The sequence below is a fragment of the Lolium perenne genome, chromosome 3 (genome assembly GCF_019359855.2).
Source record: "Lolium perenne isolate Kyuss_39 chromosome 3, Kyuss_2.0, whole genome shotgun sequence".
Classification (NCBI taxonomy): domain Eukaryota; kingdom Viridiplantae; phylum Streptophyta; class Magnoliopsida; order Poales; family Poaceae; genus Lolium; species Lolium perenne.
In genome coordinates, this window is record NC_067246.2 from 250,049,506 (window position 1) to 250,110,453 (window position 60,948).

The window sequence follows — 60,948 nt, forward strand, 5'->3', positions numbered from 1 at the left end:
ACTATTCAGACTATGTTCATGATAATTAGTTCATGTTTTAATCTAATTACTAATGAACTCCCACTTAATAAAACATCCCTCATAGTTGTTTAGTGGCACACGATCCATATCCACTACACCAAAACCGATCATCACGTGAGGTGATGTAGCTTCAGTGGTGAACATCAACATGTTGATCATATCATCCATATGTCTCGTGTTCAACCTTTCGGTTTCCTGTGTTCCGAGGCCATCTCTGTACATGCTAGGCTCGTCAAGCAAACCCAAGTATTTCCGCGTGTGCAACATGGCTTACACCCGTTGTATGTGAACGTAGAATCTATCACATCCGATCATCACGAGATGCTTTGAGACGATAAACTTTAGCAACAGTGCATACGATAAACATCTTGATATTAATGTGAGGGATCATCTTATAATGCTACCGTCGCGATCTAAGCAAGATAAGATGCAAAAAGGATTAACATCACATGCAATTCATAATATGTGATATGATATGGACTTTCTTCTTGTGCTTTTGATCTCCATCTCCAAAGCACACGAGCATGATCTCCATCATCACCGGCATTGCACCAAGGTCCATGACGCCGCTTCATGGTTGTCCATCACTTATAGCTACTATAACAACTACTTGAAATAAAGCTATTACATGATGAATAGACACGCAGGTCTTAACAAATTTAAAGACAACCATTAGGCTCCTGCCGGTTGCCATAATACAATAATGAACATGTCATACATCAAATATAATCATCATCACATGGCCATATCACATCACCAAACCCTGCAAAAACAAGTTAGACGCCTCTAATTTGGTTTGCATATTTTACGTGGTTTAGGGTTTTCGAGTAAGATCCAATCTACATACGAACATGAACCACAACGGTGATAATAGTGTTGTTGATAGAAATAGTAAATTGAATCTTAACTATGGTGAGAGAGACAGACACCCGCAAAGCCACTTATGCAATACAAGTTGCATGTCAAGCGTGGAGCAAGTCTCATGAGACGCGGTCATGTAAAGTTAGCCCGGGCCGCTTCATCCCACCATCCCGCAAGATCAAAGTACACATAACTAAAGACAACAAAAACATCAACGCCCACAAAACCATTGTGTTCTACTCGTGCAACAGATCTATGCATAGACACGGCTCTGATACCACTAATGGGTTCGTTGCATGCAAAACAAAAAATTTCTACCGTGAACATGAACAAAAACCAAGATCCAATCTAGGAAGAAGCAAGATCTAATCTACCAAGATCGAAGCAACGAGATGTATGTGAGACTAACCCTCGAAGATTCCAAAGCCTACGAGATTAGATCTCGTTGTTGATGTAGTCGATCATCTAGTGCTGCAATCCTGCAGCACTTCCGTACTCGGTCGTGCGTACGGTGTCGATGAAGCCCGTCCTCTCCCCGTTCCAGCGGGCAGCAGAGGTGTGGTAGATCCCCTCGGAATCCCAGCAGCACGACGGCGTGGTGGTGGTGGTGGAGGAGAAAAAGCTGCAGGGCTTCGCCAAGCCGGTACAACATTATGGAGGAGAGAGGGGGGCGGCCAGAGCTAGGTCTGATGGGGTGAGCGCCCCTGACTCCTCCCCTCTTTATATAGGGGGGGAGGTCGGTTTGGGTGGCCCCCCAAAGCCCCACACCCATCTAGGGCCGACGGCCAAGAGGGGGGGGATTTCTTCCCCCCAAGTTGATCCCCCCTAGGGTTTTGGGGAAAACCCTAAGGGTGGCCGGCCTGGGCCTTGATACGTCTCCAACGTATCTATAATTTCCGATGTTCCATGCTTGTTTTATGACAATACCAACATGTTTTGTTCACACTTTATATCATTTTCATGCATTTTCCGGAACTAACCTATTAACAAGATGCCACAGTGCCAGTTCTGTTTCTGTTTTTGGTTCCAGAAAGGCTGTTCGGGCAATATTCTCGGAATTGGACGAAATCAACGCCAAACCTCCTATTTTTCCCGGAAGCGTCCAGAACACCGAAGAAGAGTCGGAGAGGGGCCAGGGGGCCACCACACCACATGGCGGCGCGGGCCAGGCCTAGGCCGCGCCGGCCTAGGGTGTGGCGCCCTGTGTGCCCCCTGCGCCGCCTCTTCGCCTATAAAAGCCCTTTCGACCTAAAAACGCAGTACCAATTGACGAAACTCCAGAAAGACTCCAGGGGCGCCGCCGCCATCGCGAAACTCCAATTCGGGGGACAGAACTCTCTGTTCCGGCACCCTGCCGGACGGGGAATTGCCCCCGGAGCCATCTCCACCGCCGTCTTCACCGCCATCTTCACCGCCATCGCTGCCTCCATGATGAGGAGGGAGTAATCCACCCCCGAGGCTGAGGGCTCCGCTGTAGCTATGTGGTTCATCTCTCTCCCATGTACCTCAATACAATAATCTCATGAGCTGCTTTACATGATTGAGATTCATATGAGTTTGTATCACAATTTATCTATGTGCTACTCTAGCAAAGTTATTAAAGTAGTTCTATTTCTCCTGCACGTGTGTAAAGGTGACAGTGTGTGCACCGTGTTAGTACTTGGTTTATGCTATGATCATGATCTCTTGTAGATTGCGAAGTTAACTATTGCTATGATAATATTGATGTGATCTATTCCTCCTACATATGCATGAAGGTGACAGTGTGCATGCTATGTTAGTACTTGGTTTAGTCTGTTGATCTATCTTACACTATAAGGTTACTTAAATATGAGCATTATTGTGGAGCTTGTTAACTCCGGCATTGAGGGTTCGTGTAATCCTACGCAATGTGTTCATCATCCAACAAAAGTGTAGAGTATGCATTTATCTATTCTGTTATGTGATCAATGTTGAGAGTGTCCACTAGTGAAAGTGTAATCCCTAGGCCTTGTTCCTAAATACTGCTGCGTTACTACTGCTTGTTACTGTTTCTTTGCGTTACTACGCTGCAATACTACCACCATCAACTACACGCCAGCAAGCTATTTTCTGGCACCGTTGCTACTGCTCATATATATTCATACCACCTGTATTTCACTATCTCTTCGCCGAACTAGTGCACCTATTAGGTGTGTTGGGGACACAAGAGACTTCTTGCTTTGTGGTTGCAGGGTTGCATGAGAGGGATATCTTTGACCTCTTCCTCCCTGAGTTCGATAAACCTTGGGTGATCCACTTAAGGGAAAACTTGCTGCTGTTCTACAAACCTCTGCTCTTGGAGGCCCAACACTGTCTACAGGAAAGGAGGGGGAACGTAGACATCAAGCACTTTTCTGGCGCCGTTGCCGGGGAGGAAAGGTAAAAGGCACTCATACTTCGGTTCCAGGTAAAGTACTTTTCTGGCGCCATTGTGTTTGTGCTCGAAGCTATTTCCTTTAGATCCTGCAATTGCATCTTTTTGTTTCTTGTTTACACTAGTTAGGCATAATGGAAAACAACAAAAAAATTGGTGAGCTTTTTAGTCTTTTTCCTGATTTAGAATTGTTTGATGCAAAAATTAAAAAACCTATGGAACCTTATTTACATGCTAGTAGTGATGTTATTAGTATGAATGCAATTACTACTAATACTATGGATAAGTCTAAGCTTGGGGAAGCTAGTTTATATAAAAATAATCTTTTTTGCTCCTCAGCTTTGGAAGAAATATTTTGCTCTGATAATCCTTTATCTCCCATATGCGATAACTCTAATGATGCTTCTGATATTTTGAATCCACCTGCTGAAAGTATTTAGTATAAAATACCTATGAAAATTATTGAACGTGTTATGGACAACCACTATAAAGGGGATGGAACTGTCCATCCTAGAGATCATTTACTGTTTTTGCACGAATTATGCGGGTTATTCAAGTGTGCAGGTATCTCTATGGATGAAGTGAAGAAGAAGCTATTCTCCGTTTCGCTGTCTGGTAAAGCGGCACATTGGTATAAATTGTTGGAGAATAGACATTCTCTTGGTTGGGAGGAAATTGCATCTCTCTTTTATTCTAAATTTTATCCTCCTCATGAAGTGCATATTGATAGGAATTATATTTATAACTTTTATCCTCGTGATGGAGAGAGTATTTCTCAAGCGTGGGGGAGATTGAAGTCACTAATGCTCAAATGTCCCATTCATGAGCTCCCCCGTAATGTTATTGTTAATAATTTTTATGCGAGGCTTTCAGGACAACACAAGGACTATCTGGACGCGTGTTCGGAAGGATCTTTCACAAGCAAAGAGGTTGAAGCTAGGTGGGATCTTCTTGATCGGATTGAGGACAACGCTGAAGGATGGCAGAACGACAAAGGTAAAGAGTCAGGTATAAATTATGATTATGAATGCATTGAAGCCTTTATGGATACCGATAAATTTCGAAATATGAGTGCTACTTACGGTCTTGACTCTCAAGTTGCTGCAAATCTTTATAAATCCTTTGCTTCTCATTTTGAATTGCCTAAGAAGAATTTTGATAAGTATCATGAACCTTTTAAAGAGGCTTGCATGAAGAATGAAATTGTTGTTAATTATTGCAATAAGCATGCTCAAACTCCTAAGAATGATATTTCCTATAAGCATGTTAATTTTTGTGGAATGCATAGACCTTGTGGAATTAATCAAATCGAAGATGAATATTGTATCCATCATACTAATGAAAAAACTAGAAAGTGGTTTAGGGCTCTAGATGATCTTGGTAAAAAAGTTTGTGCCCTCTATCCTTTTATTTGTGAAGTTTGCCATGAAGTGGGTCATTTTAATTTTCAATGCTCCTCCAATGATAATTTGAACCCAATGAGTGCTGCAAATTTGTATTGTGATGATGAAATTTCTCCTAATCAGCATGATAAACTTACTTTATTTTTGAGGTGTGAAGAACTATCGAGAAAAATCTCTTTGTTACATATGAGTGATCTTGATATTGATGATGTCCTGCATGGGTGTTTTTCTTATTGCATTGATAATAGCCATACAAATACTTACATACAAAATATTTTAGAAGACGACACTTTGCCAAAATATGATAGGACCGCCATGTGTTTTGAACTAATTAATGAAAAGGAGGAATCCTTCCAAGTTTCTTCTATTGTTTCTGGAAGTAAATCAGGTTATGCGGACAAGCTACCCTTCAAGCCTCTTCCTCCTAAAGAAGGAAATGAGGAGAAGGAAGAGAAGAAGAAGAAGAAGGGAATGAAGAAGAAGAAGAAGAAGAAGAAGGAGAATAAAAAGAAAGAGGTAACGGCGTATCCTCGCGCGAATGAGATAACGCTAGGTAACCGTAAGTATGTTGCTCCTAATGATTATTGTGATAATGAATCTGAATACGATGATCTTCCTATGCCCTTTACATACATTAGAAATCATGATTTGAATGAGCACACTACTTTTGATATTGCAAATCTCTGGGAAATTAATTCTGGAAATGATGATGATAATAATTGCCATAGTGTCAGTGCTATCCATGCTTCCTCCCATAATAATATAGAAAGCTGTAAGCTTGGGGAAGAGGTGTTTGAAAATCCTTTTGCTACTGATCATTATGTGTTTGATACATCTCCTTCTAGTAACAATGATGGTATGGTCATAGATAAACCGACTGTGAAAGATAACTATTCTATTTCTTATGATGACACTGTGCCTCCGATCTTTGATGATTATTATAAAGAATGCTATGATATAGGTTATAATTATCCTTATGAAACTTGTCATAGTCATGATTGGATTACCAAAAACAATTCTTTTAATATGCAACGTGTTTACCATGTTCAAATTCTTGATAATAATCTTGCTCCAATTACTATTAATGAGAATAACTCTTCTTATGCCAAAATTAATGATACTTCTATGCATATGAACCATGATAAGAATGTTTTAAGTGATGGGTATATTGTGGATTTCATCAATGATGCTACTGAAAGTTATTATGAGAGAGGGAAATATGGTTATATGCATCTTAATAATATTAAGTTTCCCCTCTTTATGTTGAGAATCTTGAAGTTACTCGTGTTTTATCCTCTTATGCTTGTCACTTTGTTCTTCATGAATTCATTTGTGTACAAGATTCCTCTTCATAGGAAGCATGTTAGACTTAAATTTGTTTTGAATTTGCCTCTTGAAGCTCTCTTTTGCTTCAAATACTATTTCCCGCGAATGGATTATTAAAACTGCTGAGCCCATCTTAATGGCTATAAAGAAAGAACTTCTTGGGAGATAACCCATGTGTTATTTTGCTACAGTACTTTGTTTTATATTTGTGTCTTGGAAGTTGTTTACTACTGTAGCAACCTCTCCTTATCTTAGTTTTGTGTTTTGTTGTGCCAAGTAAAGCCGTTGATAGAAAAGTAAGTACTAGATTTGGATTACTGCGCAGTTCCAGATTTCTTTGCTGTCACGAATCTGGGTCCACCTCCCTGTAGGTAGCTCAGAAAATTAAGCCAATTTACGTGCATGATCCTCAGATATGTACGCAACTTTCATTCAATTTGAGCATTTTCATTTGAGCAAGTCTGGTGCCATTTTAAAATTCGTCAATACGAACTGTTCTGTTTTGACAGATTCTGCCTTTTATTTCGCATTGCCTCTTTTGCTATGTTGGATGAATTTCTTTGATCCACTAATGTCCAGTAGCATTATGCAATGTCCAGAAGTGTTAAGAATGATTGTGTCACCTCTGAACATGTGAGTTTTTGATTATGCACTAACCCTCTAATGAGTTTGTTTCGAGTTTGGTGTGAAGGAAGTTTTCAAGGGTCAAGAGAGGAGGATGATATACCATGATCAAGGAGAGTGAAAGCTCTAAGCTTGGGGATGCCCCGGTGGTTCACCCCTGCATATATCAAGAAGACTCAAGCGTCTAAGCTTGGGGATGCCCAAGGCATCCCCTTCTTCATCGACAAATTATCAGGTTCCTTCTCTTGAAACTATATTTTTATTCGGTCACATCTTATGTGCTTTACTTGGAGCGTCTGTATGCTTTTGTTTTTGTTTGTGTTTGAATAAATGCTTGTGTGGGAGAGAGACACGCTCCGCTGGTTCGTATGAACACATGTGTTCTTAGCTCATAATATTCATGGCGAAGGTTGAAACTGCTTCGTTAAATTATTATATGGTTGGAATTGGAAAATGCTACATGTAGAAATTGGTGTGATGTCTTGAATAATGTGATACTTGGCAATTGTTGTGCTCTTGTTTAAGCTCTTGCATCATATACCTTGCACCCATTAGTGAGGAAATACATAGAGCTTGTTAAAATTTGGGTTTGCATGAGTGGTTTCTCTAGAGTCTAGATATTTTCTAGTAAGATGTTTGAACAACAAGGAAGACGATGTATAGTTTTATAATGCTTGTAATATGTCTTTTATGTGAGTTTTGCTGTACTAGTTCGTGCTTGTGTTTGCTTCAAACAACCTTGCTAGCCTAAACCTTGTATTGAGAGGGATTACTTCTCATGCATCCAAATCCTGAGCCAAACAACACTATTCCATTTGTGTCCACCATACCTACCTACTACATGGTATTTTCTGCCATTCCAAAGTAAATTGCTTGAGTGCTACCTTTAAAATTCCATCATTCACCTTTGCAATATATAGCTCATGGGACAAATAGCTTAAAAACTATTGTGGTATTGAATATGTAATTATGCACTTTATCTCTTATTAAGTTGCTTGTTGTGCGATAACCATGTTCACTGGGGACGCCATCAACTATTCATTGTTGAATTTCATGTGAGTTGCTATGCATGTCCGTCTTGTCTGAAGTAAGAGAGATCTACCACCCTATGGTTAAGCATGCATATTGTTAGAGAAGAACATTGGGCCGCTAACTAAAGCCATGATCCATGGTGGAAGTTTCAGTTTTGGACATATATCCTCAATCTCATATGAGAAAATTATTAATTGTTGTTACATGCTTATGCATAAAAGATGAGTCCATTATCTGTTGTCTATGTTGTCCCGGTATGGATGTCTAAGTTGAAGAATAATCAATAGCGAGAAATCCAATGCGAGCTTTCTCCTTAGACCTTTGTACAGGCGGCATAGAGGTACCCCTTTGTGACACTTGGTAAAAACAATGCATTGTGATGATCCGGTAGTCCAAGCTAATTAGGACAAGGTGCGGGCACTATTAGTACACTATGCATGAGGCTTGCAACTTATAAGATATAATTTACATGATGCATATGCTTTATTACTACCGTTGACAAAATTGTTTCATGTTTTCAAAATCAAAGCTCTAGCACAAATATAGCAATCGATGCTTTCCTCTTTGAAGGACCATTCTTTTACTTTTATTGTTGAGTCAGTTCACCTATCTTTCTCCACCTCAAGAAGCAAACATTTGTGTGAACTGTGCATTGATTCTTATATACTTGCTTATTGCATTTGTTATATTGCTTTGCATTGACAACTATCCATGAGATATACATGTTACAAGTTGAAAGCAACCGCTGAAACTTAATCTTCCATTGTGTTGCTTCAATGTCTCTGCTATGAATTTATTGCTTTATGAGTAACTCTTATGCAAGACTTATTGATGCTTGTCTCGAAAGTACTATTCATGAAAAGTCTTTGCTATATGATTCACTTGTTTACTCATTGCATTTACATTGTTTCGAATCGCTGCATTCATCTCATATGCTTTACAATGGTATGATTAAGATTATATTGGTAGCATGTCACCTCAGTAAATTATCTTTTATCGTTTACCTACTCGAGACGAGTAGGAACTAAGCTTGGGGATGCTGATACGTCTCCAACGTATCTATAATTTCCGATGTTCCATGCTTGTTTTATGACAATACCAACATGTTTTGTTCACACTTTATATCATTTTCATGCATTTTCCGGAACTAACCTATTAACAAGATGCCACAGTGCCAGTTCCTGTTTTCTGCTGTTTTTGGTTCCAGAAAGGCTGTTCGGGCAATATTCTCGGAATTGGACGAAATCAACGCCAAACCTCCTATTTTTCCCGGAAGCGTCCAGAACACCGAAGAAGAGTCGGAGAGGGGCCAGGGGGCCACCACACCACATGGCGGCGCGGGCCAGGCCTAGGCCGCGCCGGCCTAGGGTGTGGCGCCCCCAGGTGCCCCCCTGCGCCGCCTCTTCGCCTATAAAAGCCCTTTCGACCTAAAAACGCAGTACCAATTGACGAAACTCCAGAAAAGACTCCGGGCGCCGCCGCCATCGCGAAACTCCACTGCGGGGGACAGAACTCGCGGTTCCGGCACCCAGCCGGCCGGGGAATTGCCCCCGGACCCACCCCCACCGCCGTCTCCACCGCCATCATCACCGCCATCGCTGCGTCCCTGATGAGGAGGGAGTAATCCACCCCTGAGGCTGAGGGCTCCGCTGTAGCTATGTGGTTCATCTCTCTCCCATGTACCTCAATACAATAATCTCATGAGCTGCTTTACATGATTGAGATTCATATGAGTTTGTATCACAATTTATCTATGTGCTACTCTAGCAAAGTTATTAAAGTAGTTCTATTCCTCCTGCACGTGTGTAAAGGTGACGGTGTGTGCACCGTGTTAGTACTTGGTTTATGCTATGATCATGATCTCTTGTAGATTGCGAAGTTAACTATTGCTATGATAATATTGATGTGATCTATTCCTCCTACATATGCATGAAGGTGACAGTGTGCATGCTATGTTAGTACTTGGTTTAGTCTGTTGATCTATCTTACACTATAAGGTTACTTAAATATGAGCATTATTGTGGAGCTTGTTAACTCCGGCATTGAGGGTTCGTGTAATCCTACGCAATGTGTTCATCATCCAACAAAAGTGTAGAGTATGCATTTATCTATTCTGTTATGTGATCAATGTTGAGAGTGTCCACTAGTGAAAGTGTAATCCCTAGGCCTTGTTCCTAAATACTGCGTTACTACTGCTTGTTCTTGTTTTCTGCGTTACTACTGCTGCAATACTACCACCATCAACTACACGCCAAACAAGCTATTTTACGGCACCGTTGCTACTGCTCATATATATTCATACCACCTGTATTTCACTATCTCTTCGCCGAACTAGTGCACCTATTAGGTGTGTTGGGAACACAAGAGACTTCTTGCTTTGTGGTTGCAGGGTTGCATGAGAGGGATATCTTTGACCTCTTCCTCCCTGAGTTCGATAAACCTTGGGTGATCCACTTAAGGGAAAACTTGCTGCTGTTCTACAAACCTCTGCTCTTGGAGGCCCAACACTGTCTACAGGAAAGGAGGGGGAACGTAGACATCAGGCCTTGAGGGGCATGTGCCCCTGGCCCATTAGGCTACGGTGCATCCCCTCGGCCCATGCTATGCCTCCTAGGGTCGTGGGCCCACTGGTGGGACCCCCGGAACCTTATAGAACCTTCCCGGTCTTTCATCGGGAAAATCCCGAACTTTTCCGAAACCTAGAAATCAACTTCCCGTAGATGAATCTTATTCTCCGGACCATTCCGGACCTCCTCGTGATGTCCTGGATCCCATCCGAGACTCCGAACAAACTTCGGACTCCATCTCATATTCTGAATCTACTTATGCGACATCGAACCTTAAGCGCGTCACCCTACGGTTCGTGAACTATGCAGACATGGTCGAGACTCCTCTCCGACTAATAACCAATAGCGGGATCTGGAGATCCATAATGCCTCCCACACATTCAGCGATAACTTAGTGATCGATTGAACCATTTACATACGGTACCGATTCCCTTTGTCACGCGATACTTTACTTGTTCGAGGTTCGATCATCGTTATCTCCATACCTTGTTCAACCTCGTCACCGACAAGTACTCTTTACTCGTACTGTGGTATGTCATCTCTTGTGACCTAGTCACATGCTTGCAAGCTAATTAGACGACATTCCACCGAGAGGGCCCAGAGTATATCTATCCGTCATCGGGATGGACAAATCCCACTGTTGATCCATATGTCTCAACTCATACTTTCCGAATACTTAATCCCATCTTTATAACCACCCATTTACGCAATGGCATTTGATGTAATCAAAGTACCCTTCCGGTGTAAGTGATTTACATGATCTCATGGTCGAAGGACTAGGTAACTATGTATCGAAAGCTTATAGCAAGTTGAACTTAATAACTTGATCTTATGCTACGCTTATTTGGGTGTATGTCTATTATATCATTCACCCAATGACATAACCTTGTTATTAAGAACATCCAATGTTCATGATCACGAAACCATGATCATCTATTAATCAACAAGCTAGTTATACAATAGGCTTACTAGGGACTCCTTGTTGTTTACATAACACACATGTATCAATGTTTCGGCTAATACAATTATAGCATGGGATGTAAACATTTATCATGAACACTAAGATATAACAATAACTAATTTATTATTGCCTCTTGGGCATATCTCCAACAGCGACAGTGTGACATGTTGAGCAGGCAGTGGCGTAGGAAGAGGCCACAGTGGCCAAGGAGGCCGCGGCGGTGGCCTTGCGTGAGATACGCCACGAGGCGGCCATGGCTAGGGTGGAGGCGGTGGTTCTCGATGCTGCCAGCATCACTATGCGCGGGCATCGCTGCACCGCAGCGGCATGCAGGGAGGCGACAGAGGCGGTGGCAATCGACATCACCTCCAATGCCATTCGGGATGCCATGGCGACATGCATGGAGGCGGTGGAGCAGAAGGCGCACGAGAAGGCCAACTTCGCTATCGATGATGCAGAGGAGGAGGACCACGTGGCGGAGGCGGACGTAGCTATGGCTTGGGTCCTCCTGGGCAAGAAGGAGGAAGAGGAGGAAGCCCTCTGGCAGGTGCAGAGAGCGCACAGCAGGCCTGCTGCAAGAGATCATAGTCGTGGAGAGTGCAACGCCGAAGCAACAGCGATGGTGGAAGCGGCGGCTCAGGCAGCAGCAGAGGCGGAGCGGGTCGCGGAGGAGGAGCGCACGACGCACCGGGAGGTCGAGCTCGACGCCGCCTTGGTCCACCGTGAGGAGGAACGCCGTCTGGCGGATTGCATGGCAGAGTGCCGCCGCTCCGTCGCCACACGACGATGCCCGGAACGCCATCTGGGCTGCACGGGTGGCCATCGACGTGGACGGACTAGGCGGCGGTGAGTAGTAGACGTGTAGGGTCCAACGTACTAGCGGCCTCTTTTATTATTTTCAGTTATATTAGATGCAAGCCCTTTTGTAACTAGGTGTCGAAAGCTAATGAATGATTTACTATTATAATGTGTCACTTGAAAGCAGGGTCTAACGGCCGACGGGCACACACATTCGCGCGCTCTGCGCAGACGCATCCATTTCCTAAATTTAGTGAACGAATGGGTCGCGGTGGACGGATCATTCCGTTTGGGTCACGAGTTGGAGCATGCATTGGCGGTCCACATATCCGCTCGAAATGCCATTATTCCACTTCATCCAATCGATAAAAAAAATCCATGTCTACCACACTATGCACAGTAAAAAAAATTAATGTACACACCAACTGTCACAAAATGGAAATTTCGCTTCCTAGTTTCTGAAAAATAGAAAAAAACGCGTGCTAATCTTTGTCAACATACACTCTTCAATTAGTTCACCACCGAACTCTTGATAAGATGGCAATGGTGAACGCTTACCACATGCTGTGTTCGCTGAGCCTACAGTATATATATGCAGTCTGTTTTCACTGTTTTGGTGGAGCTTAGAGCATCGAGGCGCGAGACAAACAGACGTTGAGCGATCCTTTGCGTCCGCCAGGCCGTATCACCTCTAGCGGGGCGACGCAAAGTGATCGGGCCGTCCGCGACGACGCAAACTTGATTCAAATATGCGCCAGGTTTGCGTCTCCGTGGATGCTGCGCGGTCGCGGAAAGTGTCCGCGTTCGGTGCATCCGGCACGGTCGGCAGTGACTAGGTAAGCAAAATATTTTTTCATTACTATTGATTGGCCAAAAGGACCATGTTTACAGAGATGGTTAGTCGAGTTAACCTAAAAATACAACGGCCGTACCTACTCGCTGTCCCGCGGCTACCACGGCCTTGGTTACTCGCAGTCTCGCGGCCTACTACTGGCCGCCGGAGGAGCCGGCGCCATCGTCGAAGCGCGAGCGCTTCGCGCACTCCGCAGGCCGTAGATTTTTCACCTTGTCCCGCCTGAGGCGTTCGAGGGCCTCGGCCAGAGTGGAGTCCCACAGGATTCTCCTCGCCATAGAGCTGGCCTCCGCCTCCGCCTCCGCCGCCGCCTCCGCCGCCGCCGCCTGGGCCACCGTCACCTCCGCACGGGCCGCCGCCGCATCCGCCATCGCCGCCTGCAACCCCGCCAGCTGGGCGTGGAAGCGGGCCCTGTCCCTAGCCGCCTCCGCCACCGCTTCGTCCTTGGCGGCGATGGCGCTCGCCAGCTCCCGGTTCTCCTGCTCGACCCGCGCGGGAGAAGGGCCCCTCCGCTGGAGCGAGTCCAGGTCGGAGCACATGTACCCCCGAGCCATCGCCACCGCATAGCTGTGGGCTTCCTCTTCCACCAACCAAGCCCGACGGCGCAGGGCATCCCAGCCAGGGTCTCGAAGGACGCGACCAGAATGAACTTGTCGCCGGCGCACTCGAAGCGGTCGTGTACGGGGGCGGCGTCGTCGGCGATGTCGTGGATGACGGTGTCCGCTGGTGGGGCCGTCGGAGGGGTGCCATCGCCGCCCGCGCCTCCGCGAGCGCCACCCCGGCGTCGGTGAGCTCGGCCCTGGCGTCGGCGATTTGCGCCCTGGTCGCCGTGAGGCGCCCTTCTGCGCGCTCTGCCGCCTCCGCCTCCGCAACCTCCGCCTCCGCAGCCGCCTCCTCCAGGTCTTGCTGCTCGGCCTTAACGCCGGCAGCGACTAGCTCCTCGTCCTCCTCCGGGTGGACGTGGCGGCACATCTGAACTACATGTTCCCAACTAAGGTTGTGTTCGGCCATGGATGGATGCTAGGGTTTAGCTTGAGGTGTGCCTGTCACCCCCGCCGGTGTCCAACATATATAGCCGCGGCGGGGCGGGAAACGGCGTTGCCGCGCAGGTCGTTTTCCACGCGAGCGAAACACCGCGAAACTTGCCAATGTATTGAGCACGCGCGGAAACGACCGTCGTCGCGCGGGAACAGTTAATCGCCGGCGGCAGTCCTCGACCGGACGTAAAACGCCATTAACGACCTTGACGCTGTCTCCGCTCAAAAAATACGTCCGCACCGCTGGAGGTACCCCCGACACAACGGTCGCCCTGAACCGCATGGCGTTCACGGGCCGACATAAACGGACACAAATAAACATTTCGGACGTCCGAAATATGTTGACCCGTTGGAGATGCCCTTACCAAACGCTCTGCTTGTTCACTATCGCATGGCTAGTCAGAGCAGCTTTGACCGAGCGGACCACTGCCTGAACACCCGTACTACTATGTGACACTTTCCTGATTCTGGCGGATCTTAACACATTGCACTATGCTACAGCCGAGTCAGACGCTTTGCAGGGATGCTGCTAATTAGAGCATGTCCTTGATAGGTCACCTGCATGCAACACGAATCTCTACGCTAGATCAGACGTCAGCTATAGGGGTGGTATTGCCACCGGTGGCAACACCATATTTTGCTTATATTGCTTTCACATCCATGATTAAGTTTATAATCTATGTAATAATTGTAAGTTTTTTTAATATGATATTCAGATGAAAACTTAATTATTTATGTGGAATAATAGACACAAAACAAGCTTCGTAGTCATGCCTCGAGACTAGTTTATGTTGAATAAGTTACACCATAGAGGCAATAATAATAAGAGATATTTATTATCTATAATTTCATATTTATTATTAAGTTTATCCTTCGTGCTATAGTTGTGATGTTCCTCGAATATGAGTTCTAGTTATGTCTCTAATAAAACTAGCTCATTTGTTGTCAAGCTTTTGTGATTATGAGCATGTAAATTCTAGCAAAAATGAGTATGGATTATTTGGTTGTATAGACCTAAGACACTGATATGCTATGAGACCTAAGTGTTAAATTATATGAAAGTCCTTTGACCATGAGAAAATTACGGTAAGTCATATTGGAGGGTATGCTTTGATCTTACCGGCCCTCACCGGTTAGCTCTACGTGTTGAGAAGGTTAAGGCTCATATATATCTGAAGATACCGCACACGACCGGTAGTCCAGGTACCAGTCGCGTGCCCACCCCGCACGCGACCGGCAGTCCAGCTACTACCAGTCGCGTGTCGATTTTGGCGCTACTATTACTATACGAGTCGTTTGCGCATTTTGGATCCGTTGCTAGTTTTTTTGCAATTGAAAAATAAGCTGGGACAAATGACCCACTGTCCACGTGATTTCATATAAAACAACCTAAAAACTAAAACAAAGCAATCGAGTCCATGTCACCTCCTTGTGGCGTTGACGAGATCTAGGAGAGGAGAGGATCCGTAGCAGCCATCAGCAGTGGCGGAGCAGGGCATCGGATGTGGTCATCGGAGAAGGGCGTTGGAGGTGGTTGTCATTGTCAGGGAGGAGGTGGTCACCGTTGTCGGAGAGGAGGTGGTCACCGTCGTCGGGGAGGAGGTGGTCACCATTTCCGGAAAGGAGGTGGCCGCCATCATCGGGGAGGAGGTGGTCGCCGTCATCAGGGAGGAGGTGGTCGCCGTCATCAGGGAGGAGGTGGTGACCGGTGCCGGAGAGGAGAGGAGAGGAGAGGAGATGGTGAAGAAGTGAAAGAGGAGGAGGGGAAAGAAGGTGGAGAAGAAGAAGATGAGAAGGGAGAAGGTGGAGAAGTGGAAGAGGATGAGCGAAAGAGGGTGGAGAAGTTAAAGAGGAGGAGAGGAGAAGGTGAAGAAGTGAAAGGAGATATATGTATATGTGTTCAATTAATTGGAGATGGTTGCTCGGAATATGAACCAACATGGTTGGCTCTCTAGTAAGTGCACACTCAGTTTTTTGACGCTAATCTAGATGCTTAAGTTTTAAAAGTAAATCTCATAAAATACGATCTATTACCTAAGTATCATACCTCGCAATGATATTCCTCTTGTTCGTTCACTACGATGATCTATTATATTATTAAAACAACAAACAACCAATGGTGTAGATTAGCTAGGAATAAGCAAATCAATAACAGCGGCCAAGATTAGATTCCTAACGTCCGTCCGTCCGGTGACAATTTTTAGATAAAAGGCACTAGGTGCCCGACTTTAAATTAATAAAGCCCCGCAAGGTTCAGACATAGTTATTACATGCTGCGGCATACAGCTTAGCCAACGAAGGAACATAACGGGGTCGGCCTCCCCTAACAGACCGAGAACCCAAAACGACTAGACAGGGGTAGATGTCCGGCACCAGCATCACGATTCGAGCTTCACGGATCCGCAGGAATGAGCTGGGCATGGATGCTTCTTAGCGCCGCGATCAACCACCTAAGCCAGGGACGGTCCGCTGGCTTTGCCACGCCGAGCCAGTGCTGCATAAATAACATAGTTTTAAAGGTAACATCAGCTGGGTGTCGGATAAGTTTAGACTCCATAGTAAGCTTATTTCTAATCACCCATAAGGCCCAAGATTGTGCAATGAACAGGCACCAGATCGTCCGCCTAGCTCTACCAGCAAAGTTGGAGATAATCGCAAAGAATTGGGGAAAAGAGGCTGGGCACCAGCTACAACCCAGGATCTCCCTAATGACGCTCCAGGCGAACCTCGCCAGAGAGCACCCGAAGAAAATATGGTCTGCAGTCTCCATCTCTCCACACAGGGCGCACTTTCCATTACCCGGACCATGTCTGGATAGGATGTTGGAGCTAGAAGGAAGGCGGTCAAGCACCAACTGCCAGGAGAAGATGCGGATCTTTAGCGGAATCTTAGCGGCCCAAACATCCTTGAAATGAGCAATCGTCGCCCCGCGCGACAAGCGGGCATACATGGATTTCACCGAGTAAATCCCATTCTCCTCCAAGAGCCACGAAACCGTATCCTGGCCCTGGGAGAGAGTGGTTGATCCAATCAAGGCAATAAGCTCGCCGTGGTCACCCGTGAGCTCCAGAGGCAGTTGTCTACGGAAACGCATCGGCTCCAACCTGGTACACACCTGAGCAACGGACTCCATCTGATCTAGAGCGATACTAAACAGGGCTGGGAACCTGTCTTTCAGAGGCCTGTCACCCGCCCATCTGTCCATCCAGAAGCTCGTGCGTGTGCCATCACGGACGCAGTGTCTGGCCCCAAGTTTGAACAAATGTTTGATTCTGTGTAAGCTACGCCAGAACTGGGAGCCCCTCACTCCCGTGGAGGCGTAGAAATCGTTCGATCTTAGGTACTTAGCGTTGATGATCCTTTTCCAGAGTTGATCGCCCCCTTGGTACAATTTCCACACCCACTTGAGCATCAGGGCAATATTCTTGAGTCTCGAGTTGACCAGCCCCAAGCCTCCGACCGCCTTGGGTCTGCAAACAGCTGGCCAATTGACAAGGTGGTACTTCCTTTTGGTGCCCACCCCTTCCCAGTTAGACGATTTTGAGATGCGCATATGTGGTTATCAAAATCTTTTATTAGACGTTAGACGATACACAGCAATGCTCACCTTCCAGGATATAAAACCTATTACGAATCTAATCTGTCCCAAGTCTCTCCTACGGCCGTCCTCGCCGCCGCCGCCGCCGTCGCCAAGAACAAAGCTGTTCTCTTGCGTGCAGCTCCGAACATCGTCGCCCGCGGCTGCTCAAGGTGAACCCTTTACATGTTTTCTCGCGGCAGCTGTGCTCGCCTCCGGAAGAACCTGTGCGTCCTCACAACTCTGATCTCAGCTGCTCGCCTCCGGAATAGCCTGCGAGTCTTCGGAATTCCAATCTCAGCCACAGCCCTCGACGTGAAATCTCGAGCTCTGGGATATCTCGAGCAGGTGATACCTCATATTGCTTAGCAGTCATCCACCACATCTTAAGCCTCTAATTTTTTGTTTGTTTGCCTCACGGTTTTACTCCATGCCGTTGTCCACTAAAGAAACGATCCTGGAAAAAAACCAAGATCAGATGTATACTAGCTTACAGTGAAGTTCAATCAGCTATAATCTACTGGAAAAAGGGACCGGATCTAATTAAAATGACACCGATTTTTTTTCTTCCTCAGCCTTCAGTTTTACATGCCACTACCATCTAGCATCTTTTGCAAGGCTAATCGGTGGCGGGACAGACAACGGCATCACCTGGTGCTGAACATCGGCAATCGAGTCTGGTATCATCCATGTGCTTTTGATGTTTTGGCCTTAAAATCACTCTGACATAACTCTTTATCTCTCATGTTTGCTAATGTTGGACCTCTATTGTTCAATGGAACTTTCAGTTTATAGGTCAATCAAATTATCATATTTTTGGTTCTACCTTTCATGAATGGTAAAGCATGGGAGGATATTACAGATTTTTTTAATTATAAAAAATCATGGTCATTTACAAAAGAGAGTCACGTTGCCAACACTAAAATAAGACAAACGGAGAAAAACTGTCAGAAATGAAAAACAAAGGAATAGGTAGAAAACTAAACCGCAAGCTTTGGAAGAAGTTCAGTACTCCCTCGTCTCATGTCTCATAGTATACGATGATATACAACCAATATACTCCTATATTGGTTCTGATAGCATCTTATATTATAGCTAGGTCATACGGTAAATATGATTTTGCATTACATGATTTTATTTTCTGTTCTTTCCTCTTTCACATTTTATTTTCTTTTAGCAGAAGACCCATCTACTTGCTGGAATTGGTCATGTTTGGAGTGCATTCTGCATGTTCGAACTAAGAAGATATATGCTTATCCAGGTCTTCAAGGATAGCGGGTTTTATATCGCGCATGATGTATTATTTATGTTTGATGGTTTTTTGCAGCCTTGGTCAAACCTTGCAGGGAATGTTTGATGCTGATTTCACGTTACGACAGGTAATTACATTATTGAAACTTCATGGGGGTAGAAATTTGTAGAATGGGTAGTTACGCAAATATCAGCTTTTCTTTGTACTTTCTCTTCTTCTACGTTACTGAACAGAAAATGTTGCCTGCCTAAGGTGCGTCTTAGCTTCAAAATACAAGATGTGTTTTCAGTTTTAATGACTTCCGTCACATTGTACTTCTCTAAATATCTTTAGGAGCTCATAAGTAAAGAGTATAAATTAAGACCATGGAGCGCAATGTAGAAGAGGTTTTTCTTTTCAGCAGTTGTAGGAAGGCGGTTGATCCAAGCGTAATAATGAAGATTTATGGACTTACGTAACGAAAGCAGAACAACAAACGTTGCTATGTTAGGAAGTAAAATCAAGAAAAAGACACAATTTTAGATCATGAAATGCACAATAGTAATTTTTTTGTGGTTTTCATTATTACAACTTATTTTCTAAGATATATCATAGAAAAAATATAGGCAAGGTATCTGAGAATATTAGTTAACCAAACGCTGAAATATACAAAAGCCCGTTGGAAAAATTGCATTAGAATAGTCTGTGAATGTGCCAAACATGACATGTCTAAGTGAAAATAGCTTCATTGAATTCTGAGGGAGTAGAAAACTTTGGTATATAAAAGTATGTTAACATATTTAATTTGTTGCAAGTTTCTTGATATGAATTTCTTTCTTCATACCATGGCGCTGTTGGACTTTATGTACTGTTGTATCATCTTAATAGATCTTCAGTGATTCGTGGTGGAACATACTGCTATATAATAGGTACATAATATGTACATTACCCTGGGTTTTTTTATCATCGGTTTGAAATCTCAGAGACATAAAAAAATTGTGCATGCTAATTCTAAATTATTGCGACTATGTATTACTACTAACCCACGATCTGAAATACAGTTAAAATAAAATTATATAAAGTATATTCATGTTATTTGTTATCTCGAAATAGTAGTTGTAAAGGGGATTTGGGATGCAGAAAATGCATACACGGATGGTAGCGTTATAAGATAATGTATTTACTGAATATTCTGAACCAGGTCCTGGTACGGTACCCATTTTCTAGGCCATCATATAGATCAAAAAGATGCAGGAACATGGGAAGTTTCAGTTTACGCAAATTTTCTATCCTACCAGTAGGTGCTTGGTCATTTGAGGTAATGTATTTATGCACTTACAGTAATTCTCTATTTCGTACTCACAGAGCATGCTCATGGTAATATGTCACGGATTTGTATAGAGTACGAAAAAAATAGGATTACCAGCCGCAATTTCAAAAATGCTGCTTATAACAAAGGTCAACATAGTTTTGATGTTGCTGCTGGCTGGCTCAGCGCTGACCCATGCCCTGAAGAAAAAGGCCAGCGAGGGCCTGACCGAGTGGAGCTCTGCTGCTGCTGTGGTTGTCTGCCGCACTGTCACAATGAGGCAAGACCGAGCTGGTGTAGCTGCACCTCGGGCGGGTGGAGTTGGCGCTGCTTGCCTCTGCGTGACGAGGAGGCTGGTACAATATTAGTATGTTTTGACCACCAATGATTAACACGAATCTAGACTGATGTTTGATGCAAATGAGAAAATCTGTTTGTGCTTATAATGTTTTGTCTGGCTGTTCTGGGCTTTTGGCAACGCAGTCCGTGAGATGAATGGGAAGTTCAGATTTCTGCTGGAGCACTCACAAGTTTTCTAGCAATAGAAGAACCTTGGTGCTAATCACCTGAGCTAATTATATGTTTTTTTTTAATTTTGTTTCAGGTATGTGTAACATCCCAAGTTTCAACAATAATAAAATCAAGAGAGAGTTTCCATTACTCAAAAATTGCAACAAACAAAATTTTTTCATATGCATATAGTGCCACATATAGTTTCTTGCATTTGAGTGAATTCTTTTGTGCAATTGCCATGATGAGTGTTAGTATGAGTAACCATTGCTATGTGAACCCTAATCAAGATCATCAAACCCTAATTTGAGGGGAATTGGAGAAAATGGGAAAAACCCATTTTTCACTTACATACACAATATGCAAAATTGCAAATCCTCAACCAAGGCCATAATTGCTTGCTCCCTTGCTTGTAGAATACTTCAATATGATAAACTAACACAATTGCATCATTGGATCAAGAATCAAACACAAGGAAATCAAAATTCTCACATACATATGATAATGGTCACTTATCACAAAAATATTTTCTTCACTACTTTACCCCTCTGGTTTTCTCATTTCTTGAACTAAACTTGGTCAACCAAAGCCATGTCATCCAAGACCATGTCAAGGTGAGTAACTTTGATGTTGACCACCATGGCTAGAGTTGACTAGGTTGACCAGAATAAAAGTGACAAGTAGGGATGCTGAAATAAAGTGAAGATCATGTCACTTTTGACATTTTGCAAAACAACTCCAAATTGAGTGCCACCACCACCAATACTTCACTTTAATTATATAAATGAGATTCACCAAAAAGAATTTCAAAATTCAAATAAAAACTTCATGCGGCCATATGATCGAACACTTGGCAGACATGATTCCAGAATTTGGTTACACTCTATTATCCTCTGGTTTCTTCACTAAACCCCTTTAACCTTTGATCATTACACTCTCTTACAGCCCCTGCATGATCCCAGTACTTGCCTTGGTCGATTAAAGTGAGAGGAGGAGGAAGAGAAACCCTAAAACAATGCCATGTCATGTACCCCGGCCACCTTTGGCATCCCTCTCTCTGGCCTCCCTCTCAACTTTTCTTCTTGTCTTCGAGCATCTCTGAAGCACAAGGATCACGCCAGTACCGCTCGATCGATCGATCGCCAACGCACCCCATTGGCCGGAACGCCCGCGTCCAAAACCTTGCCAGTACACGCCCGTGCACGCGGTGATCACGCCCTGGACGCGCCAGGACGCCGTGCACTCGAGCCCGATCATCCTCCCCCTGCATCCCTACGCCTGGAACGAGAATCGCCTCTACGCCCTCTACCACCTAGACTCACTCGATCGACTGCAGCCGCCTCGTCACCGTCGTCCTCGCCGGCGAAGTACCGCGGGTACTGCCGCACTCGAAACGAGTTCCTGAACGATTCCTTCACCCTTTCGCTGCGCCAGCTAGTCCTCGAGCATCGCCAGGACGACGCCTACAAGATGCCGTCCTCGCCTTGCCCTTTCGATCGACGGAGAGGCCATGCCGTCGACGCGCCCTTGCAGCACCTCACGGCCACCATCGCCCGCTATAAATAGAGCTCCTCCGCCCGCAACTTCTTCACACACTTTGCTCCCCTCCCTTCACTGATCACTCTCCCCACCTCAATTGAGCACCACCTCGCCGGAGCAGCAGCAATTGGGAGCTGAGGTCCGCCGGAGCCCGCGGAAGCCCTGCTTCGATTGGCGCCTCCCCGAGCGCCGCCGCTGCCCCAAGCTCTTCCCCATCTACTTCCACTTCTCCGCGCACCTTGCCAGACACCTGCAACGGCCTGGTACGCCCTCCCACCCCCTAGGCTCGCCGCCAGGGAGCTCGCCGCTCGTCGGAGACGACGACGTTCACACGCCGTCGGATCTCATTCTAATCCAACGGCTTTTATTTCGCGTACCGCTTCGGCGTTTAAAGAGCCACTGACGGGTGGCCCCCACCTCGTCAGGGCAGCCCACCCGCACCAGTTGCTTGTTGGGCTGCGCAGTAGATTTAAATACCGTTTCGGCCCGTTTAGTTTTCCCGCCTAGCCCATCAATTCAAATTCGGATTAATCTTTATTCGAATTGTTCTGCAGATGACTTAGTAAAAATTAAATATTTTGAAATCTGCCAAACCAAATTTAGCAAACTTTATACCGTTGGAAAGCCAACGAAATTATCTATCAGATGCAACTGGTCCCACCTCCAAATTCGTAGTAGATTTAAATTGATAAAAAAGACAAGACAGGGACTTTTGTACATTCAAACAATATTTAAAAATTAACCAGAATAGATTTTGAATTGATTCCAATTCTAATAAATCACAAATGATGTCCTCTAATTGGTTATGCAATAATATAGACATGTTATTTGTATGATCATGGACTAGATCAAATAAAATGGCTATGTAGTCAATTCTAGAACAATTCAACTTGGAATTCAAATTTAACAAATACTATGAGAGCTACTCCCTCATTTAAATCTTGATCCTAAGTGATATAACCAGGGGGAATGACTTAGGCTAATAAACCCTTGAGAAGTATTACTTAGAGATTTTAATCCATTTAAATGTTAAGTTTTAAAACTATGTGAAGTGTAGCCCTTCAATTAAATTATACTCACATATAATAGATATGAAATGTTGACTTTGGGTCAACCTATATTTCATACCTTATTATTATATGAAGAGATTAAATCTTAATAAGATGTAATGAGAAGAAATGAATGCCTCTAAGGATCTACATACCAAATTTAAGAAATAGGAATAATGAGAGGAAATTATTTTTCTCCTAAATAAGAATCCATCAAATAAACCACCATGCCATGTTTGAATGATGATAGGATTAGTGTGTGAACTCTTTTGAGTGTTTCTAGTTTAGTATGTGAGCTTGGTTTAGTATTTATACCTCGTATTCGTATATAGACGCTAGTAACGAGGAATACCAAGAGGAGGAGGCCTACTCTCAGGAAGAAGAAGAGAACTTCGATAACTACTCAGCTCAAGGCAAGCTAACCCTTGCTAAACACAAGTGCTTAGCTCTACAAGAGCAAAGGCACCATCACACTTTACTCTTATGAATTACCTATCCCATGTTTTTACTTACATTTACGTTTGCTTATTTATTCCAAAGTACTTTTTGATTTATGACTCACTTGGTCTAGAGTAGAACAATACTTGGAATAGATTAGCACAACTCAAAGCTAGATAGCACCCCTCATATAGTTGCTAGTGCTAATCAACTAAAATTGACTACTGATGGCGTGTATTTCACACGTTCGTTGGGCAACCCCAAGAGGAAGGTATGATGCGCACAGCAGCAAGTTTTCCCTCAGAAAGAAACCAAGGTTTATCGAACCAGGAGGAGCCAAGAAGCACGTTGAAGGTTGATGGCGGCGGGATGTAGTGCGGCGCAACACCAGAGATTCCGGCGCCAACGTGGAACCTGCACAACACAACCAAAGTACTTTGCCCCAACGAAACAGTGAGGTTGTCAATCTCACCGGCTTGCTGTAACAAAGGATTAACCGTATTGTGTGGAAGATGATTGTTTGCAGAAAACAGTAGAACCGTATTGCAGTAGATTGTATTTCAGTAAAGAGAATTGGACCGGGGTCCACAGTTCACTAGAGGTGTCTCTCCCATAAGACGAACAGCATGTTGGGTGAACAAATTACAGTTGGGCAATTGACAAATAAAGAGAGCATGACCATGCACATACATATCATGATGAGTATAGTGAGATTTAATTGGGCATTACGACAAAGTACATAGACCGTCATCCAACTGCATCTATGCCTAAAAAGTCCACCTTCAGGTTATCATCCGAACCCCCTCCAGTATTAAGTTGCTAACAACAGACAATTGCATTAAGTATTGCGCGTAATGTAACTAGTGACTACATCCTTGAACATAGCACTAATGTTTTATCCCTAGTGGCAACAGCACATCCATAACCTTAGTGGTTCTTGTCACTCCTCCAGATTCACAGAGGCATGAACCCACTATCGAGCATAAATACTCCCTCTTGGAGTTACTAGCATCAACTTGGCCAGAGCATCTACTAATAACGGAGAGCATGCAAGATCATAAACAACACATAAGCATAGCTTTGATAATCAACATAACAAGTATTCTCTATTCATCGGATCCCAACAAACGCAACATATAGAATTACAGATAGATGATCTTGATCATGTTAGGCAGCTCACAAGATCCGACAATGATAGCACAATGGGGAGAAGACAACCATCTAGCTACTGCTATGGACCCATAGTCCAGGGGTAGACTACTCACACATCACACCGGAGGCGACCATGGCGGCGTAGAGTCCTCCGGGAGATGATTCCCCTCTCCGGCAGGGTGCCGGAGGCGATCTCCTGGATCCCCCGAGATGGGATCGGCGGCGGCGGCGTCTCTGGAAGGTTTTCCGTATCGTGGTTCTCGGTCCTGGGGTTTTCGTCACGGAGACTTTTTATAGGCGAAAGGGCAGGTCAAGAGGCGGCACGGGGGCCCCACACCACAGGGCCGCGCGGCCAAGGGGGGGCCGCGCCGCCCTAGGGTGTGGCCCCTCCGTGGCCCCTCTTCGTCTCTCCTTCGGACTTCTGGAAGCTTCGTGAGAAAATAGGCCCCTGGGCTTTGATTTCGTCCAATTCCGAGAATATTTCCTTACTAGGATTTCTGAAACCAAAAACAGAAGAAAACAACAACTCGCACTTCGGCATCTTGTTAATAGGTTAGTTCCAGAAAATGCACGAATATGACATAAAGTGTGCATAAAACATGTAGATAACATCAATAATGTGGCATGGAACATAAGAAATTATCGATACGTCGGAGACGTATCAGCATCCCCAAGCTTAGTTCTGCTCGTCCCGAGCAGGTAAAACGATAACACAGATAATTTCTGGAGTGACATGCCATCATACTCTTGATCATACTATTTGTAAAGCATATGTAGTGAATGCAGCGATCAAAACAATGTATATGACATGAGTAAACAAGTGAATCATATAGCAAAGACTTTTCATGAATAGCACTTCAAGACAAGCATTAATAAGTCTTGCATAAGAGTTAACTCATAAAGCAATAATTCAAAGTAAAAGCATTGAAGCAACACAAAAGAAGATTAAGTTTCAGCGGTTGCTTTCAACTTGTAACATGTATATCTCATGGATATTGTCAACATAGAGTAATATAATAAGTGCAATAAGCAAGTATGTAGGAATCAATGCATAGTTCACACAAGTGTTTGCTTCTTGAGGTGGAGAGAAATAGGTGAACTGACTCAACATTGAAAGTAAAAGAATGGTCCTCCATAGAGGAAAAGCATCGATTGCTATATTTGTGCTAGAGCTTTGATTTTGAAAACATGAAACAATTTTGTCAACGGTAGTAATAAAGCATATGTATCATGTAAATTATATCTTACAAGTTGCAAGCCTCATGCATAGTATACTAATAGTGCCCGCACCTTGTCCTAATTAGCTTGGACTACCGGATCATCACAATGCATTGTTTTTACCAAGTGTCACAAAGGGGTACCTCTATGCCACCTGTACAAAGGTCTAAGGAGAAAGCTCGCATTGGATTTCTCGCTATTGATTATTCTTCAACTTAGACATCCATACCGGGACAACATAGACAACAGATAATGGACTCCTCTTTTATGCAAGCATATAACAACAATTAATAATTTTCTCATTTGAGAATTGAGGATTGTTGTCCAAAACTGAAACTTCCACCATGGAACATGGCTTTAGTTAGCGGTCCAATGTTCTTCTCTAACATATGCATGCTTAACCCTATGGTGGTAGATCTCTCTTACTTCAGACAAGACGAACATGCATAGCAACTCACATGATATTCAACAAAGAGTAGTTGATGGCGTCCCCAGTAAACATGGTTATCGCACAACAAGCAACTTAATAAGAGATAAAGTGCATAATTACATATTCAATACCACAATAGTTTAAAGCTATTTGTCCCATGAGCTATATATTGCAAAGGTGAATGATGGAATTTTAAAGGTAGCACTCAAGCAATTTACTTTGGAATGGCGGAAAAATACCATGTAGTAGGTAGGTATGGTGGACACAAATGGCATAGTGGTTGGCTCAAGTATTTTGGATGCATGAGAAGTATTCCCTCTCGATACAAGGTTTAGGCTAGCAAGGCTTATTTGAAACAAACACAAGGATGAACCGGTGCAGCAAAACTCACATAAAATACATATTGAAAACATTATAAGACTCTACACCGTCTTCCTTGTTGTTCAAACTCAAAACTAGAAATTATCTAGACCTTAGAGAAACCAAATATGCAAACCAAATTTTAGCATGCTCTATGTATTTCTTCATTAATGGGTGCAAAGCATATGATGCAAGAGCTTAATCATGAGCACAACAATTGCCAAGTATCACATTACCCAAGACATTTATAGCAATTACTACATGTATCATTTTCCAATTCCAACCATATAACAATTTAACGAAGGAGAAACTTCGCCATGAATACTATGAGTAGAAACCATGGACATACTTGTCCATATGCTACAGCGGAGCGTGTCTCTCTCCCATAAAGTGAATGCTAGGATCCATTTTATTCAAACAAAACAAAAACAAAAACAAACCGACGCTCCAAGAAAAAGCACATAAGATGTGATGGAATAAAAATATAGTTTCAGGGGAGGAACCTGATAATGTTGTCGATGAAGAAGGGGATGCCTTGGGCATCCCCAAGCTTAGACGCTTGAGTCTTCTTGATATATGCAGGGGTGAACCACCGGGTGCATCCCCAAGCTTAGAGCTTTCACTCTCCTTGATCATGTTGCATCATACTCCTCTCTTGATCCTTGAAAACTTCCTCCACACCAAACTCGAAACAACTCATTAGAGGGTTAGTGCACATTATAAATTGACACATTCAGAGGTGACACAATCATTCTTAACACTTCTGGACATTGCATAATGCTACTGGACATTAATGGATCAAAGAAATTCATCCAACATAGCGAAAGAGGCAATGCGAAATAAAAGGCAGAATCTGTCAAAACAGAACAGTTCGTATTGACGAATTTTAAAATGGCACCAGACTTGCTCAAATGAAAATGCTCAAATTGAATGAAAGTTGCGTACATATCTGAGGATCATGCACGTAAATTGGCTTAATTTTCTGAGTTACCTACAGGGAGGTGGACCCAGATTCGTGACAGCAAAGAAATCTGGAACTGTGCAGTAATCCAAATCTAGTACTTACTTTTCTATCAACGGCTTAACTTGGCACAACAAAACACAAAACTAAGATAAGGAGAGGTTGCTACAGTAGTAAACAACTTCCAAGACACAAAATAAAAACAAAGTACTGTAGTAAAATAAACACATGGGTTATCTCCCAAGAAGTTCTTTCTTTATAGCCATTAAGATGGGCTCAGCAATTTTAATGATGCACTCGCAAGAAATAGTATTTGAAGCAAAAGAGAGCATCAAGAGGCAAATTCAAAACAAATTTAAATCTAAAATGCTTCCTATGCATAGGAATCTTGTAAATAAACAAGTTCATGAAGAGCAAAGTAACAAGCATAGGAAGATAAAACAAGTGTAGCTTCAAAAATTTCAGCACATAGAGAGGTGTTTTAGTAACATGAAAATTTCTACAACCATATTTTCCTCTCTCATAATAATTTTCAGTAGCATCATGAGCAAACTCAACAATGTAACTATCACATAAAGCATTCTTATCATGAGTCTCATGCATAAAATTATTACTCTCCACATAAGCATAATCAATTTTATTAGTTGTAGTGGGAGCAAATTCAGCAAAGTGGCTATCATCATATTTAGGAGGCATATTGTAATCATAAAAGAAAATTTTCTCCTCAATGCTTGGGGGACTAAAAAGATCATGCTCATCAGAGCCAGCTTCCCCAAGCTTAGAATTTTCCATAGCATTAGCAACAATGGTGTTCAAAGCATTCATAGTAATAACATTCCCATTAGCATGCATATAAAGTTCCATGGGTTTTTTAATTCTCTCTTCAAACACATCATGTCCTAATTCAAGATAAAGTTCATAAAGGTCTCTCATATTTTTGTTGTTTTCCATTATGCTTAACTAGTGAAATAAAAACATGCATGATATTAAGTAAAGTAAATGCAAGTAACTAATTTTTTTGTGTTTTTGATATAGCAAACAAGATAACAAGTAAAGTAAAACTAGCAACTAATTTTTTTGTATTTTGATTTAGTGCAGCAAACAAAGTAGTAAATAAAACTAAGCAAGACAAAAACAAAGTAAAGAGATTGAGAAGTGGAGACTCCCCGTGCAGCGTGTCTTGATCTCCCCGGCAACGGCGCCAGAAAATATGCTTGATGGCGTGTATTTCACACGTTCGTTGGGCAACCCCAAGAGGAAGGTATGATGCGCACAGCAGCAAGTTTTCCCTCAGAAAGAAACCAAGGTTTATCGAACCAGGAGGAGCCAAGAAGCACGTTGAAGGTTGATGGCGGCGGGATGTAGTGCGGCGCAACACCAGAGATTCCGGCGCCAACGTGGAACCTGCACAACACAACCAAAGTACTTTGCCCCAACGAAACAGTGAGGTTGTCAATCTCACCGGCTTGCTGTAACAAAGGATTAACCGTATTGTGTGGAAGATGATTGTTTGCGAGAAACGGTAGAACAAAGATGTGCGGTAGATTGTATTTCAGTAAAGAGAATTGGACCGGGGTCCACAGTTCACTAGAGGTGTCTCTCCCATAAGACGAACAGCATGTTGGGTGAACAAATTACAGTTGGGCAATTGACAAATAAAGAGAGCATGACCATGCACATACATATCATGATGAGTATAGTGAGATTTAATTGGGCATTACGACAAAGTACATAGACCGTCATCCAACTGCATCTATGCCTAAAAAGTCCACCTTCAGGTTATCATCCGAACCCCCTCCAGTATTAAGTTGCTAACAACAGACAATTGCATTAAGTATTGCGCGTAATGTAACTAGTGACTACATCCTTGAACATAGCACTAATGTTTTATCCCTAGTGGCACAAAGACATCCATAACCTTAGTGGTTCTTGTCACTCCTCCAGTTCACAGAGGCATGAACCCACTATCGAGCATAAATACTCCCTCTTGGAGTTACTAGCATCAACTTGGCCAGAGCATCTACTAATAACGGAGAGCATGCAAGATCATAAACAACACATAAGCATAGCTTTGATAATCAACATAACAAGTATTCTCTATTCATCGGATCCCAACAAACGCAACATATAGAATTACAGATAGATGATCTTGATCATGTTAGGCAGCTCACAAGATCCGACAATGATAGCACAATGGGGAGAAGACAACCATCTAGCTACTGCTATGGACCCATAGTCCAGGGGTAGACTACTCACACATCACACCGGAGGCGACCATGGCGGCGTAGAGTCCTCCGGGAGATGATTCCCCTCTCCGGCAGGGTGCCGGAGGCGATCTCCTGGATCCCCCGAGATGGGATCGGCGGCGGCGGCGTCTCTGGAAGGTTTTCCGTATCGTGGTTCTCGGTCCTGGGGTTTTCGTCACGGAGACTTTTTATAGGCGAAAGGGCAGGTCAAGAGGCGGCACGGGGGCCCCACACCACAGGGCCGCGCGGCCAAGGGGGGGCCGCGCCGCCCTAGGGTGTGGCCCCTCCGTGGCCCCTCTTCGTCTCTCCTTCGGACTTCTGGAAGCTTCGTGAGAAAATAGTCCCCTGGGCTTTGATTTCGTCCAATTCCGAGAATATTTCCTTACTAGGATTTCTGAAACCAAAAACAGCAGAAAACAAAGAATCGGCACTTCGGCATCTTGTTAATAGGTTAGTTCCAGAAAATGCACGAATATGACATAAAGTGTGCATAAAACATGTAGATAACATCAATAATGTGGCATGGAACATAAGAAATTATCGATACGTCGGAGACGTATCAACTACTCTAGATGGGAACATGGTGAAGTGAAATGACTTTGAAAGAAAGTAAAAGTGGAGGTGGATTTGAACAAGAGAAGATGGTGATTTTTGATAAAATTGATGATTGGGTTTGAATGCGATACCCTTCCAATTATACAAGTACCCCCACAATACCTGATTATGGGTAGGGCTTAACTAGAAACTTGTGTATTCTAGTATGGGTTCCCTCTAACAAACATCATAGGGGTTACGCCGAGGCTGCCTCCGTTAAGTGTGGAATGATGTGAATATGAGGTGAATGTACGGCCCAAGCCCTGTGCAGTTCCCGGGTTGACTGCGGTTTTCACCGGGAGGCCAAGCTCATGGGGAGAGGTGCTCATACTAGCATATATAAGTGAAAGGTTATGGTTGATGATCCGCGTACTGTGTTACGATGATTCGGGGTTATCCTCGACGGATGAAATCAAAAGTTGTGGCACAAGAGTACAACCTCTGCAGAGTGTTAAACCTATTCGAATAGCCGTGTCCACGGTTATGGACGATTGGAAAGGCCATACTATCTCCGTTATCATTACTATGTTTTGATCTTAAAAATGAATGGTGAATTGAAAGGTGATATTGTGGTGAATCAATATGAGTTGTGGGAATGACACTAATGTTCCCACTTGAGTTAGTCTAGCACCTGATAAGGCTTTACTAAAGGTTTACTAAACTAAAACTTGGCTTTATGCAAATAAACCTAGAGCTTAGTACCCCTGTATTATACTTAATGAGTATTTATCTTAGAGTTAGTTTGCGAGTACTTTAAAAGTACTCATGGCTTTGCCCTGGCTATTGAAATGCCAGACTATGAAGGAGAGCACCAGTATCAGGATGACGGACAACAGGACGTCTACGATAACTAGGATCGTCTTCTAACGTCAAGCGTTGCCTGTGGAATAGATAGTCCACTACTACTTCGCTTCCGCTACTATTTGTGATGTTGAACAATATATTCGTGTAATATTGGATCATGTGATCTATGGTTGTAAGACAATATGTGTTGTAATAAATGATGACTCTATGCTACTTACTATTATGTCTCGCAAAAACATTATTCCTGGGATTGCGATGTACGGCATAATAGGCATCTGGACTTAAAAATCCGGGTGTTGACAGTATGCTATCACTATAACTAGATCCAACCCGAGAATGGGGATAGCCATGCTTTCGACAGCAATGAAGCAAGTTCAGATAGTCGATGAAATTATATGGTTTGGAAAGGCAATTGGGTCATTCATGCCACTATTGTCAGTGTATCCAGAGCATTGGTGCTTTATCATCAATAGTTCAAACTATTAAGTAGATCATATCGGCGGTTTGCATCAGTTGGTGCTCAGCTGAGTTTCTTTAGGGTCCTGTTTCATAACTACTATATTAGTTGGGAACCAACATCTTTTTTGTTAGAGTTTTGAATTATTTTTTGTGTTAATGTGGAGCAGACACGTTTGCAGTTTAGATGTTTCATTCCCGTCATGTTTTCCCTTAGTACAATATCGGTGCTCTGTAGCAGTTTCTATGAGGCTCAATATTCGTGCGACGGTAACATGTTTCTTTCTCCTTTTTAGTGCTGAGCTGGTGGATTATTTAGGTGCATCGATCGCGTGCCTTTAGCTGTGACGTCAGGTGGGCTCATGTTCTTGGTTTCGATGTGCCGCCACGCGTTAGCTGCGTTGTTGTGTGCGAGATTGCTCCTATGCTACATATCTTACACGTGGTTCTGATAGAACCGCTTTGACTATCTGTCTCGATGTCTCGATAGAGCAGCTCCCGTGGCTGCATATGCATTTTTTTTCGACTTCACCCTCCTCCTCTCTTCCCGTCCATCATCTTCTCCACCAATTTCCCATGCTTTTTTTCCTGCGGGTTGACGAGCTCCCTTGCGCACCGGCTCCATCATGTTGTACCTGCTCGCCGCCACCCGCGCGGCTATGGTTTGGGGCCGCCGGAGACGCACGGCCGCCGCCCAGCTGTTGCTTTCCCTGGTGGCCACCGCGCGTGCCTCCACGGCAAAGGCGCCAGCTAAATCCAGTGGGCAGTCCACCCCCTCCCCTTCCGTCATCGAGCCAGTGTGCTGCCTCTCCCCGTGCTTCACTCTCTTCCAAGATGTGGATCCGAAAATTGATGCGGCGGCTCTCCGGCTCCGGCGAGAAGAACTAGGTGGGCGGCGCCACGCGCTGCCGACCGTTGGGCCCTTGGCATGGCGGGGCGGTTGGCACAGGAGCGACATGGGTCACTTGCGTTCATGGGTCTTGGCAGGGCTTGCGGACTGAATCGAGCGGGCGGAGAAGAAAGATGGTTCGATGTCCATGCTCGCAGCCTATGTGTTGCAATTTTGTGGATTCGAAATTTGTTTCTCAATCTGATGTCTCCCTTTGCAGTGTGTTTGTCCCTTGTCCTTAATCTTCGAGGATATCGGTGTGGCGGCCGCGAACTCCGCTTATGCAACATGCCTTGAGCATCGTTATCGTGGTCAACGGTGTCGTGCTTCCGAGAAAGGGGCGATCCCGAGCTAGCTGCCGAACTCCATCGTGGAGGATTCATAGCCAATGGTCATGTGCACCAGGTGAGGTTATCTCCCGTCCAGCGTCGTAATTCCCCCTTTCTTGCTGCCTAATTTATTCCCTTTTTTTTTTGTAGCAATGGCGGTTTGGCCTAGAGATCCCCTCCGGCTTCGTCGAGCGGGATGAGACGTCAGCGGAGACCCTCTCCTTCAGCTCAGCAAAAGAGCACGGGCCACCACCGAACGCCACCAGAGGAGGACGCCTACACCCCTCCTCCGGTCCCTCTGTACCTCCCCCTCATCATACGCCAAGAGCTATGCGGTTGAATTGATCTGAGGTTTGTGTTCGAGCTTCCCGTGGGATACAAGGTGTCCGGCTCTCGCTCATCTGCTATGTGAAGGAGATTAGGTGTCCGCCTAAAATCTGTGTCGGACGCACGATGTAGCTCTTTAGTTCCTGGATGTCGTCCAGCTTCATACGCTCATTCACCAGGCAAGTATATTCGTATCCATAAATCCTCGGCTTAGATATATCTTCTCCTCCCCACGGTGAATCTAGAAGCTATACTCCTGCCCCACATGCGCCCTTTGTTTCACGTCCTAATTAAGATGAATGTAAGCAGCATACTAATCGCTTTATTTTTTCATTCGCCGATTAAGCATAGAGGTTTTCGTCTGATTGCTTAGCTTTCGATTAGAAAATACATTAGCAAACACAGTTTTATCTAAGGAGGTAATTTTTAATGTCTTATTATTAATAGGGGTCCATTAAATTAAGTTAGGCTTAATGGGTTATTTAAATTTCACAAAGCAATGCATCTGAATAGCTATATATATAAATAATACTGCCATTTTGAGCTGCTATGCGCACAATGCTCTTTGTCCGATTTGCGTACTATGTGAACCATCCAAACATACATGCGACAGAAGTCAAGCAAACGGATGCATTTTTTCCCGGACAGCCATCGGACACGAAGTGTCTACTGCAGAGTAGTTTCGTTATGCTTTTGATTTGTATCTACCAGTTTAATTATTTCAGGGATGTGTTCAGTCATGACTTTTCATTCTCGAGAGCAGATTTTTTCATTTGGGATAATGGATCTAACACACACGTTTGTAGTCTCTCTTCTTCCCGCATTGATGTGTGCTATGAATATTTTGTATGCTAGATTATATTTATAAAGACTCATACTTTTAGTGCACAACAGTAGAATTGTGATGCATTTCCCCCCCTCCAGCCATCGGACACGAAGTGTCTACTGCAGAGTAGTTTCGTTATACTTTTGATTTGCATCTACCAGTTTAATTATTTCAGGGATGTGTTCAGTCATGACTTTTCATTCTCGAGAGCAGATTTTTTTTCATTTGGGATAATGGATCTACCACACACGTTTGTAATCTCTCTTCTTCCCACATCGATGTGTGCTATGAATATTTTGTATGCTAGATTATATATTTATGAAGACTCATACTTTTAGTGCACAACAGTAGAATTATGATGATTGTTTGCTCCAGGTTTTGTTATATGCTTCAGACTTGCAGGCACATAATACGTATTCTCCTTTGATGTTCAGAAATTTATGGCTGTTGGGTTCTTTGCACACTTCATTTTGTGTCATTATAATTTTGAAAAAGACTAATTTATTTATCATGAGATATGTCTTGGCCCTTAGTATGTACAATCACATGAATTCCAAACTCTTTTGTGTTTCCACATGATTTGAGAAAGTTACTAATCATTTACTTAATATAGCGCGGTTCTTTTTAGCACTATGAGCATTTTCTGATGCTATGATTTTATTTCAGAAAAATACTAGATCAAGAGACCAAACTGCACATATGTTGTGATTGTTGTCCCCTTGACCGACAATCTCACACCTTTCTTTATAGCTTGCAGTACTTAAAGTTCTAATGTGATCCTCTACTGTTTTGTACACTTTCTACCATGATGCTTAGATAGATCAAAAAACGGCTTCCTATATCTGTAGTTATTTGTATTTTGATTGCTCTGGCAACCCAAATAGATGAAGGAAAGTTTCTACTGTCTGTTTGAAGATTCAGACATGGGGAACATAAATATTATCTCATGTATTACGACTAATGATATGTATCAATGAAGGAAAGTTTCTACTGTCTATTTGAAGATTCAGACATGGGGAACATAAATATTATCTCATGTATTACGACTAATGATATGTATCAATGATTCATGTCAGCTGTCGAAAAGCTGAGTGGAGGTCATATTCCAAAACCTCTTATTTTCTAGCTATATATTAAATATATGGCGAAATAAGCTGTTCTTCATCACTTCCTTTAGTGCATGGCTTCAGAAGATAAAAAAAAAGTCAGCTGGTGTTCGCATTTGAACTTCATTTGTATGATTACAAAAATTAGGCAATTTATTTGTTATTCATTGGTTCTCAGATTTAAATCTGCTATGAAATTCAGATACATGATTTATTCAATCATTTCACTCTTCTAACAGGTTCAACTTGCCAATCACTTGGCCCGTGACATGTCGAATGAGAGGTATTTTGGGCTTCTTTACTTGTGAGTGCCAACATCAGTAAGGAAACTAAAGTCAGCCAAAGGATCAGCAAAGTTGGTTGCCTAACTGCCGAACAGCTGCCAGAGACATAGAAGAGGTCAGTAGTAGGTCCTCTCAAACATGTTTCTGTAGTATGTCCTCCGATTGTGAGCTTTGGTAGGTCTCAAATTTAAATTTCATCCAGAATCCAGAAGTTTGATTTATTCAATAATGTTGTTACTCTTCTAGCAGGTTCCAATCACTTAGCCCTTGACATATAAAATGAGCGATATTTTGAGGTTCTTTACTTGTGAGTGTAGCATCTGAGCTAAAGAATCAGCTAAACAGCTACCTGCGACATTGGAGAGGTTAGTAGTAGGTCTGTTTTTTTTAAAATTCCGTACTGTGTCTCACTCCGATTGTGAGCTCCTATAGTCAAATGATTTTTAATGAAAAATAGGACGTCGCACTGGTAATAAATTGTGAATTAATGCAACAAAGAATTCACTGTCCAGGTTTACAATGCTGAACCTGTTAAAAGAGTAGAGTGGTTATACACACATGAGGGATATGGATGAGCTCAACTTGTAGTGCTCTTCTATTGAGTGAACGTGTAGATTTAAAATATCACTGTTTTCCTTACCTTTGAAAGCTATACACTATCAGTCCATTTGTATTACAGAAAAAAAAATCCCCCACTGCAAAGATAACCCAGCCGTTTAGCAAATATTTTGGTTTCCTTTGGCGCACACCATCAGTATCTTCTATTAACCAATATAGGCAAGGTATTTACTTCCAGATATTTACACGTGTACATAAGAGTGGTGAACTAGAGGTTTGTAAGATCATGTCGTTTCCATGCCACCAATTATCTGGTATGTATGTTTTAAGAGAACTGAACCTGAGGTTCGTTGCAGTTTTAGTATGCCATGCTATAACAGTATACCATTATATTCTTCAGACTATAGGGCAAGTTCAAAGGTGCAACAAATCCGAGCTTTACGCCGAATTGGAATATGTGCTTCTATTTTCGGTCACATTTCTTTCACCACTCTACTCTTGCAATCTTGCTATCTCTCTTACCCGGTGGCCCTGAAGTATTCTTGTGGCATTGTACATAGTACCAACATTGAGTTAGGCTGAGTATTTGGTTTTGGTTTTCAGTTTGTGTACGTGCAAACTCAGCTGTGGAATAAAATTCAGCTTGTGTACTCATAATGCACTCTGCCCGTTCCTGCTTTTCTTTCCATTCAATCATGCACGCTTAATTCAAAGGTTTAAGAGAACTCAATCTGCCAATTAGTCAGCTTACTACGTATCACATTCTTACGAAGGTTAGAATCATCTCAAGGGTCTCAAGGGCGCGGCGTTGCCGCCAATCCATGAAAATAAGAGACTGCCTCTCCCTCTGCTGAACCAACCACAGCCAAAAAACAAGCGCATACCACTAAGCCTGAAACACAGCAATACTTCAGCAGTCATTGACCCAGTTCTATCCAGGCATGCACTACTAACCACCGTTTTAACACCACCGCTCAAACAGGCAGAGCATCCCAAATCGCATGCACGTGACAACAATCGCAGAAAGCCAAGATGACCCAACAGCCGCGCTAAAGCCAACACCTCAAATGCTACCTCCACACAAAGAAAGAAAAAAAGAAGGTAAACCTTACTAAACAGCAAGATTAACTAGATAATTAATACAATCCGGCGCGGCGTGCCGCCGCGCCTTCGCTTGCTAGTGAACTAAATGTTGAGACAGACTTGCCAATGCATCAAGTTGACTCAAACATGTTCGGTTATGTTCTGGGTCTAACATGTGGTGAATGCATTGTGCATCCAGATAATGTGATGAATGTATACGAACTTTATACCACATGTTTATTACTCAAATAAGAGGCATCACTATTTTAGCAAAGCAAATAATCGGAGCAAAACAAAATAGGGCAGTTAATATTTCTGGCCTAAAAAACTTACCGAGAATAAAAGCCGGACTTTAGTATAAACTAACAGATGGGAGAAAAAAACTATCATTCAGACAAAATTTAGTGATCATAATTATTGGATTAAACTTTTAATTAAAATAATAAATGTGTATATTAATATTGAATAAAAACAACAAAATATATTGTCCCTAAAACATCTACCGCCCAAATATTGTCTAGCCCCGCGAATTCGCGGGCCACCCTGCTAGTTTAAATGAAAAACACAAATATACGGTGGCGTCCTGCAACTCCAACGCCTGACATTTGCAGTGGTTGCTTGCCGCACCGACATATATCCTTGGTCCTCAGTCTAAGTCTCCCTGACTCTATCTCTCTTTTTTGTATGACATTCCACTCCCATCGCACTGCCCAAATCCTTAAAACACCGGAGGTCAGCTCACATCAGCTGCCTCCATTTTGTCCAGGATTACCCTTTCATGAAAAAACAACGCCCATGGCCATCACTCTTGCTTCAAGTTTGGATCGAAACATCACCGTAAATATATATGGTTGTGTGAATCAATATGGGTGCAGAGACTAGGATTACCCTTTCATGAAAATCCACGCCCATGGCCCATCATACTAGCTAGATCTTATCTCTACTACTTAAAAAGACTAAAGTGGTTCCTTATTCTGCCATCCATAATACGTCAAACTCTTCGTCATCCGTCCGAATGACCAATTTACCCTCCCACCAAAATACATACTATTGCAAGTGCCATCTCACCGTTTCACCTCTTTTCGTCTCCACACCCGACTGAACATCCCACCTGCTCCCTCCCCTTCCTCCCACCGCCGCCGCCCAGACCTTACCTTCGCCCACGCCCCTGCCCGCCCTCCTGCACCCCAGAGATTCCTCCCCGACCAACAGCACCATTCGTCCCCTTCACGGCCTCCACAACACCGACCAAAATCCAACATCTTATACTGAATCGAGAGCTAGGGTTCCCATTCGAGAATTCCTAGAAAAATCAACCGATGCACGAACTCGGCCAGCGCCGATGGCACCTTCCTCCAACGCCGAATCCTCCTCCATAGAGAATCCTCCACCGCGACCTGGCACCGGCTCCTCCCCCATCCCCTCTCATCCCCTCGGGAAGCTTCAGGAAAGTTGACCGCCTCCGATTGGATGGAGGAGGTGCCGTGGCTAACGCCGGCCGCGGAAGAGCGCGGACCCGGCGGCGGGGGCAGTAGGCGGAGCAGTCCCGCGTGCTTCTCTCCAACGGCGTCCCCTCATGATGCTCTCAGAGTCCCAGCAGTCCATGCTCCCCACCGCCATCAACCACCTCATCAGCGACGCGACCCTCCACTTTGGCTTTGTCGTCCACCTCTAGGACGTCACCTGCAAGAACAACAACATCCAGCACCGCAGGTTCGTCAACCGACCAGGATATATTAGCAGATGTTGGTCCTGATCTCCTTGGATGCTTTGCTCCGCTTAGCAAGAATTCGTTTGTGTGCCTTAGGAGCTAGCGATTTCAGCAAAAATTGTATGCTGCGATAGTTTTTAAGATGCAGGCAGGTGCAGGTACTGGGGTGTTCACGCAACTTGGGGGTTTCAACTTGTGTTTATTTGAAGTTAATGATATCCTGCCGTAGATTCATTGTTGGTTTCCACAAATAGGCCAATTGACAGTGAAACTCGAATTTTGTGTTGGATTAGTGGGTATTAACAATCCTCAAAAAAATTGTTGTTCAACTCATAAGCAATTAAGCATTAAAATTTTGTGAATTAATTGGTAATTTAATTTTCTAAGATGTGCCTTTTCTCTATATGTCTGATAGACTCGAATTTAGGATCACTGGATGAGATTTCAGTATAGTTAATGAACAAATTTCAGTGGTGGAATTTAGCACCAGTAGATGAAGAATTTCAGTTCACTTCATGAAGAAATTCCAGTGGCGTAAACAGCTAGGAATTCATTCGAGTGGTTTTTTTTTTTTTTACTTGTTGCACAAACTGTGCTCTTTTTCAACGAGCTAGCATGGCATCCCTTCACGCATCTATTCTCATGAAACTATTTGTCTAGCTCTGAAATCCATTAATTCACTAAAAAAATCTTTTGTGTAAATGAATTTTGTGTTTCTTATTGTGAAAGTAATATCCAGGCATGTCTGAACTTGGAGCATAAGAGCTAACATCACCCCTGTAGTCCTAGAGAAGTCCCGCTCTTCAGAAATCAGTTTTAACTTGCTTTTCTATTGGTGATCTTTTTTTACTATTGGACCTTCAGTGAAATTGTGATGTGAAATTTCTCTATGTTCTAATCATCCGAAAGTAACATGGCATGTGTCCACATAGTTGTTCTCATGACACTATTTGTCTGGCTCTGACATCCATTATATTCACCTCTCGATACCGAGATGATCATGTAGAAGACGGACGAGCAGATAAAGAAAGAGGTACACAATTCTATGTGTTAATCATGTTCAACTGATGTTTGGCAGGAGGTCGATGTTCTGTTGTGATTTCTCCTGCGGTGCTTTATTTTCTGCAGCCAGAGTTTAAGGCTATAGCCAGGAAGGCATACATAATCGCAGTGTCTTGCTTGGACAAGCAAAATGTACCGCTGCCAGTTGTGGTATGAGAATCTTGACTCCCTGAAATCTAAATAAGTCCAGATCTGCTCAATTAATAGGCCATCATATTAAATTATCTTTCTCATATAGCTTGCTTCTTTAGTAGTACGAGTTAAAATTTTGGTCTTGACAAAGTTTGCATGAATATGAGGATTCTCAGATGCAGCTCTTGGATATGGACGAAATACTGGAAATAATACATGTTGATCCACTATTTCTTTTACTTTTTTTCTTGTCCTCTAAGGACATCTTTTCATAATTGCCTAGATTGATTTTTTATGGGCTTATCTAGATTGTTATTATTCGCTCAGATTAATATGGTTGAGGTGTTGGCTTTTCACCACCTTGGTTCTCATGTGTAAGTTTGGTGGCACCAATCAATTCATAGTTGTAGTACAATTTCTCATTCATGGTCTTGTTTTTTAGCCTGAATGAAATGTTAGAGTATAAAATTAGTTCAGTAATTGAAGTGGATATCTTTAGACATGGTTTATTATTGTACATATATTATTGCGATAAGCACCTTTTGAGGCAGATAGAACATATCATTACTTGTTTAGAAACTTTATACTTTCAACATGAAACCTTACATTATCAATTCTTACTCCTGATGGTTTGTCATTTACTTGCTCAATCAGAGTTCATATGTTTTGATCTTGTACGCTCCTTTTGTTCATGCATAAAGATTCAGATGGGTTGTAGGTTACTTTCAATAAATTTGCGCAACGATGATACTATTATGACTTCTTGCGCGAGTTGTTAATCTTCTTTTTCTTTGACAGGTATAGAGAGAGATACTAATCTGATCATTACTTGTACAGATGTATTAATCCATGGCCAAAGAAAGCAGATCGACAGTTATATTCTCTTGTAGTTGTTATCATTGGGTGTGAGTACTTCTCCTGGTTACCCATTGCTCCTAATTTTTTTATTCAAACCTTATTGGCAACCATGTTTTCACCCAACACATAAAAGGAAGTATATTATGCTTGACAAATGATTCCATCTATATGTGCTATATGTACTTTAGATACACTTGAGTGAACATCTGTTTCACCCTACACATGAGAGTTGCGGGCAGTATGGAACATATTAGGCAAGATGAAAATATTTTATATTTTTCACCTCAAAATTGTATGTAACATAACCATCCTTATAGCTACACTGACAACTTTGCAAATTGCTTACAGTTTTTGATACCTTTGGAGATGCACAATCAATCAAGACGGTTACAACTCAGCATACTTTTCTTTTTTAATGCAGAAGGAGCATTTAGCCATAAAAAAACCGGGTAGCAGATGATCACTAGTAGGAAAACCCTTATAGGCAAAAGCTTAGTTCTGTGGCGCACCACTAAAAATGCGCCACAGAAACTGTTTTTGTGGCGCACCAAGCAAGGTGCGCCACAGAAATAGCTTAATTTTGTGGCGCAGCATCCGACCATGCGCCACAAAAACTTGGCGGGCCCCACAACCTGTCACCCCCAATTATCAGTGTACGTATTTCTGTGGCGCACGCGGTGCGCTGCGCCACGAAATTATCGTTTACGTGGCGCACTTTCTTTGGTGCGCCACAGAAGTATTTGATTCTGTGGCGCACTTGTTCTGGTGCGCCACAGAACTAAGGGAACTTAGCTATATCATCCCGTGCCCTCCCCCGCCCACGCCTGTTCACCTCTGATCCGTACCGCGCGCCTCTCCCCTCTCCCCTCTCCTCACCGCGCGCCGCCATGGTCGTCGCCATCGCCGTCGCCGTCGCCGCCGCCTTCCTACGCGAGGGCCGCCTGCCGCCACGCTCCTCCCATCCCCGCCACCTGCAGCACAAGCTGCCGCTACGGCGAGGAGGGGCCGCCGCGAGGAGGGGCCGCCGTCGCGTCAAGGTGGAGGAGCCGCCGCGACCTCCACCCTTGCCGTCGTCGTCGGTGAGCTCCTCCACAACTGTTGTTGTCGTCGGTGAGCTCCCTCCCTCTTCCTCCCCTCCCCTCCCTCTTCCTCCCCCGCGCGAGCACAACGTGCTCGACGAAATGCTCGCTCTGGATGTATTGCTGCTGTTGCTCTGGATGCATTGCCCCTAATCGTTTTGCTTCATATGGTGTTCATATGCATTGCTGCTGCTGCTAGTGATGCTTATTGGAGTGTTCTATATGTTGTTACGAACCTTGTACAATGTGACAATGAAATTCTTACGAACCGTACACTGTATATGGTGTTCATATGCATTGCTGCTGCTGCTAGTGATGCTTATAGAAAGATGTGACAATGAAATTGTCTATGCTTATAGAAATTGGAGTGTTCTATATGCTTATAGAAATTGTCTATGCCTCTGCCTCTGCCTCTCTGTACTTGTTCTATAAATCCTTTGAGGTAGCCCTGACAGCCTTTATGTTGTCCAAGGGTGGCTCCCCTTTACTGTGGCTGTTGTTGTGACTCTCTCATGCTATCTGGTTGATCCATGACTAGATTACCAGTAGCTTTTGCTGTTGAAAACAAAATAGACATTTAAATGTCTATATTCTGATGGTATAACTAGCTGTGTGGTGCTAGGTGAGTTTGGATGGCTAGTTAGGGATTAATCCATGTTGGATTTCTCTGGTAGTGTCACCATACTGACATACCAATGTTCCCTTGGTGATTTCCTTCTGGCTGATCTTCAGTTTGCTTCCACCAAATGGCTTAGTAGCCAGATGATGATACAAACTGGGTATTCTACCCATTTTGGCCTGGCAAGCATGTGGTGACTCACTGGCATGTGTGTGCTGTTGGGCATGCACACTGCCTGGTGAGCTGTTTGGCTGCATCTGCCCCATGCTATATATGTGTATTTGACCATGCTTATGATGGATTTCTTTTAAGGACTCTAGCTAGATTAGAGGGGAAAAAGTTGCTGCTTTGTTGCCTATGATAATGGATCATAAAATGTTTCCCTTTGTCCCCTGGTTGCCTCCTTAATTGATGCCTTATGATCCAAATTACTATATTATTGGATTGAGTGATATGGCTACTGCTTGTTTGCTCTCCAAATTACCAAGTGATGAATATATAATCCCTTTGGAGCATCTGCCCCATGCTATATATGTGTATTTGACCATGCTTATGATGGATTTCTTTTAAGGACTCTAGCTAGATTAGAGGGGAAAAAGTTGCTGCTTTTTTGCCTATGATAATGGATCATCAAATGTTTCCCTTTGTCCCTGGTTGCCTCCTTAATTGATGCCTTATGATCCAAATGACCCAAGTCCCTTGCATGATCCCATTTGTCCCTAATGTTGCTTAAGATGAATAAATTCCCTCTAATCACCATTTGGAGATCAAGACTAGTTCTTGATTTCCATTAGCTAGACTCCAATATTAAAAATGTCTCCCAAATATGGAGACAAACATTTTAACATTACCCCAAGTGATTTACTTGTCGATGATTAGATGGTTGGTCGATCACTCGTACACTCGGGGGTGGAGCAAGTGAGGCTTGGTGTGATGGCACAAATATCAATATCTTGTGCATCCTACCTGGCCTCACTTACTCCATCCCTGGATGTTAATATTTGTTTCGACCAACAAAGTATGAGGCATTCCATTTAGTTGATACCACTTGGCTCTTTCTTCCATTTTAGTGCCGATGATTAGAATGTTCGGTCAACTGTACACTCCGGGGTGTCGCTAGTGAGCCTGGTGTGATGGCACAAATATCAATCTCTTGTGCATCCTACCTGGCCTCACTAACGCCATCCCGGGATGTTCATATTTGTTTCGACCAACAAAGTATGAGGCATTCCATTTAGTTCATACTAGCTACTTCTTAATTGCATTGGCCTTTCTTCCATTCTAGCTAGTGCCGATGATTAAATTGTTTGGTCACTTGTACACTCTGGGGTGGGGCCAGTGAGCCTGGTGCGATGGCACAAATATCAATCTCTTGTGCATCCTACCCGGCCTCACCGACCCCATCCCGAATGTTAATATTTCTTTCGACCAACAAAGTATGAGGCATATGATATCTAGTTGAGATACCACTTGGCTCTTTCTTCCATTTTAGTGCCGATGATTAGAATGTTTGGTCACCTATACGCCGCAATATACTTTGTAGACGAGCTCCCCTTTCCCTAGCCGCCGTTCCGTGAACGAGTCCTTGACGAGACAACAACGCCGACATGCCTCTCCGGCGCAGCACCACTTTTCTTCTCTCGCCGTCCAGTACGTGAACGAGTCCTTAATGCGAAGACGGTGCCAGCCTCCCTAGCATCATGCCGACCCCTGTTGTCGTGCTTCAGGCCGTGTCGATCAGTGGACACACGGTTTGAAGCGCGGCAACACGGCCCGGCATAATGCTGGGCAGGTCGGCACGGTCTTTGCATCAAGGACTCGTTCACGATCGGGACAGCCGAGGGACCGGGCGTGGTTCTGCGCCGGAGATGCAGATCGGCGTTGTTGTGTCGTCAAGCACCCGTTGACGGAACGCCAACCGGGGAAAGGGGGCCCTTATGCAAAGTATACGGCGGTGTATACTGCAACTATGGTTTCTGACCATAGTATTTGTGTTGACCAACAATGTATGAGGCACTTATTCCATTTTGTCATTCCATTTGCTTTGAGATTTTCAAAATGCCGATGATTAAAATGTTTGGTCACCGTACACTTGGGGGTGGCGTAAGTGAGCCTGGTAAGATAGCACAAATATCAATCTCTTGTGCATCCTACCTGGCCTCGCTTACCCCATCCCTAAATGTTAATATTTGTGTTGACCAACAATGTATGAGGCACTTATTCCATTTTGTCATTCCATTTGCTTTGAGATTTTCAAAATGCCGATGATTAAAATGTTTGGTCACCGTACACTTGGGGGTGGCGTAAGTGAGCCTGGTAAGATAGCACAAATATCAATCTCTTGTGCATCGGACTTGGTCTCACTAACGCCATCTCTAAATGTTAATATTTGTGTTGACCAACAATGTATGAGGCACTTATTCCATTTTGTCATTCCATTTGCTTTGAGATTTTCAAAATGCCGATGATTAAAATGTTTGGTCACCGTACACTCGGGGGCGGCGTAAGTGAGCCTGGTAAGATAGCACAAATATCAATCTCTTGTGCATCGGACTTGGTCTCACTTACACCGTCCCTGAATGTTAATATTTGTGTTGACCAACAATGTATGAGGCATTTATTCCATTTCTCTTGTGCATCGGACTTGTTGGTCTCACTTTCTTCCATTTTCATCATAGTAGGAACTGGATGAAGGACCCCGATGCAAGCGAGCCTGGTGGGTAGAGATGACGGAGCAAAGGAGGAACCGGATGAAGACTACTTTGTATCTTGAAATTGTGAATTTTGTATGAATTAAGAGTTGTATGCAAAACATTTGACACTTGCCACTATATATGTATCTCGATCGGGTTCTAAGTAATGTGATGATGATGTCTATGTTATATCTGTGCAATGTACATGATATTTATATTATATCTGAATGTTGCTGTATATAACCTGTGTATCTGTATTGCTGTCTATAAACTGCATGTGTATAGCAGGCAGAACAAAATCGTGTATAATACAAGCAAATTCTGTGGCGCACTAAAAACCAATTCTGTGGCGCACGCGTTTCTGTGGCGCACCTAAGAACAAGTGCGCCACAGAAACCTTAATTCTGTGGCGCACGGGAAGGTGCGCCACAGAAACCTTATTTTTGTGGCGACGTTTCTGTGGCGCAGCTCCCATGCGCCACAGAATCCATTTTTGGTGCGCCACTGATGAGGCTTTTCCTACTAGTGGATGCTTCCATGTCGGACAGAGAAAAAATGGACAATACTGGATATGGCGCCCAATCATCCGTGGGAACTAATCCGAACGCTCATAATCTTTCAGTATGGCCTGCCACTTCTGAATCATCAGCGTACCAATGGGATATCTTATTACTTCATGTTTTACTATTTTATGCATTACTTTGTGAACCAATTTGGATAATGGAGGTGAAATTTTAGAAAAGCAAAAACAAGGAGAAAGAGTTGGGGCTGTTGGGTACTCCTGCAAAGAAATATGCTTGGCTAGCTCTGTTTTATGTTCGGAGAATTTGGAATTGACTCCTTGCGGAGGAAAACATGCTTTGTTCAGATCACGTGCTGCTGTGCATTGCAGTACGGGCTAGAGTTCTTTTATTTTTTTGCAAAGGTAGTGACGTGTTGGAGTAAACAGTAGTGCAGCAGCTAGCTATATTAGTTACGGCCTTGCTTTTTCATTCCTGGAGTGGAAGCTCCACGTATTGATTCGTGATGCTTTCTCTTGAATCTTTTTATGTTTTACAAATCCGTTTTAGATGCCGAACTTAGAATTTATTTTCCCATCCATATTAGAGTCAATTAATATGAACCGGAGGGAGTATTATTTTTATGTGCAATCTGTTCATCAATGAGCTTGCATGGCCGATGCGTTTTCCTCATTATTGATTTAGATTCATGTTTAAGATACTCATGTTGTAGTTCTCCTGCTAACGTGATAATCCTACAGTAATGGAGAAATTATTCTTAGCAAAATATTCTCAGTATAGTTTGTTTTTTTGTTCATAAACAAGATGTGAGCATATTAGATTCTGAGAACCAAACTCTGGTTGGAGGTCAGGAGGGCAGCTGTATGTCCAACTTATTAGGGATCAAACCTTATTTTTTACGATTTGATAACTCAGAAAGGTAGAATATTTTGCGATGTTCTCATCGATAGCGACGCGCTAGCGTTAATTTCAATAATCTGAAGATCCGCCGGCTCAGTCCCTCTATAGTGTTCATAAGGGTATGGTGTGTGTGCGTATGTCCATTGGGGTGAATACATAGGGGTGAGTATATGTACGTATTTGTAAGCATTCACATTTAGAAAAAGAACATATCACATTATATACATGTTTGATTTTTTAGTTTTTTAAACTAACTGATCTAGGCATAAATATTGTGGGCATGATTTGCCAAAGATTATCTTGTGAATACAAAACGGTAAGTTATATTTTTCAATATAAATTGAATAAAAATAATCCCGTAGCAACGCACGGGCAAATATCCTAGTATACAAAATAAATGTGAGGAAGAAGAAGAGCCAGTCCTCGAGTCCATGTTCAAAAAACGAAGATATATCACGGGTTGAGTTAACACTCAAGACAACATGAAGAAACTTCAACATATTTGACGTGTACAATATACAAAATGTGTACATGATTTTACAACTATGTGAATCACTTGGACATCTCACAATGAGATATAATGATGGATGAACATCTCGGACATACTGGAACAAATAAAAAGACATATGATATGTAGGTACATTGGTAAGACATGCAAGTTACGAGAGTGATTTGCATGTAGAGGGATGATGAGGTAATGTATTTCTGATGGGCGATGTATCATATGGAGCAGGTGTAGTTGTCGGGGCAGGTCTTGCGGCACTGGTTAAGAAGGAGGGTGAAGTCGTCGAGTAAATTGAGTTTGATGCCGAGAATCTCGGCCTTGATGGCGGTGCAGAGACAGACGGAGGCATCGAGGTTGACGAGCCCAGACAGCAGCGGGCAGCACTCCTCATTCTCGGGCACGGGGAGGTTGAGCTTGAGCAGGTTCAGCACGTTGGCGCACACTTTCAGCTTCAGAGTGTCAATCGAGCAGGTTGACGGGGGTGGCGGTGGGCTGGGGGTGGGGCAGTATGGAGCGCAGGCGTGCGCGGCGGAGGCAAGGATAGCCAGGTTCACGGCGAGGAAGAGGACCAACTTGAAGGGCGCCATTGCACTGATCGATTGGTGGAGCAAGCGAGCGAGCTATGTAGTGATCGCGTGGAGTGATTTGATGGCTTAATGCTTGGGATGATTTTCTTGGGCATTTTGTGGTGGTATTTATAGCCCAAGTATAGTGTGGGAGATCCCTGTCCATGCTAGTCATGATCGATTGAATATGAGTAATTTAAGAATGGTGTACAACACGCTGCCCTTGTTAATTAGCACTGACAGCCATGTTCATAAGATAATTATGTTATCGCGACGAAGATTAGAGCCCGTAAGTGGTTTGTCGGAATAATTAACATACGGTAAACGCAACTGCAATCGCGAAGTATCCGGCTCTCGGCTCAATGTGACAACGTGCATGCCATCTCATCGCCTCCAACAAGTCCGGCTCCAGGACCGTGGGATGACGTGCATGTCATCACTCGTCACAGATCGAGCGACCTGAGTTCAGCAGCATTCTAGTCCGAGACTCTGTGGTATGGTTTTGACTCCATGTATTCCTCATACTGGCTTCTTGCCAATTTGCCGTGCATAGCTAGCTGTCTAGAGAGACAAATCGTTTAAACTTATGGTTCTGTCGAGCTTGTTAGTTTTTAGCGCATTAATCTGATGATTGCTATTTACCCCCTCGATACCCATCATTCGCCGCCTCTCTTGTTAGAAAACGGACTACTACATTCTTCTATGGTGGCTCCAAACAAAATACTCCCTCCGTCCCAAAATGTAAGGCGTCTAAGGACTGGTCAAAAGTCAAACTTTACTAACTTTGACCAAATATTTAGAAAAAAATATTTACATCTACAATATAGAATGAACATATTAAGAAAATATATTTTATGGTGAATCTATTCATGTTGATTCATTACTGTAAATGTTTATATTTTTGTGTATAAACTTGGTCAAACTTAAAAATTGTTGACTTTTGACTAATCCTTATACGCCTTACATTTTGGGACGGAGGGAGTACTATATTTCTGTCTCTTTTATTCGTGGTAAGTTTTTACCAGCTTCTCTATTGCCACACTACATCTCCTTACGTTTCTTTTACCTGGATCTCAACAGTACCTTCCGTAGTATTTCGGAGAAAAAATGTTGAGTGGTTCTTCAACCGTACCTTCTCCACCTCTCAGGTACTTTTGAAAAAAACCTTGTTAGGTCAACATACTACTACCTTGATCTGCAGTGAATTCACAAAAGAACATACTACATTATTTGTCGCGTGTCTCATTTATTCAAGAAAATATTACTAGCTTCCTTTATCGGTCGGCTCAAGATCACCCTACATGCATGGGGGGTCCCCGCGCTACAACTTATTACACCTCTTTTTATCTCGGACTACGCAATGTTTCAGCCTTACACTTAAATTCTACAATATTCTGGAAAGAAAAATGTTCGACCATTCGTCGTCTACCTTATCCGAGAAAAAAACAGTACAATCCACATGAGTCCCCTTGCTACGACGAGACTTTTGGGTTCCTTGTTACCGTAGGAAGAAATGGAGGCGGTGGTGGCCGACAAGCGGAGGCGGGTCAAGCCTGATACTCAAGGGCCACCACATATCGTCGACCTCATCTGCAGCCTCTCCGTTGAGATGTTGGACATTATCATATCTTTCCTCCCCACCAAGTCCGCGGTGCAGACTGTAGAGAAGGGTATTGGAGATTGCACAGCACCAATAGGGCCGGCTGCTCATATATATATAGGCGGACACATGTACAATTACAGGTACAACCCTGAGAAAACACGGGGACCTATGTCTATACAATATGTTACTCAACACCCCCCCGCAGTCGAAGGGTCGGCACCGACACACAGACTGGAGCGAAACTCAGGAAAAGTCGTGGATGGCAATCCCTTCGTCATGATATCGGCAAATTGCTGAGACGTCGGTACGTGAAGAACTCGAACGCGACCGAGGGCAACTTGCTCACGAACAAAGTGGATATCCAACTCGATGTGCTTGGTGCGCCGGTGATGAACGGGGTTGGCGGAGAGGTAGACAGCCGACACGTTGTCGCAGAAAACCACCGTAGCCTTGTCAACAGGACAAGATAGCTCGGACAGAAGCTGACGGAGCCATGTGCACTCAGCCACAGCGTTGGCCACGGCGCGGTACTCGGCCTCAGCACTGGAGCGGGACACGGTGGGCTGCCTCTTGGAGGACCAAGAGACAAGCGACGAGCCGAGGTAGACACAGTAGCCGCTGGTGGAGCGGCGCGTATCCGGGCAACCCGCCCAGTCCGCGTCAGAGTAGGCGACAAGGTCAGTCGACGTCGAGGGCGAAGCATGCAATGTCAAGCCGTAGCCCATGGTACCGCAGACGTAGCGGAGAATCCGCTTCACCGCGGCCCAATGAGCATCCCGAGGAGCATGCATATGCAAGCACACCTGCTGCACGGCGTCTTTGGAGCTCCGGTCGCGTCGGTGTCAATCTTGAAGGGCACCGACGATGGAGCGATAGAACGGCGCGTCGGACGCCAGCGACCCATCACTGGCGGAAAGCTTGGCCTTCGTGTCGACAGGAGTAGGCGCAGGGTTGCAGTTAAGCATCCCAGCACGCTCGAGAAGCTCGTGAGCATACTTCCGCTGATGGAGGAAGAACCCGTCCGCACGTCGGACAACCTCGATGCCGAGGAAGTAGTGAAGCGGGCCAAGATCCTTCAACGCGAACTCAGCGCGAAGGCGGTCGGTGAGCTGTCGAAGAAGACCAGCGGTGGAGGCCGTCAGAATGATGTCGTCGACGTACAGCAGCAGGTATGCCATGTCGTTGCCGGTCCGGTAGACAAACAGGGACGCATCGGAACGCGTGGAGCGGAAGCCCAGCTGATGCAGGAAGCCGGCGATGCGCTGGTACCAGGCGCGGGGCGCCTGCTTCAGTCCATACAGGGACCGAGAGAGCAAGCACACGTCATCGGGGCGCTCGGGGTCGACGAAGCCGGTGGGTTGCTGACAGTACACCCGTTCCTGCAGATGGCCATGAAGGAAGGCGTTGGAGACGTCCATCTGATGCACGGGCCACGCACGAGACGCGGCGAGGTGCAGCACTGTGCGGATCGTGCCCGGTTTGACAACCGGGGCAAACGTATCCGTGAAGTCGACGCCAGCGCGCTGCCGAAAGCCGCGCACCACCCAGCGCGCCTTGTAGCGCTCAAGAGTACCGTCGGAGCCGAGCTTGTGCTTGAAGACCCATTTGCCGGAGATGACATTGGCGCGAGGGGGCCGGGGAACGAGCTCCCAGGTCCTATTGCGCTGAAGCGCGTCGTACTCCTCCTGCATGGCGGCACGCCAATGCGGGTCGCGCAAGGCAGCGCGAGACGAGGTGGGCACCGGCGAAGGAGCGGTCGCCGAGCCGGTGGGAGAGCCGGTCTGGCCGGCCTGGTGACCAGACTGGCCGGGCGACGGTCCGGTCGGACCGGGCGCTTGGCCGGGTCGGCTGGTGGAGGGGACGCCGCCGTCGTGCGGCAATATGCTGTTGCCGCTGGCCCAGAAAGGCGACGCAGTGAAGCGGAGAAGCCGCGCGGACATACCGGTCGGCGGGGTAGCGTGTAGACGGCCGCCGCACGCCTGCGCGGGCGCGGGTGAGCATGGGCTCGGGAACCGCGGCGACGGGTGGCGAGGCGGACGACGAAGAGGCGGCCGCCGCGGGCGACGGGGCACCGGGGACGCCTCGGACGTCGCGGGCGATGGCGCCGCGGGCGAGGGCGCCGCAGCGACGGGGCGCCGCGGGCGAGGGCGCCGCGGCACGAAGCGCGCCGCGCGGCGAGGCGCCGCAGCGACGGGGCGCCGCCGGCGAGGGCGCCGCTGGCGACGCAGGGGACGGGGGCGCCGCGGGCGGTGCGGACGCCGAGGGACCAGGCGGGGGGGCCACCGCAGTCAGGCGTCGGCGCGCGGCCGCAGGAGGGCCAGCAGGCGCCGGGGACGCCGAGGGACCAGGCGGGGCCGGCGCCGGGGGGGCCACCACGGTCGGTCGTCGGCGCGCGGCCGCAGGAGGGCCAGCGGGCGCCGGGAGCGTCGTTGGAGGTGTCGCCATGAGTCCCTGCTGAAACGGAAAAACCAACTCGTCAAAGTACACGTGCCGGGAAGTGATGACACGATGAGAGACCGGGTCGTAACAGCGGTAACCCTTGGTGTTGGTGGGGTAGCCGAGAAACACACAAGGGAGGGAGCGCGGCGCAAGCTTATGCGCGGCGGTGGCAGCAGTGTTAGGAAAACACCGGCAGCCGAAGATGCGGAGGTCATCATAGGTGGGCGGCGCACCGTAAAGGAGATGATGCGGCGTGTAGGACCAACGCACACGACACGGGCGGATGTTGACGAGGAGAGTCGCCGTGGCAAGGGCATCCGGCCAGAATCGCGGGGGCATGGAGGCATGGAACAGAAGGGTGCGGACGCAGTCGTTGAGGGTACGAAGCATCCGTTCGGCACGGCCATTCTGTGAAGAAGTGTATGGACACGTGAGGCGGAAGATGGTGCCGTGGGTGGAGAGAAGTGAGCGAATGGTGATGTTGTCGAACTCCTTGCCATTGTCGGTCTGTAACGCGTGAATGGAGCGACCAAACTGAGTGGAGACGAACGCGAAGAAGGCGGTGAGGGTGGTGGCAACATCTGACTTACGGCGAAGTGGAAAAGTCCATACAAAATGCGAGTAATCATCAAGAATCACAAGATAATAATTATAACCAGAATTACTCGGAACAGGCGAGGTCCATACATCACTATGAATGAGTTGAAAGGGAAAAGACGCGACTGTGGAGGACGAACTAAACGGAAGGCGAACATGTTTGCCTAGACGACATGCTTCACAAGAGTGGGCATCCGTTTTATTACAAGTAAAGGAGAAGCCTTGCATTATTTGACGCAGAGTGGCGGAGCTAGGATGGCCAAGACGGGCGTGCCAAAGGTCGACACCGGCGGAGAGGGCGAGTGGACGGCCGGTGGTGGTGGAGGCCGCGCCAACGGGGTAGAGATCGCCGGGGCTGTCACATCGGTGGAGGAGCATCCGGGTACGACCATCCTTGACAGAGAAACCAAAAGCGTCAAATTCCACAGTCACAGGGTTATCACGACAGAAAGATTTAACAGAAACAAGGTTTTTGATCAAGTCAGGAGAAACGAGAACATTATGGAGAGAGAGGGGAGTGGAGGCGGAAGGAAAAGAGACAGAACCAGTGTGAGTAATAGGAAGAGCATGACCGTTGCCAACGATGATGCGAGAAGAAGTGGAAGCGGGTGTGGAAAAGGAGAGGTTACCGGGATGCGCCGCCATATGCGCGGAAGCGCCGGTGTCCATGAACCAGTCGCCACCGCCACCATACGCCCCAGCAGAGGGGGCGCTCTGGAGGGCGGTCAGGAGCGCGGGATCCCACGGGGTCGCACCCGGAGGGGCGGCGTAGGCCGGGGCAGGCTGGGGCGCCGCGTAGAACGCCTGGTGGGAGGCTGGACGCGGCCCCATAATGCCCGGGTAGGGGGCGCGCGGCACGGGCATGGAGTAGGCGTGAACAACCCCGGTCCAGGGGTTGTGACCGGCAGTCCATGGCGGAGGGGCGGTGTACTGCGGGGGACGAGGCGCGGGGGCGGCGGCATTGGCGCCACCGTTGCCGCCACCGTTGCCACCGCCACGGCGACGACGGCCACGGCGGCTACCACCAGGAGGAGCCGGCTGGCCAGTCCAGGGACCGGTCTGGCCGGCCGGGGCGCCAGCGTGCCCGGTCCGGGGGCCGGTCTGGCCGGCCTGGTGACCGGTCCGACCGGGCGGCGGGCGGCGGCGGGGAAACCCGGCGGCGGACCCAGGGGGCGAGGCGCAGGGGCGCGGGGCGCGGGAGTCTGGGCGCCGCGGGAGAAGCCAGCGGCGAAGGTGGTGTGGGCCGCCCGAGCCCGGAGGTGCTTGAGGCGGCGCTCCTCGAGGCGCAGGTACGCCACGGCCTGCTCGAAGGTGGGCGTGGTGAGGAGCGTGAGGTTGGAGGCGGCGTTGCTGAGATCCTCGCCGAGACCCGCCGACAGGGTGGAGAGCATGATCTTGTCATCGATCGGGAACTCCAAGTCACGGAGCTCATCGGAGAGACTCTTCAGCTTGAGGGCGTAGTCATCGAGAGACAGGTCGTTCTGGTGGGTGCCGAAGAACTCCTGTTGGAGGAAGGTGACCCGCTGGATTTTGTTGTCGGTGAAGAGGCCGGTGATCTTATCCCAGACCGTGTGGGCGGAGTCGCCGTCGCGGACGACAGTGCGGAAGATGTCGTTGGAGACGGTCTGGTAGAACCAGCGGATGATGGTGGCGTCGATGGCGAGCCACTCGGGGTCGTGCGGCATGGCGAGGAGGTCGATGGTGCCGTCGACGTGATCAAGGAGATCATACTCGCGGAAGAGCAGCCCAAAGTACGTCTTCCACGGGAAGAAGTTGGCAGCGGTGGTGGAGAGCTTCAGCGGCACGCGCTCGGCGATGGGGATGTCGCGGATGACGGCGACGGAGGGTCCGGCGAAGGGGTTGCTGCTGCCGGAGCCGGAGGATGAGTCGAAGCGCGCCATGGCGGAAGCGGTGGTGGTGGGGAGGGCCGGCGGCGCTGACATAGGCATCCCAAATGGGCCTGCCGAAGATGGTACCCGGGGTTTACTGGAAGCCCAATACCCGAAGAATAAGAAGATTCGGGAGCCCAAGATTTACTAAGGAAAGATAGAGTTGTAATAGGAAGTGTTGTTTGTAATCTGGCGGGATGAGTTAGAAACCGTCCCGGACTCTGTAAACTTGTATAGCACGAATCCCTCGGCTTCACCTCATAGATAAGGGGGAGTCGAGGGACAAAGAATCAATCGAATCATTGTCTGCAAACCCTAGTTTTCATAGTCGTCGAGTACTTTTCGGCTGAAACCTTCGAGATCTACTTGCCCTCTACTTCTAACTAAACCCTAGCCTACAATCCATAGGCATTGACAAGTTAATCCCTTGTCAATTGGCGCCGTCTGTGGGAATTAGAGGCGTAAGGAGCTGATCTCGATGGCACGCTCAAGATCTTCGACATCGTCAACCGCAAGCAACACAATGGATCGAGGTAAACAGATCGCTACTGGTCTTGTCGATTTTGTTCCTCACCCACCCTCCCGTTTGGATGCATATGCGTATCTGGCGGAGCCCATGGAGATGACGTTCGGAAGGTTCCACTTTCGCGTCGAGAAGGAAGGATCGTATCGTGTCGAGATTCCGATTTCGTCGGGATCATCAGTGGCCGATTCCGATTTTTCAAGCTATGCATCGTCAAACGAGTCAGGAGAAGAAGAAACCTCGGCGACACGCTACGTCGATCGAGCAAGAGAGAAACTCGCCAAGATCTTCAACGACATATCGTTTGAGTCATCTGCGGACTCGTATATAGCGATGGCTCAAGCGATGTCGACAGTCATGACTTCATCGACAAATCTCTCACAGTGGGCAAGGTCTTCATCAATCTCAACGATGATGTCACCAAACCCAACATAGATCTGAGTACAAGGTATCATCAGATTTACGCCATTGAAGGTCAAGAGGAGACATCGAGGCTTTCGACGGTTTGGGAAACCCATACGTCGATCCCTCCAATCTGCGACAAGGCTTGGGCAACAAATACGTCGGGCCGAGCCGCGAGATAGAGTTCAACTTTCACAAGCAGGCGTGGGACAGAGCTGCGAGAGCTATGAACGGCACAGAACCAATGGCTACCACAGCCACACCGGAAGAATTGCAAGCATATCAATATAGGCTCGCACGAGCTGCCGAGGGAATTGGAAAAACAGACAGTGAGTTGAACAGGAGAAAGGAGGCAGCTTCTGCATCCAGCAGGAGAAGGGCAGATTTAAGTCGACAATCTAGAACTACGGGTGATAGCCATCGGGAGGCGCGGAACAGAGCAAGATCAAGGCTGCAACACATACCCGAGGCAGAAAGAGAACACTTGGTTCAAAACCTCGACATGTCCTTTATGTCGATAGATACAAGAGGAAACATCATCCCTAAGACACCCGAGGCGGGGTATATGGCGACACATGCTTTTATCCTTGCATCTAAACCACCTCCGGGTGACCCAAGGGAAACACTGTACAATATGGCGGTAGCAGGAGTTGGAGCTATGGGGACAGCGTTTATATCAACGCCTCCCGAAGGAGTGGCAAGGCAAAACAGTCCGCGACCCGCGGCGACAACAGCGGCAAAGACACGAAGGGCCAAGTGGAGCAAGAGACACAGCAGCACAAGCAAGAGTCGACGAGAGCGCGGCAAAGCAGAAGGGATCATCGGCAATCCCCCGAGAACTTAACGACGAAGATATGTGCGGCTTACCATGCTTCACGAGGAGAGTCCGAAAACGCGAGTCCCCTCGGGATTCAAGTTACCCGATAATTTCAAGAAATTCGACGGCCTTCAAGATCCAGGAGGATTGGCTAGTCGACTATCCGGAGACGGTGAAGGCGACAGGAGGAACTAGGGCAACAGCCATGCAAAGCATCCAGGTGCACCGAGTGGTGCCGCACGATCATGGATAAAGAAACTCGCTCCGGGATCCATCGACAGTGGGAAAGTTTCGAGGACGTGTTCGTCAAGAACTTCAGATCCACGTGCAAAAACCCGCATCGTTAGAGGAGTTGAGAGCGTGTCGACAAAAGCGGATGAGCCAATGAGAAAGTACATCCAGAGGTGGAATATCATCAAAAACTCGGCAGAAAACATATCCGACGAGAGAGCAATAGATGCGTTTGTCGCAGAGTCGGGCGTGGAGACTTTGTCGAGGATTTGGGAAGGACCAATCCAAGGACGGTATCCGCGTTGATGGAGATAGCAAATAAATGGGCAGATGGAGAAGACGCTGTCCACAACAAACGACACAGGTCGCGAGAGGAGGACCGTGGTCGAAACTATCAACCGAGGCGAAGATTTCCTCGGACGTACCAGAACTACGACGCCCAGGGACAAATTTCGGCAGGTTTTCGGACAAATACGGGAGGCAACAGAGATGATTACCGAGAAGCGGTGAACAGCGAGGTGATAATAGGGATGATTCACGCAACAGGCAAAATAGTGGGCCGAGGTTTCCAAGACCTTTCGTGTCCCCCGAGGAAATGCTGAACGGACCGTGCCGGATGCACTTCTTCCTCGACGGCAACGGGAAAAGACAGTCAGGGGCACTGCAGAAAGAAGCCGAAATTTTCGTGCAATGTTCGGATACGCAGAAAATGCTCACGCTCGAGCAGCACGAGAGAAACCCTCGGGAGCCTAGGAGCGAGGTTCATCTACCGCCACCTCCCGCGATTACGAGAGGACAATCGACACCAGCTAAGAATAGCGGCAGCACTTGCACCACCACCCTATGTTGATCCTAACTCCAACGGAGCGGTGTTGATGATTCGAAGGGAAGGCCGTCCAATAGAGCTCAAAAAGTAATCTCACGACAGGTGTTTATGGCAGAGAAAATGCCTCCACCAACGATTGAGTACCTTAATTGGTCAGGACAAGATATCGGCTTCACAATAGCAGATCATCCGCAGCAAGTTCCTCGACCAGGGCGATCGGCACTTATTCTGCCGGCGATTATCGCAGGATTTGATGTCTCTCGAGTGTTCATAGACGGCGGCAACAGCTTGAACCTCATGTATGCAGATACATTGAGGAAGATGAACATATCCTTAGCAAATTTGAAACCAACAGACACAAGATTCCACGGCATCACACCGGAGAAACCAAGTTATCCATTGGGAAAAATCAATCTCGATGTTCAATTTGGGACCCGAGAAAATTATAGAATCGAGAAGCTCGAATTTGAAGTCGTGGATTTTCCATCACAATACCACGCTCTCGTTGGGACGACCAGCATATGCTAGATTTATGGCAGTACCACACTATACATACCTGTTGTGGAGGTTGCCCGGACCAAGAGGACCAATCACGGTCAAGGGAAGCTTTGCCTTAGCCGATAAGTGCGACAAGGATTTTCACGGTTGGCGAAACTTTCGGGATGCAAGCCGAGTACTTGGCGTCAAAAAGCATGACTGATTACGACGCATCGCGTACGCCGGAAGGCCAAATAAAGAATCAACTTTCAACACAGAGAAAAATTCTAAGGAGGTGCAGATTCACCCGACAGATCCAAAAAGACGACATCTATCGCAAACGATATGGATATCGCATAGGAAAGCGCGCTCGTCAAGTTCCTCCGTGAGAACTGGAAAATCTTTGCATGGTGTCCAGGTGACATGCCAGAGTACCCGAGGAACTTGCCGAGCACCACCTAAATTTGGATCCAACGACAAAACCAATCGAGACAACCTTTGCGGCGTTTTTCGGAACCAAACCGCAAAGCCATGCTTTCAGAAATAAATCGACTCGAAGAAGCTGGTTTTATCGGAGAAATATCTACAGAAGCCACATGGGTAGCTAACCCGGTGATGGTGCCGAAGAAAAACACGACAGTCCTTCGCATGTGCGTCGACTTTACGTGTCTCAATAAACATTGTCCTAAGGATCACTTTCCCCTCCCAAGGATCGATCAAATTATCGACTCCACGGCAGGTTGCGAACGTCTTTCCTTCTTGGATGCATACTCGGTTATAACCAGATCAGATTAAAAGAAGATGATGAAGCCAAGACAGCGTTTATTACACCTTACGGCGTGTTTTGCTACAAGACAATGCCCTTTGGTCTAAAAAATGCGGGAGCAACATATCGAGGATGATGCGAAGTGTTTAGCAACACAGATCGGGAAAAACGTGCAAGTATACATCGATGATGTCGTCATAACATCAAAAAAGGGGACAACATTGATCGAGGATCTCAAAGAAACTTTTGACAACCTCGACAAATTCTGCCTCAAACTGAACCCGACGAAGTGTTCTTTTGGCGTCCCAGCGGGAGAACTTCGGGGTTTCTAGTTTCGGCAAGAGGGATTGAAGCAAACCCCGACAAAATACAAGCCATAGTAACAATGAGAAAGCCAACAAAGTTGAAAGAAATACGAGCTAACCGGGCGAGTCGCAGCTTTGAGCAGGTTCGTCGCGAGGTTAGGAGAAAAAGCGTTACCATTTTATGCGGCGATAAAACAAGGAGATAAATTCCGGTGGAACGAAGAGGCCGACAGAGCTTTCGAGGATCCGAAGCGAAAAATCTCGACACCACCAATCCTGGTGGCTCCAAAGGAAAAGGAACCTCTCCTATCGTATATTGCAGCCACGCCCCAAGTGGTTAGCACGGTATTAGTTGTCGAAAGAGAGGAAGAAGGGAAAATCCATGGAGTGCAGCGGCCGGTATACTTCGTGGAGCGAAGTCTTGTCACCTTCAAAACAAAGGTACCCTCGGTACCAAAAGCTAGCATATGGAGTGTTCACGACAAAGACGAAAATTGCGCCACTATTTTTCGGCACACCCGATCATAGTGGTCAATGAAGCTCCCTTGTCAAATATCTTGAATAACCCGAAGCTACGGGTCGTGTCTCCCTTTGGGGAATAGAACTTTCCCCTCGGGACATCACGTATGAAAAAAGAAAAGCAATAAAGTCGCAAATACGCGACTTCATCGCGAGAATGGATGGAGTTGCAAAATACAGGACCTCCAGATTTATCGAGAACTTGGACCATGAACTTTGATGGGTCCAAGAGACTAGAAGGAGCTGGCGCAGGAGTAGTACTCATATCACCGAGAAGGCGACAAATTGAAGTACATCCTCCGGATGACGTTCCTTAACGCATCTAACAATGAAGCAGAATATGAGGCCCTCATACACGGGATGAAGATGGCGAAAGCCATGAGCAACTCGATTAAAAATCTTTGGCGACTCACGAGTTGGTGGCTCGGCAAGTTATGAACCAATGTGATGCAATCAATGATAGCATGATGGCATACAAGGAGGTGTACAACGAGCTTGAGAAGTTATTCGATGGATGCGAAGTAAATCATATTAGCGAGGTTGAGCAACGACGAAGCCGACGTTCTTGCAAACATCGGGTCACGGTGCCTTCCGATCCCGCCAGGTGTATTCTGGAAGAGATAACAGAGAGATCCACTAAGCCAACAAAGTCAAAAAAGAAGGAGAAGAAACCTCGGGGGCTGCCAAGGAAAAGCAAGAGGACGAAGAAGAGGATCAGGACTTGGTCATGGTGATACGGATACCGTGGATGCAGCCGTACATATCATACATCATGAGGAAAGAAATACCCGATGATCCGGTTGAAGCAAGGCGAGTAATTCGACGCTCCAAAGCTTTTACGGTGGTCAAGGGAGAATTGTATAAGCGAAGTATTTCAGGCGTTTTGCAAAGGTGCGTTACACCCGAAGAAGGAAGAATAATCCTGAAGGATGTACACGAAGGAATATGTGGCCACCACGCAAGTAGTCGAGCTATCGCAGCCAAGGTTTTTCGGGCAGGATTCTACCGGTTGACAGCAATCGAGGACGCCAAGGACATAGTAAGAACTTGCGACGCATGTCAAAGGTTCGCCGCAAAACCTCACTCTCCAGCGGCAGAGCTAGCACCAATACCATTGTCTTGGCCCTTTGCTCAATGGGGACTTGATATGGTGGGTAAGTTACACAAATCCCGGCCAGGAGGAAAGGAGTACATGCTAGTAGGCCGTCGATAAGTTTACAAAGTGGATAGAAGCGAAGCCGATAAATTCACCGGATGGAGCATCCGCAGTAAAATTCGTAAAAGGCCTCGTCTTCAGATTTGGAGTGCCCCACAGCATCGTCACAGACAACGGCAGCAACTTCACATCCCATGAATTCAAAGATTATTGCGAAGAGGTGGGTATTAAGCTGAACTTTGCGTCAGTTGCACATCCTCAAACCAATGGGCAAGTCGAGAAAGCCAATGGCATCATCTCGCAATGGTATCAAGAAGCGCTTGTTAGGACCACTTTGGAAAAAGCTCGACATACCTGGCCGGAAGAACTACCAAGCGTGTTGTGGAGCATCCGAACAACACCAAACACAAAGAACGCAGGAAACTCCGTTTTCTGGTTCATGGAGCAGAGGCGATACTACCAATCGAGATAGAGCACAACTCTCCACGTGTCGCTGAATATGATGAAGAAACGTCGAGAAGAGTGCTAGAAGACGACGTCGACGCACTTGATGAAGCCCGAGATGAAGTATTATCTCGGGTAACCAAATATCAACAGG

The 60,948-nt window shown here is 45.7% G+C and overlaps 1 protein-coding gene and 2 long non-coding RNA genes across 3 annotated transcripts; 2 read left to right on the top strand and 1 right to left on the bottom strand.

Annotated features, from left to right (window-relative positions):
* The first annotated feature begins 32,249 nt into the window (after positions 1–32,249).
* LOC127344687 (uncharacterized) lies at positions 32,250–36,728 on the top strand. Its single transcript, XR_007878136.2, has 5 exons — positions 32,250–32,778; positions 32,862–33,046; positions 33,121–35,628; positions 35,763–35,878; positions 36,472–36,728. It is a non-coding gene; the product is annotated as an uncharacterized lncRNA (long non-coding RNA).
* A 1,368-nt stretch (positions 36,729–38,096) lies between these two features.
* Positions 38,097–40,421, top strand: LOC127344688 (uncharacterized). Its single transcript, XR_007878137.2, has 3 exons — positions 38,097–39,898; positions 39,994–40,077; positions 40,236–40,421. It is a non-coding gene; the product is annotated as an uncharacterized lncRNA (long non-coding RNA).
* Positions 40,422–47,215: 6,794 nt separating this feature from the next.
* On the bottom strand, positions 47,216–47,881 carry LOC127344690 (cortical cell-delineating protein-like). The gene has a single exon (XM_051371024.2). The coding sequence runs from the start codon at positions 47,819–47,821 to the stop codon at positions 47,450–47,452; it is 372 nt and encodes a 123-aa protein (XP_051226984.1). The 5' UTR covers positions 47,822–47,881; the 3' UTR covers positions 47,216–47,449.
* Positions 47,882–60,948: the final 13,067 nt, after the last annotated feature.

What these genes read in the sequence shown, in the direction of transcription:
- LOC127344690 (XM_051371024.2), bottom strand. Translation starts at nt 47,821, where the DNA reads ATGGCGCCCTTCAAGTTGGTCCTCTTCCTCGCCGTGAACCTGGCTATC.